Genomic DNA, 72,089 nt, shown 5'->3' with positions numbered 1-72,089 from the left:
ACATTACATTGTTGTATGAGATTTCCGATTTTTTGGGTTGAAAAAAACACACTTAATCTTAAAAATATCCAATTGGTACCAATCAAAATATGGATGTACCATGTGGAAACATCCCAAGATTTCGGTCTACTACACAACAAATTTTGTTGTGACTAATATAATAAATAAATATGAATTTTGTTCATGAACGTTAAGAAGGGTAAAAAGGGAAATAAGAGGAAGAAAAGGGTAAATTAGTAAAATAGAGTCAAATAATAATTATGGAAATCAAAAGAGAAATTGGAAAGACAGCTTAGATAACAGTTACAGTTACATAAGAGATATGAAAGAATCCAATATCCTAACTCACCTACGTTAACCATGGTCAAAATTCTTTTAATTTTCTTTTTGATAAATAATTTTTTATAAATAATAATATAATTTAATAGCAAAAATATTATTATTTATTATTATAATTATTGCTCACAATTATTGAATAAAAATAATTGAAATATACATCACTATTTAAATTACATATGTGTGAGAAATTTGTGTTATAAACTTAAAAAAAAATTGAAATTTAACAGACATATTTTGAATTTAATGAAGAGAATTTTTTTATAGATAAAACTAATCTTCATTAATTGGAACACAATGAAATATCCCGACTGATAACAATATATAGGATCCATTTGTTTTACCTACTGTTTGTTGTTGTTGTTTGCTGTTACGATTTGCTATTTGTTGTTGATGTTTGTTGTTGCTATTTGCTGTTTGAAAAAAAAACCGTTTTTCCAAAAAGCAGAGATTCTCTGCTTTTATAAAAGGCTGCTTTTCAGGTGTAAAAGGTAAACATTATGTCACTAACCAAACACCTAAAATTCTCTCTTTTGAAGTGAAAAGACAAACATGAGCATGCAAATGAGCAACCAAACACTCTCTTAGCTAAATTGGCATTACATCTAATACAAAATCGTTACGATTGAAATGAGTCTGCCTAGCAATTGAGCAGTCTCATTCGCTAAACGGGAAACATAAGATACCGAATAAACTTTATTAGACAAAAGAATCTCTTTACAATCTTGAACTAACGTACCAAACTCTGACAGGTCCTCCGTCCGAGCATTGATCACATCTGCTACTGTCTTCGCGTCTACTACAAATTCGACTTTGCACAACCGCTTCGAACTCAGCCACACCATGCTGGCCCGGACTGCCATGACTTCCACTACACGAGGAACGAAATCACCTGCGTATGTACTGCTATTGCAACATAAAAAATGTTCGACTTCATCCCTCACAATCGCTCCAGTCCCGCATGCCACTGGTTCTTTGAAGATGGCACCATCCGTGTTGCATTTCACATAAGCCGAGCGAGGACGCTGCCATACTGAAGATTAGAGAAATATTAATTGATAATGTCATATGTTAACTTTAATAAACAGTACCAATTAAGGTTAGTTTGAGTGGTAAAGGCCTCAAGTCGCTTAAATTAGATCTCATGTCATAAGTTAACTTTAATAAACAGTACCAATTAAGGTTAGTTTGAGTGGTAAAGGCCTCAAGTCGCTTAAATTAGATCTCGAGTCTAAGTTCTAGCGTATACAGAAAACTTTAATTAGGAGAGAATCCACCTAAAGGATGTCTGATGAGCCTCGAACTCAGACAAATTATAAAAAAAAGAAGTGATTATTAATTTTATAAATTAATAATTAGGACCTATTTAGTTTATCTGTTGTTTGATGTTGTAAAAACAGGAACTCCCTGCTATTGGAAAATGCTACTTTTATAGGTAAACATTTTTATTGTGGTTGCTAGCCGTTTGTTGTTGCATGTTGTTGTTAGTTGTTTATTATTAGCTGTTTAACTATTAGTGGTAAAATTAGTTGAACTGTTGTTATTAGTACGTAAAATGTCTAATATGTGCATGTTTTAAATTAATCAACAAATAAGTTATAAAATAAAAATATATTATACAAATAATCTAAATAAATAAATAAAATTTTCTTAAACGAAACAAAACTTTGTTCTTCAACAATGATATTATAGAGACGTAAATAATGTTAAAAAAAACATGTTTTGTAAAAATAAAAATGATAATTTTATCAATATTAAATAACTACAAACAATTGTTGAGAAAAATCTCTAAAAAAGGTTTTTTTTTTTTTTTAAAAAAGCTTCAAAGCGCATCTATTTCTATCAAGAAAACTAAAATTTGTTTATTAGCACTATATTTTTTACGGTATGAAATAAAAACACTAAACGATGCTCCGAAAAGCGGAAACAAAACGCCCAGTAATTTAAGCACATTCTAGATTTAACAAAATTTGAACTGCTTTAAACTAAAATATTATTTTTATTTCTATTATTATTTATAGCAATATGATTCCTTATCCAAAACTAATTCGTAATTTAATTAGATATATCTTCATCTGATATTTAGATAAGACAAAATCAAGAAGGTATCCAGAGTTTCAAAATGATTATTTAAAAAAAAAAATCAATCTCGATAAAACCTATAATTCATTAATTCAGCCAAATAAATATATAATTTTGTTAATTCTATTTTTGAAAGGAAAATGTATTAATATTATGGGAAAAAATTTCAATTACAATTTATATCCACAAGATAACTAGATAAATAATAATAATAAAAAATCACGGACTATTAATAAAACGAGACGTTTTAACAAGAGTATAAAACATGGTTGCTTATCACCGAGTAAAAATGATCGAGGGGGTGATTGGTAGCTCATTTTCATACCCTTGTTTGCTTTTTCACTTCAAAAATGAGAGTTTTAGGTATTTGATTAGTGACATCATGTTTGTCTTTTACCTCTAAAAAGTAGCATTTTACAAAAGCAGAGAATCTCTGCTTTTTAGAAAAGTAGTTTTTTCCAACAGCAAACAGTATGTAAAACAAATGGATCCCGAGTAAAAATAATGAGAACGAATGTATAACTATTACTTTTACATGCAGTGGTGAATACATGATTGTTCAGTTGGGGTCCGATTTTACACGTGGTGTATAAAAAAAATTTACTAAATCGAACTTGTTCATATATATATGTGTTATAATCAGAGTGGTCAAGAATCAATTTTTAAGTACCAATGTAAAACTTTTTAAAATTAAGCTATATTATGCTTAAGATTCTTAACATGTAAAAAAAGTTGTGTCTAATAGAAAAAATCGGTTTTAGGGAGCACTTAATAGGCAAAAAAAAAATTATATTTAAGAATAGCCTAACAGGCCAAAAAATTTAGAATTCTGGATTTAGAGGGCCTAACAGGCAAAAAAAAAAACATTTGGAATTTTGAATTTAAAAAGGGCCTAACAAGACTGTACCAATTTTGGGATGCTAATTCAACACCCCGTCTAAATTTTTTGGAAACAGAGGGGCCGAAACCACCATAGCCTCAAATTTTATGGAGATAGGAGGCCGAAACTACTCGTGGTCATGATGGTTCCTGCGACTGGAGGGGCCCGGGCCCCCTTATCTGTGCCCCTGCTTACACTTTTTTTTTTTTTTTTATATAGATGCTTACACATTTATATCCATATATCTAAACCAAAAAAATATAAATTTAATTAAAAATTTATACAATAATTTATTTTCATTTATGAAGTGTTTTGTGATCTTATCTCATCCACTAATAATACATTACTTTACTTGAATCTAAGAACAATTACATTATTTTGTCAATAATAATATGTATATATTTTTAATTCATTTTATTAACCTCACATTTTAGGTAAAATATATCTACTCGATAATTGAAGTTTCGGAAATTTGTTTTACAAAGTTTATTTTATTTTTTAATAAAATTGATAAATTCATATTTTATATCCATAAATATTTTACATAACACACGTTATACAAAAAGATAATTGACTATATATTAACTAAACATTTCACCAGATCCGTCATATTTGTGGCTAATGGCTAGTATTTTACAGGGATAAAGTACCAAAATATGTTTAAAGTTTTTGAGAAAGTATCAATATGGTCTTCACGTACAAAATACATCAATTTAACTTAACATCTAAAAAAGAGTACCAGTTTAGATATCCATAACGAAATACGATACGTTATTCATATTACTCTGTTAAATTTTGATTTCTCTTTCCACCATATAATTGGTAGAACTTAACGAAATATTATGAATGACATGTAACATTCTGTTATCAAAATCTGAATTAGTACTATTTTTTTAAATGTTAAACTTATATTTGTGCTATTTTGTACGTGAAGTCTAAATCGATACTTAATACCTTACAATAGATCATTAATTTAAAAAGAATTTGATTAAGGAATAATGTATTGAATTTGAAAACAATTTCGTACAAAAAGTTTGGAGGCCCGTTGTGCAGTCTATAAAGCGATATAGTATAATATAAACTAATAATATTGCGCCACCTTATTTTTATTGATTAAATTAGCCTTTTAATCCCTTAAATTATTAAATCCAACGATTTAACATCCGAGCAAAACAAGTTTATGATAAAAATTGAAAACAATAAGTAAAATTGACATTTGGTTGGCACTATGAAATTTTGAAATTGTTCCATTGAATTTCTCTATTTTATGTTTTTAAATCAAAATTCAAAACCCTTATTTTTTATTTTTTTAGTATTTGAATTATATTCTGATTATAATTAGTATTTGTCTGTAACTATTATATGTAACTATTATATATTGAGTAAAATTCTAATGGTGCCTTCTATGGTTACTTTGTTTTTGACAAAGTACCATTATTTGGTGTGTTTTCACCATTGGATGATGGAGCATAATTACTTGGTGAAAACACACAAAGTAAGGCTTACTTTGTAGAAAACAAAGTAAGCATAGCTTTTACCAATTCTAATATAATTAAGATAAAGTCCTATCAAAGTGACGACAAAGTTGGGTTTTCATGAATGATATGTTTGCATCCTCATGTTAATATGTGGGTGAACGTTCGGTCCATCTATTTATTGACCATGTTTATTTGATTAGGTTTTGGTATTTTTTTGGGATTGATCATAAAGTCTCATCATGGCCGGTTCTGAACATAGATCCGGGGTATGTCGGTCTAGGGCTCACAGTTGGGGGAGGTCCAAAAAATTCTTTTAATGTTATATGTATATATGAAATTTAATTTTTTTTTTTTAAATATAGATGGTGATAAAATCATATAAGAGGGTCTAATTCTTTTTGAAACTCCATTGATAAAAAAAAAAATTAAAGACTTGTCCAACCTTTACACTTTGATTAGTAAATTTTATATTAGAAGGGCATTTATTGCTTATTTTTCTCAGGACTCCTAAATTGTCAGAACCGGCCTTGACTCCCATCAACATATTTCTTTTTTGATTGATTTGAAGGCTTACACTCGAAATCTTCAAGAGTGCGATTTACTGTGTATGAGGTTGTAGGAGATTTGATGTCAATGAAACTCAAGCTATTGGGAGAAGATTTTTGTTCCGTCAATGCTTCAGTAATTTCAGAAAGTAACAATCTTGACTTCAGTAAATGGTGGTGTCCAGCTGGTGGAAAGATGGATAGCACCTACGGGTGGCGGTCTAAAACTAAACATTGATTTTACCTGTATAACAGGAGTTGACTCTATCGGGCGGTAGGTGTTTGTCGTGACACAGTTGGATCATTTTGTTGTGCTTACACGTTCCAAAAATGTGGTATTTTTCCTCAGGGGATGGTTGAGACATTTTGCTCTCACCAATCGGTGTTGTTTATTGTTGGCAATGGGTGATCGAATACCATTGTTGAAATGGACACGAAAGAAGTAGTTCTTGCAGTTCGATCCAATACGCACGATTTATCGGAATTTGGTATAATCACTAAGGGCACGTTTGTTTCACATGCTCCTATTTGCTATTTGCTATAGGTAGCAGATATTAGTTGATTTTCTGTAAAAAAAACAGTTGTTTCGAATTTTTACCAAACGCTTTTTGTCTCTCGTTTAGATTTAAAAGGGAAAAAGCAATTCGAAAAATTGAAAACAAACGGTACTTAGGGTCCGTTTGTTTTACCTATTGTTTACTGTTACTGTTTGTTGTTACGGTTTGCTGTTTGCTGTTGGAAAAAATTATTTTTCCAAAAAGCAGAGATTCTCTACTTTTATAAAAGGCTGCTTTTCAGATGTAAAAGATAAACAAGATGTTACTAACCAAACACCTAATGTTGCTTTTCAGGTGTAAAAGACAAACAGGAAGTCATTAAACAAACACCTAAAACTCTTATTTTTGAAGTGAAAAGGCAAACATGATCATAAAAAGGAGCAAACAAATACCCGTAGTGAGAAAAACGAATACATCATTAGATTAAACAATTTTTCACCTACTCCTAAATCTCTCTAATCCATGCCTCTTAGTTTGTAAAATTATCACATTCTTTTGTAAAATCAATTTGGCTTAGAATTACACTGGAGGCTCTTTCCCTTGAACCTCCTTATTTTATTTTTTATTAATAATTTATTATTAAAAAATCGTTCTCAACTCACTATTAATAAATATAATAATGCATAATAATTTTAATGATAAAAAATAAATAAAAAGTGAGTATGAAAAATATTTTTAAAGATAACATGTATTTTGATGTCTTAAATGACTAAGAGTTAATTGTTTATATTATTTTTTTATAAAGTAGACTAAGAGTTTTTTGAAGATACTCTTACTGATAATATAAGATTGTGATTTTTTTAACTTGCTGAAAATGACTCGCTCTATTCCTTAAAATTAATACAGTGATCTATTAGCCTACTAAACTAATTGTTTAAAATAATGTACATTTTAACTTATCTAAACTTATCATTGTCCTACTATGTCAATTTAGAATGCTATATTAAAACATTTTAAATAAATTCAGTGAGCTAACGAAACATTACAGGGTCCCAACATATTAACCCACAAATAATGATAAAAGACTTAATTAAATAAAAAAAGTTTTACAAACTTCAAAGATTCAATTAAATAATAAATAAATATAAGTTTTAGAATTTAAAGACTAAATAATGTATTCTGCAAAAAAAAAAAAAATCTTGAAATATTTAATTATCATCAATATTTTTCTTTTGTCATGAGGTTTGATTATTGATTAATCGGTTCAAAGTGTTCATGTATTTTTAGATGGTCTCTTTGTAATTAAAGTCTATTACCAACATTACTAACTGTAACGGTAAACAGCTAACAGCAACTGCAACAGTTATTAGCTAACAGCTGAACCAAACAAATCCTAAGATTGAAACTTAGAGGGTGTTAGTTTCAGCTTTTCGGAAGAGCGTTTAGCGTTTCACTCCAAACCGTAGGAAATATAACGTTTGGCTAGGTTTATATAACCGCAGCATTTAACATTTTTTCTGGAAACTGCAGCGTTTTGGAGCATTTCACGAAAAACTCATATTTGAAGTTTTTCATAAACAGTTGTTTGTAGTTATATGTTATTGACAAAATTATCCTTCTTATTCCCACAAAATATGTTTATTCTTTAACATTATTTATATTTCTACAACATAATTACCGGAAGAACAATGTTTTATTGCGTTCAATAAATTTTTTATTTTTTATATAGATTATTTTTATTAATTTGTGTAATACATTTTTTATTTTATAATATGATAAGATGCAAAAAATACCCCTAACATTTGTAGCTAGAAGCAATTTTACCCTTAACGTCTAAAATTGTGCAATTATACTCCTAATATTGGCAGCCAAAAGCAATTTTATGGGCATTTTTTCACATTTTTCCTTTTATAATTTCATCGTTGATTAATTTAAAACATGTCAATTTTAGACATTTTAAATCCGAACAGCAACAGTTCAATATAATTTTACCAAACACTAGTAATTAAACAGCTAAATAACAAACATCTAACAGCAACCGCAACTGCTATTAGCTAACAGCTGAACCAAACATGCCCTTAATATCTCCAATTCAAGCAACTGGAGATTCTTATGCCACTCGAATCAACTTTAATTAATATTAATTATGATTAATAATATCCGCTTCAAAGTTTTGGCACATATAATTTTCAAAAACAATTATATTATTATTTTATTAATATATTTATATAAAGATTTTAGAACACGAAATATTTTTTTTTATTTTACGTAGATTAATATATTATAACCTCTTGAATTTGACCTAAAAAGTCAATCGCCCGGGAACTTAAAGTACCTCATTAGTCCAATGAACTTGTTTAGAATGATTTATTAGCTACTTAAATTTATTTAAAGTGATCTATTAATCCAGAACTTGTTTAAAGTGATTCTTGTTCTATCTCTTACACTTAAAGGATTAATTATATCATTTTAAACAAGTATACATATAAAAAAAAAGTATATGAGGCTAACCAGACACTTTATAAATTCAGGAAGTGAATCGAATATTTACAAAGTTCAAAGACTCATGATGTATTAAGTCATTTTATGTGTAACTAACATCTACGGACAGCGAACTCTGTTGCTCATTGCCTTGCAAGAGCGGTTAGTTCTGTGTCTGTCTGTAGGGAGTGGTCGGTTCCACCTCCGTTTCTTGTTAACATTTTGTAATAGTGTTCGGTTTGTTTAAAAAAAACATCTACGGATAAATTGAAAAGAAAAACTATAATAGTAATCTATAAAATAATACTCCAGAAAAAAATCAAATAATATGATAAAATATAGACAGTAATAATAATTGATTAGTTGCAAAAAGTAATTAAGATATTAAATGGTGTACATAATCATAAGGAATGCACCAAATTTTCTTTGCTTTATGACTTTTGGGTCCTCTCCAATTAAATTTTAATTTTATATGAAAATTTCTGCTCCTCTTTTTGACCTGACCCTACTTACCCTTTCTGTTATATTTTTTCATATGTCTTAATATAAAATATAATATATGCTTCAAAAAATATATATAATATAATATGTAGGAAGAAGATGCAATTTTATCTCCAAATGCAAACTTGCAATTTTCTATGTAAATTAGAACAATTTGCTGGATTCTGCAATTTAGGACCTAATTTTTGGATTTGGTCAAAATATTTTCAGCACTATTATTGGATTCTTCATTCAAGAAAAAAAAAATTTATTAATTGTATTTTTGTTATTTAAATGTTGATATGGAAACATGAGTAATATGTCAAATTAAAGTAAGTATATAGTTTGGTAGAGTTAGAAAAAGGTCCTTAATTTTTTCAATTTTTTCAATGTTGGTCCTACATTAATCTCAAAAAATTATAAAATACTTAAGTCTAAAGGTTTACCCAATTTATTATTTAAAAAGTTGTTGTTTTCATAATTTTGACAACTTGGAAGTGTTAATGAAGAAATATACAATCAAGTAGCTAATGCAAGAAGAAGGAAAAATAATTTTGCGACCACATTTTTGTCACAAAATCAATTTTGTGGCGGAATTTATAGACTAGTAATGAAATTTCAAATAAGTTTTTTTTAGTATGCTATCGGAATGAATATGTTTTAGTAATTTATCGAGAAGAATCAGAAAATTTTGAAAAAACCATAGATGATAAATATAAGAAGTGGGTCAACGTCATACAAGATGAGATTAAATTCGCATGAGAATACAACTTTTGAGTTGATTAAGTTGCCTGAAAATAAGAAGGTTTTGAAGAATAAGTTGTTGATATATTGATTATCGGCAAAAATATTTCTAGAATTTATAGTCTGAAACTATGGAAGATTTAGGCCGAACAAAATAGATTCTTTGCAAGAAAATAATTAAAGACAGAAGCATCAAGAAAATATGATTGTCATATCAATTAAAGTTATATTGAGAAAGTATTTTAACGGTTTAACATGGATAAAACATAAATATTTAGTTGTTCTCTTGCTAATCATTTTAAACTAAATTCATAGCTGAGCCCTTCCATGGTTAAAGAGAAGGAGAAAATGAGAAGAGTTTCACAGGCTTCAATAATTGGGAATTTAATTTATATGATGGTGTACATGCAATTAGATATTTCTCATGTAATCGGTGTTGTGAGTAGATATATTTTGAAGCTTGGAAAATAACATTGAGCAACTGTCAAATGTATAATCATGGTACTTCCAAAATGTACCAATTTGAGTCAATATCATGCAGATATTATCCGTTTTAGTTTAAATCAAACTATTGGGCCTCACATCTTTCAAATGCGTTTGCATGTATTATAAACATACCTTATTAATATACCTCAGTCCCCCTATCCATTTTTTTATATGGGATTCAACTCATTCTTTCCATCATCATATCCCTTAGTGATGCTCCTTACTCATGGCTTCTACACCGACACCATCCACTTCAGACGGAGTCGTTATAGAACCACCAAGTCTCGTAATCAACATATTGTACATGCAGAGATGGATCTTATACCAATTATAACAATCTGGCCCAATTAAAGAAAATACTATCCAACCCAAATCAAACTAGTAGGTCTCACGGCTTTAAAACGTGTCTATATGTATTGGAAACACACCTTGTTAATATACACTAGTCACTCCCTTTCCATTTCCGATGAGAGATTCAGTTCATTCATGCTCTCATCGTTATCTCTTAGAGTCACTCATTGCTCAGACTTTTTACCTTGGTACCACCACTTTGGATTGGATCGTTACACAAAAGGTGCTTATATTTTAGACATATAAAACCTATGTTGGTAGGGTACACATATGCAAATTTAGCTGGTGATGCTGGCAGGAGAATGTGTATTTCATGTTATTTTACAGGGGGTTATGTCATGATAGTCAAAATTACAAAAAGTGTGTTGCACTTTCTATAATAGAAGCGAAGATTATTGTATCCGCGAAAAACGTTTGAAGAAATTATATGGTTCAAAAAGTTCTTCAATGAACTTGACTCCAATCAAGAAAAGTATCAACTATTTTGTAACATTCAATGTGTTATTCACCTTGAAAAGACTTCTTTTTTTCTATTTCAAGTCAAAGCATATTCATATAAAATATAACTACACTAGAGATGTGTTAGAGATGAAATTACTACAACTAGATAAGATCCATACAGATGAAAATAAATCTGACATGTTAACATAAAGTTCACCAAACAAAAATGTTCGAATATTATTAAAAAATTGCAGGAATAACAAAACCATCATATAATCGAAAAGGAGAGAATTGATAAATGGTTGGGTCACTATTGCATTACTTTAGCTTATATAAAGCATTCTTCGGCCACTTTTTCATATTTGTTAAAATGCACATTTAGTTGTTCTCAAATTATCGGTAAAACACTACTATCTGTCCAAGTATATATCGGTTTTTAGTTCATCATCTTGGATGATAATGGACTAGGAATATTTAGAATAGTGTTTTCATATGCTCAAGGTTTTACTACCCAGATCACGCATCTGAAAATCAAGAGCAAACACATATTCTTGGATACTCTATTTAGTTGATTTGCACATAAAAAATAAACAAAATAGATTATTTGCACTAGGGCATATACCAACACTTGAAGCGTGTACAACACATGCTCATCTTACCATGTGTTGAAATTCCATTAATAAATGAGATTGTCATGACATGAACCCTCGACAATTTGGTCTAACAGGCTCTGGTATCATGCCAACAAAGGCAACTCAGCACAAAAGGTACCTCCAAGGTAGAGGATGATCTCACACATAACAGGATCCATTTAGCTCACTCATTAAGCCATTTGAGATATTTAACATGTGCCCTTCACGTCCAATTCATTTGGAGTGTGAAGCTAATATTAACGGAGGATCCAATATTGAACCATGACTCTTTTTTTTTTTGGTAGGAAAGGAAAGAAAAAAAACAAACAAACAAAAAAACTCAACCCGGGATCAGCCTAGGAAAACTGACCCCCACCACATCCTCCAAGATCAAAGAAGAAATGAAGCCCGGTGGAGAAGAAAAGGTAGAAAGACCCAACAAACCAGAGTGCCCTTCCATTGCAAGACGGTCCGCGACGCGGTTCTGCTCCCTATAAATATGAACAAACTTAATAGACTCAAAGGAGGACCCAATCCTTTTAATTCCTTTAATAATATTCAAGCTATTCCGGCAAACAGACTTGCCCTCAGAAATCATTTTAACCGCTTCTTGGTTATCTGACTCAACCAGAAGCTTCTTCACCCCTAGATCCTTAGCCAGCTTCAAGCCAGAGAGAATCCCCCAAAGCTCTGTAGAAAAGGAAGAAGCAATACCCAAATTCTGAGAGAAGCCAGAAACCCACCTGCCTCCATCGTCTCTAAGGACCCCTCCTGCAGCAATTCTCCCGTCTCTCAGACAAGAACCATCAGTGTTGAGCTTAACCACACCTTCACTCGGCCTACACCAGCCTAAAAGATTGACCTCCTTCCTCTGAACCACCCTAGCTAAGGGGTCCTCACCAAAACTCTCAACCCATGTACTAATCTTCTTAGAAAAGAAATCAAGGACATTTGGCATAGAAACCACTCCTCCTCCAAAGATCTCCTCGTTCCGCCACCTCCAAATCTGATGGAACACCGCCACAAAAAGAAGAACACCTTGATTCCCAGGCAGAAGAATCCCATTAATACCATCAACAAACCAATTATTTTTAGAATGGGCTAAAAAGGAAGGAAGCACATCCCTAGGGAGAATTCTTCTCCAAACCTCTAAACTTTTCTCACAATCCCTGAGAGCATGGCACAACGTCTCCTCAAACCCTCTACATCTGCCACAGGCTCCAGAATCCACCAGGTGCCTCCTTTTTCTATCCGAGTTAGTAAGCAACCTATTCCTAGCCCCAAGCCACAGGAAGCTCCTAATGCGGTATGGAACTTTCAAGCCCCAAATCGTCTTCCACACCCCTGGGGAAGAAGAATCCAAACCTTGATAGAATGCCTGAAAAGCAGATTTACACGAATAGGCCCCATTGTTTGTCAGCGCCCAACAGTAACTATCCTGATCCTCAATTTGATTACTAATGTGAACCCCTCTAATAGAAAGGAGCGATTCCAGACTGAGGTATGAATCAAATTTATCCCAAATCCACTCACCCTCAGAATCCACAACATCAGTAATCCTCCAGTCCTGAACGTCCAACGGAGGCAAAGAAGTACAAACCTCCAATAAAGGCTTCTTACCTACCCAAATATCCTTCCAGAAACTGATGGACCTGCCATTACCCACATTCCACCCAATCCCAGAACAAAATTCAGCAAACACAGCACTAATGCCTTTCCAAATAAAGGAACAATTAACCACTCTCTCCTTAGGCCCCCCCAACACCTTATCCTTCCGGTACTTCCCGCATAAGAGCTGGACCCAAAGAGTTGTAGGACACTGCCACATTCGCCACAAGAGTTTCATTAATAAGACTTTATTATTATCTTTAGTTTTCCTAATGCCCAGACCTCTTGAATCTTTAGGCTGACAAACCTCACTCCAAGGCACAAGATGGATCTTTCTCCCCTCCTCAGCTTCCCCCCACAGGAACCTACGGTTAATTTTATCAAGATCTTTAAGCACAGGATCCGGAAGATGACAAGCCTGCATAATGTGATTGGGAGTCGCACAATTAACAGATTGAATTAATGTAAGGCGGCCAGCGAGAGAGAGAGTCTTGGCTTTCCACGTGGCACACTTCATATTAGCTTTATCCAAAGTATCTTTAAAAGACACCTTAGACACTCTCTCACTGTGGAGGGGAATACCCAGATACTTCCCTAGGGAGCCAGTCAGAGGAATACCCGACAGATCACTTAACCTTTTACAGACTCTCTGGTTCATATTTTTAGAGCACATCATCCTAGACTTCTGGACATTAAGCTTCTGCCCAGAGGCCGAACAGAAACAATCAAGAATATCCATAATAACACTCAACTGCTCCTCATTACCTTCCAGGAAGATTAGGACATCATCTGCAAAGAATAAAGTGAGTAACCTGGGGACAGAAACTATTGATAGCCACTGGGTGGAAATTCCCATTATCAATAGCATCTTGAATTAGATGAGACAACCTCTCCATAGCAATAACGAAAAGGAAGGGACTCATTGGGTCACCCTGACGGATACCCCGGCCCGGAGAGAATTCCTCCGACATATCACCATTAATCATAACTTGAAAAACAGGAGAAGAGATACAAACCTTAATTAACCTTCTCCAACTGTCAGGGATCCTTGCTCTCTCCAGACTCTCCATCAGGAAACTCCAGTTGATGCGATCATAGGCTTTCTCCAAATCCAACTTAAGAGCCACAATGCCTTTCTTCCCCTTCCTGATCTTCATCGTGTGGACCATCTCTTGGGCAATCACCACATTATCCATCATTTGTCTACCAGGCACAAAACTTCCCTGATTCTGGCAGATGATCTCAGGAAGAATGCAACGGATTCTATTAGCCACAATCTTTGTAACAGTCTTATAAAGAACATTACAAAGACTGATAGGTCTCATATGCAAAAAGGAAGAAGGCTTCTCAATTTTAGGAATTAGAACCAGAAGGGTTCTATTCACTAGCTCTATATCCTGAGAACCATTAAAAACACATATGATAAAATTATAGATACCTTCCTTCACAACCTCCCAGTGCTTATGGTAAAAACCAGCAGGCAGACCATCAATCCCAGGAGCTTTAGTAACCCCAATACTAAAAATGGCTTGGTTTATTTCCTTCAGGGAGATAGGGTGAAAGGCATCCTGAATGCTATCCTCTCCAATCATAGGAAAGGTAGCAACAGAGTGAGCCCTCTCCAGATAAACAGGCTCCTCTTTAAACAGATCCTTATAGAATTCCAGGGCCAATCTTCGAATCTCCGAATCTCCTCATCTTCATAAACCCAATCACCATTAGAGTCCTTAATGGCATCAATTCTATTCCTCCGCCTTCTAATAATGGTAGAAAGATGGAAATACCTGGTATTACGATCCCCATCTCTTATCCAGGAATTCCTAGACTTTTGAAACCAAAGAAGCTCCTCCTGCCTGAGCACAGCCTCCAGCTCCTTCTGAAGGGTTCTGAGGAGGCCATCCAAACCGTGATCAAACCTCACCTCCAACCTACGCTGAATACCCTCCATCCTATTCAATAACTTATTCTTCCTTCTAATAATGTGCCCAAAGACATTTCTATTCCACCCCAGCACATTATTCCTGAATCCTTCAGCAGCTTGAATGACATTCGAGTGAGGTTTCCAATTATCATGAACAAAATCCTTAAACTTAGGATGAGACTCCCAAGCCAATTGATAACGGAACGGTCTCTCACCCCTAGGACGATTGCCTCTCAACAGCCTAAATAAAATAGGACAGTGATCCGAATGGCGGAACGGGAGATTTAACACAGAACTCTCAGGGAAAGAAGTCTGAGCTAAAACATTAGCGTAAACTTTATCCAACCGAACAAAGGTACTGTTGCGCTTCCAAGTGAACTTATGACCGGAGGCCCCAAGATCAGAAAGCCCACATAAATCCATACTATTCTTATGGTGAAGGCAGCGATTAACATAATGATGCGAACCCCCTCTCTGGTCACTCATAAAAGCAATATCATTAAAGTCACCCGCCACAAACCAGGGCTTAGATATGCTAACACTCATAGAGTAAAGAACCTCCCAAAGCCGTTTCCGATTGGCTAAAATAGGGTCAGCATACACCAGGGTAATTAAAAAAGAATTATTACCGGAGACACTCACTTTACAGTGAATAAACTGCTTGTCCTGCTAATAATATCGAAATGAACCCGAACTGGCTTCCAGAAAAGCCAAATCCCCCCAGCTCGGCCAGTAGCCTCCGATCTAACACAGTTCCAGCTCCTAAACTTTTTAACCACCTCATTTGCTTTATCTCCACTAATCTTAGTTTCCACTAAAGCAAAACAAGAAGGGTTAAAATGTTTAATTAGATCATTAACATGGATACGGGTAGCCTTGCTAGCCGCACCCCTAACATTCCAACACAACAAATCCATAGAAAGGAGAAAAACTGACCGCACCAACACACCTAAGCCAGGTATTTATTAGGGGCTCCTGAGAGCCTCGCCGAGGTACCCGCAGGCCCCCTCTTCTCTGGTAAAGCCAAAGTATTCTGGATACTTTTTTGTTTACCCTTTAGCTTTTTCAAACTAGTTTTATTAACTCCCATCGACTTCCCAATCCCAGGATCACCATAAAGAATAGGAATACTAACCTCATTTATCTTCTTCATCCTTTGAGTAGCCAGGGTCCCCCCCTGGGCTTCGTCCTTGGAAATAAAGAGGGGATTAACAGATTCAACCACCTTCTCAGATGGTTCAACAGACTCCAAACCTGGCATGCTTTGAACAATATGCTCATCCCCCTGGTCAGGATCATGAACTTCCTCAATCGTCAGGGCCCCAAATCTATCCCTTGCTTTGGGGATAGGCTTCTCCTTGACACTAGGAAAGGCAATAGGCTTAGATAGGGAAGACTTCAAATTGATGCTAATATCAGGAGGATGATTCTGCACCACTGAAGGTTGTGTTCTACGTCTAGCAGTCCTTTTTGCCACCATCCAGGGTCCAAAATTCCCTCCATTCCCCTGGTTCACTTCAGTTCTCTCCACACCATCCTCAACAATCTCTTCTACAACCTTCTCCCTTTTAGGGCACCCCTCCTGAGAATGACCATACATGCCACAATCATAACAAATGTTATGTAAACCTTCATACTCAATAAAAAAACACCTTGTTTTGAACACAGAATTTTGACAACAAAGGTTTTGCAAGATCAACATCAACACAAACCCTTGCAAACTTGCCCCTAATAGCACCAATTGTAGTTTTGTCCACGTGGTGGACCTTCCTAACCAGACCTCCTATTTTGCTAAGAAACTTTTCACTATAATACTCAATGGGAAGGCCCGAGAACCTAACCCAAGTCAAAATCCTGTTAACAGAACAATCATGAGGATTAAAATTAGGAACCCAAGGCCTTAAGGCCAAAACATGGTTGGAAATAATATACGGGCCCCCCTTGATCACCGCATTATAATCCTCAACCCGGGTAAATTTAATGACATAGTAGTCATTTTTCAGGTCAGTAATACTGACTTTCCCTTTCCTTGCCCACTGAGCTTGGATCCTTTGGGCAAAATAGTTAAAGCTAATTCTCTTTCCAAGCACTGTAACTATTAGAGACACCTTCCATTTCTCTCTGAGCTCCCGCTTCTCAGCTGAGGAGAGTCTAATCACCGGACAAAGAGGATCGTCTTGGACACCCTCCTCTTCATCAGAATCAGAGTACATATCATCAGACTCCCCCACCATCAACACTTCCTCCATACAAGGCTCCTCCTCGACCACCCCCATAACCGTATCTTTCCAAGAACTTTTCCCTACTTCGTTTATACTAACCCTAGATCTGGGGGAAACCGCGTTTCCCTGGACCTGAGCACCACACTCAACACCAAAAGTACCCGCTCTATTAATATGGACCTGACCTGAGGCAGCCTGCCCCCCTGCCGCCGCCCCAGCCTGCCCGACACTGCCCGGGGACCTGCTTCCAGCGTCGGCACCCGGACACCACCGCCCAGCATTACTGTTGGCGCTTCCAGTGCACTGCCCGGTGCTGCTTGCGCCTTGCCCAGCTTCATCGGTGCTCCACCCGGCGCCAGGCACCATCGGCGCTCCACCCGGCGCCCAGCCTCACCCCCTGCGATAGGAGGCGCCTTACCCCTTGCATCCGAAATAGGCACCGATCCAGCCGCCCAGTCCTCCCGAGCACTCTCCCCCAGCCGCAGCGCCACATCCAGCTGCGCCTCCCTCGCCTCCCACACGTCCCCCCTCCCATCGCCCCAAATCCCCCCTACCGCGCCGCCCATCTCCCCACCCAGCTCCATCTCCTTCGAGCGCCCCCACCCTCCTTCCCCTCCTCGCCCATCACGCTCCTCCCTTCCAGGCCGACCTCGCCGATCTCCCCATCCCGATCCGCCCAAGCCCTAGCCGCCACCACTCCCTCACCGCCACCAGCCGCCCCCCTCTCCCTAGATATGTCCCTCACTCTTTTCACCATAAAACCCTAGCAGAGAGAGAGAGAGAAAAAAAATTGAGTTATAAAATTGATCCTGTGTTTTAGAGAGAGGAGATAGATCTAAAAGAGAGAAATAGATCTGAGAGAGAGAAGATAGATCTCAAAATTCTCCATCTTCATAAAAATTCTTCACCATGACAACAGATCTGAGATATTGAACCATGACTCTGATATCATGTTAAAGAACCAATTTAACCAAAAGTTTAAGGAGATAGTTAAGATCCAATAATAACTTTTACATTATCATCTCTAATAGAGATGCATTTTGGCAATAATTGAAATTCTCCATAAGAGGAGTTGAGATAAAATCTTATTACGATTAAAGTTCTTCACCTACTCCTTACGAGTGATTTAGTGAGAATTGAACCTAAAATCAATTCCTACAAACTCGGTATATATTATCAACACTACCATAACCCTTAAATTCTGATATATCTTAATCATATAAATATATCTAAGCTCAGTATGTTTGTGCTAATCAAACAACAATACATGTTGGAGCGTCGAGAGTATTAAAGTATTTGGTTAAGATTGGGAAATATTTGTTAATAGTTATTTTAGAAGAAAAATCAGCTAACCAACAGTGGCGAACTAGGAGGGCTAGCCAGGGCTTGAGTCTTTATTAGCCTTCAAAATTTAGTTCAAAATAATTTTCGAATCCTCCCTGTCATAAAGTAAAGGAAAGGAAGTAGGGTTCCTGCTGGTAAAAGGTAGAACATGATAAGTACAATTTAAGCTTAAAGATAAAAAAAAAAGTTGAATTTTTAATTCCTCTCCGATTTTGAGCTCTAGCTCATCGGGGATTCTGATTTTGCTATTGCTAGCTATCAGTAACAACAAATAACTAAGGGAGTGTTTGGTCGCTCATTTTCATTCTCATGTTTGCATTTTCATTTTAAAAAAGAGAGTTTTAGGTATTTGGTTAGTGATCTCATGTTTGCATTTTTCACTTGAAAAATAGCATTTTACAAAAGCAGAGAATCTCTGCTTTTTGAAAAAAACAGTTTTTTTTTCAATAATAAACAGTAGATAAAACAAACAAACCTAAAAGCAATGATATTAACAACAGTTGAACGAAACAAGCTTTTAGGTCATTATTGGAATCAAAAGTTTTTAGTTGAGTATTTTCTTTTTAGTGGAAGAAAATTTAATGCAACCTATAAAAGCAATTGGAAATGTATTATATGAAGTTTGTAGTATTGAAATTGAAATGTGTAACAAATTACTTGTGGGATTGTTCATAAATAATTATAGTAACTTTATAATTATTTAAATTAAGAAAAAGAATGATGTTGGTTGAGCACTCTCAAATAATTGCTCTCACAGTCTTCAAAGCTTACATATTCATCTATTATTATTTCTAATTATTTAGAAACTCCATTATAACACATAAAAATGTATATGGAACTTCACTCAATTTTTGAAGAAAAATAAAATAAATGATCAATTATCCACTTAGCACAATTATTCAATTAGAAGTAGGATTGAAGACATTGTCAAGAATTAAAAACACACTAATCCTCAATAATTAATCACCTACATTATTAACTTAAAAATGGAAAATCAAACTATATATATATATAATCAACATTAAAGTTTGTTCCTATTTTTATAAATCCCAAGGCCGGCAAAAAAAATAAACGGATTTAGACACGCCTTGTTTGGGTCTTGTGTCATTTTTTCTTGTCCAAGTCTGATCCATTAAATGCAGATTTGGGTGGACCAAGTATCCGGTCTATGAACAAATATATTACTAAGTAAAATTTAGATGTAATTTAGTTTCCGTTTATTTGCAGAAAAATATTATGCAAGAAAATATAATTTTGATATTTTAGTATTTGTTTGGTTAGGAAAACAAGTTAACAAAAAATAAAATATCAGTCAACAGAAAAATGTACAGTGAAATTTGGGAAAATATTTTGCCCTCACGAAAAGGGGAAAACGTTTTACTAACCATTTTCTTCAGTCATGGCTAGGGATGGAAATGGGGAAGGATGGGGATGGAACTACTCCCATGATTCCCGTCCACGTTGATGAAATGAGAAAAAATCATCATTATGGGGAATCCCCATTCACCGTTACTGAAATTATAAATAACATTTTTTATTGTAATTTAAAATTTTGCCATATTATACATTTATACAAATGCTCCTTATGTTCCTCAATATTTGGCGTTTACGGAATGTACACATAGGTTAAAAATCGCAATTAATAATGTAATTTTTATAAAGAAAATGACTTTTTTACCCTCCTTAATTAAGGAAAAGTGCTAGTTAATAAGGGAAAATTATAAAATTGGGTCAAATGGGAGGTCCATTTATATATTTAGACCAATTACCCAACCCATTATCTATCTGAACTATATATTTGTGACTTTTCCAAAATACTCCAAACCTTTCATCTTCTCCCATTCCTGTCTATCGGTTTTATCTCTCCTTCCTATCTATCGTTTCATCTTCCATTTCCTTTATATTATGTGAATCACCAAGAATTTCTTCATCACCTTGTCTCTTCTTCCTCTCTTTGTCTCTCTGTTTTTGTGGAGACATGATCATTCATCTTCCTATTTCATCTTCGTCTCTTGGTTTCTTTCTTCTTGTGAGAATTGAAGGCATCGTTATTCGACGTTCTTCTGCGTTTATCCTATATTTATTATCGATTTCAATGGCAAAAGGCGGAAATAATGTAAGTATCTACTGTTTCATCTTCATCTTTTTTCCAAAAAATGGCTTCGCAAAATGAGTTTGCGTCACATTTTGCAAAGTCTACGAAGAGAAATACACCGGAAAAATTATGATTTTCGTTCGCAGAAAGCGAATATGAGAAGCAAAATCATCATTTTTTAGCTTGTTTTTTCTCTTTGCAGGCTTCACAGATTCGCTTTCTACAAAGCAAATCAGGTGTCTTTTTCTTCGCAGACTTCACATATTCTCTATCTGCAAAGTGTTTCTTTCATTATTTTCCTAAAATGACTTAAGTTTTGTGAAGGTTGAATACAAAAGAATCAATCATAGTGATCCGTTTATCTTGAATACGAAGGTATCAATCAGAGTAAGGAGTGATTGAGATGTGATGAAGATGGTGAAGACCAAGGCACCAATCACAGTGAGGGGTGGTTGAGAAGCACTCCTAAAGGCCATTAATTCTATATGACGTTTTCGATTTTTCTTGCTTCTGTAAAGTCTGGAAGCACTCCAATGTTATGATTATTGTTTATGGTTTGAATTATTGTTGCAATCTTGTTATAAATTTTGATAATATTATGATTTTGATGTTATAAGTATTGTTGCAATCTTTTGTTGTTATGATTTTAATGTTACCACTTCGCTTTTTTTTTTTTTTTTTGCAAACTGCGAAGCCTGCGAGGGTAAATGCTACTTCAGCATGATTTTTGCTTCGCAGTTTGCAAAACTGCGAAGTAGAAGTCATTCTGTGAAGTAGTATATTACCTTCGCAGGCTCCGAAGTTTGCGAAAAATGCGAAGTAAAATCATGTACTCAAGAAGGATTATCCTGGAAAAAACATACAAAAAAAAAAACGGAATGTCAATATATGAGTCGATAAATAAAAACGGAGTGCCAAGTTCGCAAACTAAGAAAGAATCGAAGAGAGAAAGAATAAGAAATTTCTAAGTGGTTATATATATATGAATGATATTTTGATAAAGTTACAAATATATAGTCTAGATAGGTAATGACTTGGGTAATTGATCTAAATATATAAATAGGCCTCCAATTTAACTCAGTTTTATAATTTTCTCACTTAATAATCGAACAGTTTAGAAAGATAAACTAAGGACCCGTTTGTTTTACCTACTGTTTGCTGTTGTTGTTTGCTGTTACGGTTTGCTGTTGGAAAATGCTGCTTTTCCAAAAAGCTGACATTCTCTGCTTTTGTAAAAGGCTGCTTTTCATGTGTAAAAAGCAAACAGGAGGTCACTAACCAAACACCTAATGCTTTTACACTTTTCAAGTGTAAAAAACAAATAGGAATGTCACTAACCAAATACCTAAAACTCTCCATTTTGAACTGAAAAGGTAAACAGAAGCACGAAAAGGAGCAACTAAACACCCCCTAATTATAATCTAAAATCTAAGTACGCCGTGAAATTCTAAAGCAAAAAAATGATAGAAAATGGAAGAAGGTAACTTATTTAGTTTTAGATATTTTATGGGTTGAAGATTTGGGATTTGTCATTCCATTAGTTTGGGCTGGGCATTTGGGCTTTAGTTTATTGTATTTTTATTATAATTAAATTATTTTATGAAAATATAACAATAATAATATATACTTTTAATAATTTTCACTGAGGATATAGTGGACTGTGGGATGAGAATCCTCGTAGAGTAGGAAAGAGGTCTCTCTATCCCCGTCTATAGAGAGTTAGTGGGGATTCCCCATCCTCGTTGGGGCGATCCTAATCTCGACTTCTTCATTCGCTTTTTTTTTCTTGTTCAACCCAACTAACCCATATAATAAATAGGTCAAATAATGGATTAATAGGGTTGGCATGACGAAAAACGAAAAAAACGAGCAAACAGTAAAAACAAAAAAAAAAAAAACCAGAAAAAGGCAAAATTTAAAGAACGGAAAAAACGTAAAAAAATCGAAACGTGAAAAACAGGTAAAAACATGAAAAAAATGCGAAAACAAAAAGAAAACATAAAAGAAAATATTTTTTTGTTCATTTTTTCATGTGTTTTTTTCATATTTTTACCGTTTTTTTGTTTTCTCAGTTTTTCACGATTTTTTTACATTTTTATTGTTTTCAAATTTTTTCCCTTTTTTCGTTTTCATTTTTACATTTTCCAAGAAATACATCGAGTTTTGGAAAATATTAGTTAAGTGAAAATTATTTGTGGGAAAATAAAAAAATTTCCGATATTTAGCTACGATACTAGAAAATATTTGTCGATGTTTGTTTATGTCATAGGAAAGTAGTACTAACTTAAAGTATATAACGTTATATGTATTTATGATTTTTATTTTCACTTAAATTTTATAATATAATGAGCAGGGAACACGTAAAAATAATAGAAAAACAAAAAAAAATATAGAAACAGAAAAATGTGAAAAAAACAAAAAAAAAAGTTAAAAGAATATATAATAATAGAAAAACAAGAAAAACAAAATGCGAGAAAAATAGAAAAATCGAAAAAAAAAAGGCAAAACATTAGAAAATAGAAAAATGTGGAAAAAAAATTTATGTTTGATTTCACATTTTTTGTGGTTTTTTCTCTATTTTTATCCTTTTTCAAATTGTTCCGTTTTCATGTTTTTTCGTTTTTAAGGTTTTTTTTTATTTTTCATATTTTGACATTTGTTCTAATTTTGATATTTTTTCACTTCACGTTTTACCATATTAGAAATTTTTCGTATTTTTTCAATTTGCACGATTTTTTTCATTTTTCATGTATGTTTTTCACATTTTTTTTTGTTTCTCATTGTTTTTTATTTTTTTTATTTTTTTTTGTTTTCAAGATTTTTTTTTGTGTTTTTCCTTTTTCTTTCATTTTCATATTTTGTGTTATCGTGTTTTTCACCTTTTCCATTTTTCCTGTTTTCACGTATTTTTATTTTTACCAATTTTGTGTTTTTCACATTTTGTACGTCTTTACAGTTTTTTTTTCTGTTTTTCACAGATTTTTTGTTTTTAAGTTTTTCCGTTTTTAATTTTTTTAATTATTTTCTGTGTTTTCTTTTTCGTTTTACACTTTTTTTCTATTTTGCACATTTTTCGCTTTCCTCATTTTTTCGTTTTCAATTATTTTATATAGTTTTTCACGTACTTTCTGCTTTTACTTTTTCGCAGTTTTTTCACCTTTTCTTATGTTTTCACATTTTTTTTTTATTTTTTAATGTTTTTACTGATTTTACATTTTTTAGTTTTCAAATTTAATATGTTTTGACGTTTTTTTCTATTTATTCATTTTTTATTATTATTTTACAAATTATTAAATATGTTAAATGGATTAACCCGACTAATCCAGTACTCAACATGTCTACTATATATTAGTTGAGTTGGAAAAAAAAAACAAATAAGAGAGTTAGAATTGAAGAAAATGGTTAAAAATGTTAAGGTGTTGATTCGGAACCGATATAAAAAATTCTAAAGCTTAACTTAAATGAATTAACTTCAAGATATAAACGATCTCTCAAACACAACAAAAAAAAAAAATTAAAATTTTGATTGAAAAGGTCATAAAAATGATTTTCAAATTACAAAAGATATATTTATATCATCTTAGATTAAAATTAATTCAATCCTAATTATTCAAAGAATAAAAAAAAAAAATGTATAAAATCATTATTTGTAATGTATAAGGGTCGCAACTGACTCGCCGAGTCAATGGAAGGGAAGCATTATGCCCCTTTGCTTTGTTGTGACTCGAAAGAGTCCCATTTAACTCTGCGATTCAAGTTGATAAGTCTTTGGGTATTGTTATATACCGTAACTTTTTTTTTCATCCACCGCACTCTTTTGACATTTATGTCCTTCTCATTTTATTTTTTTCAAAAACTCCAAATTTTTTTCTCTCTTTCTCTCCCAAGCCTAAAAACCCGAATTTAACGAAAATGGACCCGAGTATTCCCGAAGACCATGATTTCGAACACGAAGTAATCTTACGATATAAATTTAAATTAAAAATTCGTTTTTTAAATTTTGAATTTTTTTTTAAGGAATAAGCCTAAACGGATGCGCCGCCCGTGGTGGCAACGGCGTCGGAGTTCCGTTTAGGCAAAAAAAAAAAACGGGTTCCGCCTCCGATTTCGGAGGCGGAACCCGTGATTTCGGACATATTTTTTTAAAAAAAAACTTATCGGAAGATTCATTAAGCCTTTTCTCCTTCCTTCCTTTGGCGGCATGTCATTTTAGATCGGGTTTTATAAAAAGCTTCAAAAGCTAGAGAGGATTTGAGAGTTTTTGGTTATTGGTTTGAAATGGTGAGGAGGGCATAAATGTTAAAAAAGTGCGGTGGAAAGTATAACCTTTGCGGTATATAGCAGTTGACTAAGTCTTTTCCCTTTTTCTTGACTTTATTGCCGCTTCTCGCAAATAGATGCCCTCGTCATTAATATTATGTAAATATTATTTTAACTCAATTCTCATTCGATTGCAAATATTGAAAATAAATCTAATTATTGTAATCCAATTACAACCTTTCCGCTTCGATATGAAATTCAGTTTATTGTTCAACCCTTCACCCAGCGTTGCGCAGAACTCATTCGTTGAGTCGTTACATGCTTTATCACCAAGCGACGGATCAGAGGAAAATAAAGGAACTTGAACACCCACTGTTCGCTAGAAAACACAAAACAGAAATCACCGCAAACACCTTCTGTCAGTGAATCTGAATCCGTCACTGATAACCCCAAAAACTTTGGCCATAACTATTTTGATCAGCCATAGTTTGTGCATAAGGATTCGGATTACCAAACAGATAATCAGCGCATGGATCCCTACAATTCTCACAATCTGCAGCTTGTTGACAATCATTCAATCTTCTTCTACACCGAGAAAGACATGGCCAATATCCCAATAAACCTTCACAAATATCCATAGCTTCTAACCCATACCCATACGGCATTTCACTCACTTGCTTTTCATATCCATAACTAACCTCTCCTCCTCCAGATCCACCCCCAAAATTAGACCACGAATCTCCTCCTCCTCCAGCTCCTTCTCCATCGTTTCCGCCACCAGAAACCGTTGGTTTGCTTGCTTCTTCTTCTTCTTCTTCTTCTTCTTCTTCTACGACGTCGTGTTTCCGCTCAGTAGCTTCGATTTTTGCATTAGGTGTTACAATTGGGGCAGAAGGTACAGCGATCGAAGGTAAAGCAGGCGGAGAAGAATCAGCGGCGGCGGAGGAAGCGGATCGAGGATAACAAATGTCATCGGAGGGGGGAAGGGGGTTACCGTAGGTGAAAGTGAGATTATAGCCGCCGCCATACGGTGTCGGATCGTACTCTTCGAAAACATCAGTCTCGGTGAATTCTGAGACGGAGTAAGAGACTGTGAATTCAGGTGGATCGTACTGAATACACTTGGGATCGGTTGGAGATGAGATAGAATATGAAATTGTTGAAGGAATTACGGGATCGTAGGTGAAGATTTGGGAATTATTGGAGTTGTTGGTGACTGAATGTTCGATTGGAACAGGATAATTATAGTGACTGTAATTGGAATTTGAAGAGTAATAATTATAATCGCGATTGAACTCACCTTGATTATAATCTATGGAGGGATTGATGTAGCTGTAGTAGGCCATTGATGAATTGATCTGAGTTTTCTAGATGGTTTTCAGATCTGAAACTCTTCCTGTTCTCAGCTCACCATAAATATCTTTGAGGATTGGACTGTACACCATACACTCACAACCTTATCCATCAAGGTGTCTATTTCATGTTTTGCGTAGAAATCGTATATATGTTAAATACACCATCTTATTATCTACCCGAACCGGATATCAAACCGGATTTGTGACTGAATCAAAGTTGCTTAATCGGACCAAATGACGTAATATATATATACTTATTAATATTTATATATAAATTATTTTCTATAAATTATATATATATCCAAAACGAATTATAAACAATTTTTGGTTTGTTATTTTTTTAGGCTTAAACATATAACAGATAAATGGAGTTTAGAAATTATTTGAAATATGTCATTAGATCTTTTTAACGGTATATTATAAATTTAAAACGGAGAAGTGATGAATGAGAAACTAATTTTCAAAGTGAACCATTTGAAATGGTTTGAAAGAAGATAAAATGAAATTAAACAGTCTCATCTCATATAGGAAAGAAATGAGAATTCTAACTAGTTTATAAGTAAATGGTTTTTATAAGCATTTAACCAGTTACTAGGAGAAATGCTCCCTCACCCGTAGGGGTGCAGTCGATGCACCATCGGGTTAGGAGTACATCCCACAATATGGGCGACCCCACACCAAAATGAGTCTCATAGATCGGCCTCATTTTGCTTAATTTATTAAAAGTCTTATTTTTAATCCTGAAAAAATCCTTTTAATCTAAGTTAAAAACAAAACTTCTTTACGAAATTGTTGTGATCCTAGATTGCATGGGTTCTCGATTCGACCTCCGGTCGTCGGTTCAACCCCGATTCACACTGGTTTTTTAACCCCATTGGAATAGTGAAACGCGGATCAAACTCCTTACCGGTTCCCATTAAAAAATCTATACACATACTTAACTTATAGTCAAGGGCGAATACAAACTTCAAAAGCTAGAGGTACAAATTTCTATCACAAATGGGATGAACCATCCCTTTCAAAGATAGTTCTCGAAAGTTAAAAGTGTGGCAACACTCTCATACCACTCTGTGTTTCCGTCATTGCTTATAGTATCAATTATTCAATAGTTATATAATAATTTAGCGAAAAATATTAAAGACGAATTTGATTCTATTTATCCTCTTTTTATTGTAATTTTTTTATTGTTTTACTCTAATTTTTTAAAAGGAGATAAATCAATGATTCAAAAAAAAAGGAGATAAATTAATATCTACTAGTGAACAATAATTGAAAAAAAAAACCTTAAATATGGAAAGATGAATTTAATACGTAACTTCAAATTTTAAGTTCAAAGATGGATTTGATACTTTTGTTTGGTTTGATGCGAAGTTCCAATCTAAAACGCCCACTGATTTTGCCACAGGAAATATGCAAAATGACGAGATACTAGAAAAGGACAAATTGGAGGCTGTAGTTCACATGACGAAGTCATTTAGAGCATCTCCAATGGAGTGTAATAAACCACTCAATATATTCCATTGTATCATACTCTTCCATTGGAGAGAGTATGATAAAAAGTAATGATTATCAACCACTCAATGTTTATTGAGCTTTTGCTTATTTTTATATATATTTTTTATTATTTTTAAAATAATATGATTGGTTTAATTAATTGGTGGATCAATTATGATTGGTTTAATTAATTGGTGGATCCTTTGTGATTGGTGGGTCCATTATGATTGAGTAGTTATAGAGTTTAACCATTGGAGTTACATAGTTTAATAAAATAAAGTTTATTAAATTGATGATGTGGCATGTACATTGAATGATTGGGAGTATAAACCATTGGTGATGCTCTTAGCTTAATGAGTATATGACTGAAAATTAGTATGAAACAATGAAAGTGATGGAAAAAGAATCCACATTATCAACGGGTAAATTACATCTATAATCCTTCAACTTTCAATCCTTTTTAAACTTTAAAATTGAACATAAACTTTGATGTTTATTAATATATAAGCCTTTTCCATTGACTACTCTAATAGCAATAACTCTTTAAATTTTAAATTTGAAGGTCATTTGAATACTATCAAAAGAGAAAACTCTACCTTAAAACAAACTCAGAAAAATGGTGATTTTAAAAACATCCAATTCTCACATTTTTTAAGGTACCTTAGAAAATATTTATTGAACACATCTTTTATACGTAGATCAATATCACTTTTCAGATCAATAAGATGCATATAAACAGTCCGGTCTGAGATAAAGAATATTCATTGAAGATGCTAATAGAGTCTTCCCGTCATGTAAGTCAATATCCAATGTTCATCCCGAAATCAGTACTATGGAAGTAGACTCTTGGATTCCAAGAGGCGGTTGTACAAAGAACAACTGTTACATGACAGAATGCGCTACCTGTATCATAAAGGTCCAAAAGCTTTAGGACCAATCGGACGATGATACCATCATGATATCTGCTATATGGCAGGGTGCATCACTTAATGTCATAGCATTATGAAAGTTTCAGAACCAACCGAACGCCGACACATATTCAATGAGTCATTAGGACAAGATTACAGCTGTAAACATCACAATCACTAGTATTCATATTGTCTTCAACCCTCCTTCAACCTTTGCTAACTTAGGCATCAAAACGGATTCACCTGACACCAGCCTGTCTCGGACCAACTGTTACCTCATTTTTATTGTTATTTTTCAAACTGCTTGTATCAATTTTTGTAAACAACTGCAGGTAGGAGGCACGGCATAGTTGATTAACATCATTACTGCTCTGCAAATGTTTCATCTAATCTAGCAGATAATCATTCAGCAAACGAGGAAACTTCCATTCAACTTCGTTTCAAAAACAAATTAATGAGCCAAGTACCTCGAATTCACTTCGCTTATTTGCTGCTGATAACGAGATATTAGTTAATTTTCCTTCCGGAATAGCAGCAATCAGCAACTGTTTATAAATCATAACCAAACACTTTGTATTTACTGTTTATAGTAAACAAAACCGAGAATCAAACAGACACCAATACTCAATTAATAGTATCGCTACATTTCAAAAATAACTGAGAAGCAAATTCTCAACAAACAGTCCAGCATAGCTGATTTCAGACAAAAGGTGAACTGGTGGTGCGTGTACCCTTTACAGAACATTCAACAATGGTAAATTGTGTTTCTCACTATGACACTAATCATCTCAACTTGATATTTGATTATGCACTAACCAGACTCGATCGAACGAGATTTATAATACGCTAGATGCCCGTGCACTATTGTCATCCCAGGACTAGACTAAAATGATCCGTAAAATCTTGAAAAGATCGCCATGGATCATCTTTGGGTCAAAATCGGGCCTGCAAAAGAAAAAACAGCAACACTATCAGTACTGATGCTTTAAACTAGTGAACTAGAAAGATATGCCACAACAATCTATTTTGATACTTACACGAGGAGTCAATACGTACATACTGAGTCTAAGTCGGTTACAAAAACCGATTACCCACCCGAACTTTAAAGTGACCTATTATATCACGTAGAACTCAGGGGATTAATCATATCACCTTGAGTAAGTTCAAGGGGCTACTCTGTTTTTCCTAAATTGGAGATATTATTAGATTTTTCTGGACAAGTTAAGGCGGCACAATATCAAGAGAACAAAAACACACCAAATATTGAGATGGAGAAAGTAAATTGAGATCATGAAGCAGAATCATACATTCTACAAACTCAACCAGATGCTGACTCTGAACTACTAGCTCCTTGACCTTGTTTTGGTCTTCTCCTTTCAGGTGGTGGACCATCTCTTCGTCTTTCGTACCTTCTACTCTCATACTTTGCATTATTCCGCTGCTTCGGTTGATAAGTAGGATATGTACATGGGATTATTTCTCCATTGATGTACTTGTCTCCTGAAAAGGAGAATAAGCATTGGAGGAATCCATTTTAAACTAACATACATTAAGATATCAAAAGCAGAGAATAAAAACGCAAAACAAGAGAGAATAGAGGACCTCCATAATCCTTGTTCTTCACATCTATGTATGAGTCCGGCAGTACCCAGAGAACCCCAGGCAAACCTAAATAAGATGAAATAGTATTGACAAATAAATTTCCACAAGGATAGAAAGAAACTAAAACTAGAACGAAGAGTCAGACTTTATGTTGCACAGAAACTTTGATTTTAAAGTGTTTCACAATTCCATACCCGTTTCGGGAAGCACAATTCTTTGAAACTTGTATGAAACGTTTCCATCATTTAAAAAAAATCGGGAACCTGTTTCTTAAAATTTAGAAACTCTTTTCCTAGGATGTAATGTGTTTTCAGAAGTAGATCAATGTTAATCACATGTTCAGTAAATCCCTCACATTTCCTAGATCATCCTCTACATGCTTTCAAAATGAAAAAATCCCTAATATTACATGTTTCCGCTTCTGTGTAACACAAGAGTAAAACCCATCGTTAACACTCTTACTTACCCTTAAATTTCTCAGAGGTTGCTTCATCAACAGTGCACTGAAATCCAGTGTAAGTGGTGGTACTAAATGCATACATATTCTTCTTTGCTTCCTCCATGCTGACACAATACAAAGTAGAAGACAATATCATACAATTGGTAATGCATTTGAAAGCGCAGGGATAAAAGCGCAAAAGGTGAAGTAAGCAATTGAACAGTACAAACTCTCTCAGTTGTTCGAGAAAACAGAAACAGATAGTTATTTGAATAGCAGTAATTTAGCAACACAAGACTAACTAGGGATAGGGTACAAAAATACCCTTATCGTTGTCAGCTAAGAGAAAATTTAACCCTAATACTATAAATGGTACAATTGAGGGTCCAAGGTTAGTAAACTGAACAAAATATTTTGTTACACTAGCATTTCAGTTGGTTCAGAAAGTAAGAGTTAAAGTTAAGGTTGCTCTAGAGCTAGAGATAGAAGCCTTGCATTTTCTGCAATAGGTTTCATAAAAGGTGTGACCGTCTGATGATCAAATATCTTTAAGCTCGACATAATATTTGGGCATTTAAAATTATTTGTGTCCAACACGTGTAGAACACATAAGAATCCGGACAAGATGGAACCCATAAGATGCAAAACATGAGTGATAACATGACCCACAAGTGGAGCGAAACAAGGATTCATCATTGAGGAGAGAGCTCCATTAATATTGTCTCAAATTAGCCCATCTTTCCAACGTTAGGTCTCCAGTTGTACCATTTATAGTGTTAGGCAATTGTACCATTTATACTGTTAGGGATAAATTTGCTATTGACTGGCAACAATAAGACTATTTTTTCACCTTATCCGGAATAACTACTATTACATTTGAATAAAATGCCAAAGAATTTCAATCACAACATATTCTCAATCCAATGGATGAACATACTACTACTACTAGAAAAGAAAATAACAGCATACAGATAAAAAAATCAAATTCCCAACTCAGCTCATATCCATGGAAACAACAAAATTTCAACTCAACTCATAAACAATAACCTAGAGAAATGCCCAATTCTTCATCATAATATCATAGAAAAAGGAAACTTAGCTAATTAAAAGCAAAACGAATAAAAAACATTAACATCTAACACAAAAACCAGAGCTCCGAGAAGCTTTTGTGACATGTAAGTAAACCACTAACCTTCCCAAAACGGTGGCGAGGGTGTTGAGATAAGTATCAATCATCTGCTCCCTAGTTGGAGCAGGGTCCTTGGGGAATTCCATCACAATCAACCAATGATTATAATCGCAACCAGGCAACATTATCGTCTCTCTATTTTCTCCACCACTGTTGCTCCTCCTCGCTGAGTAATCTGAACCTCCCGCCGCCGGCCGTATAGTTGAGAGCCGCTGTTTGGCCTGGCCGTTGAGAGCATTCCACTGCGGTCGGGACCATGATTGCAGTGTGGAATTGAGAAGAGGAGCGGAAGAAGGTTTAAGGAGGCAGAGAGGAGGGGTTAGGGTTTTGGAAGTGAAACTAGAGAGAGTAAATGTCGCCATTGGATTAACGCGAGTGGAGACACTGGGGATGGTGATAAATAACCGAAGAGTTCATTTTGGAAGATGATTAGATAAGACCAGGAGAAATTTTTTTTTTTTGTTTTTTTGTCATGGAAACGGTATCGTATCGTCTTGTAATTTATTTATGGATATGGACTGTTTATGGGCCGGATGGCCGGTCGGCCCATCTAAACTCGCTTTTAATGGACGGTGTTGGCATAGAAGAAAAATGAAACTAGATCCAGCTTAGCCTAAACTCTATAAGCACGTCAGGATTCTAATAAGCCTAAATCTAACAGTGAATGAGCAAATTCTACATGCTCATTAAGGTGCATATGATCAAAACTGTTATACATATCCCTGATTTTTTCAAACAAGATAAATTTTAATTATGTTAATGGAAAATTTGGACGGACTTATTGAATAATTATTTAACTACCACATCAAATATATAAAATAAGTTTATCGACAAAATGAAGTAGTTTCATGCATTTAGCGGTTGTTTATAATTATGTTTTTTTCGATGAAATAATTATGTGAATACCATATTAAATATTTTTTTTACCAAAAAAAAAATACCATATTAAATATTTTAAGTAGTCTTTTTTTTTGTGACTAACTTGTATCTAACATATTTAATACTGACATTTTGACATATTATTTTTAATTGTGTTAGTAATAAAATAATTTTTTTAGGTATAACTTTTTTTTTCTTTTGATAGTTTGTCGATTTCTCGTTTGAGGCTCATCAGACATTTTTTAAATGGATACTCTCCCAATTAAATCTTTCTGCTTACACTAGAACTCCGATTTTTTTTTAGCTATAACTGATGTTTGAAATGTTTAATATGATAGTTATATAACAAGTCAAGTAACAGTAAACTAATCTGTTTAAATTTTAAGTTAGATTTGAGTAAAATTGGCCTTATTTAGAAACGCTAAGGAAAAATTTGTATAATTCCGTACTACGTTAGGATTAAATCTATGTTTTCCTAAAAATGATAGTGATAAATTTGAACTTTATCCCTAAAAATTATATAAAAAAACAAACCACACTCATTTTTCTACTAAAAAATATTTAAATTTAGAATTAAAATGTTAATATATATAATATTTATTTTTAAATATAAATTTTAAAAAGAAATATAAAAACATAATTTTGATTCGCAGGATTTGATAACATATATCCGTAGTTTAAAAGTTTTCGAATTCGCAGTTTGTAGTTAAACGACCTGTGAATCATTTTATGGATCAAAAGATGGTTATGATTTAGTCAATTACTAATTTACAAATTCAGACCTTATATATAAGATATTTTAAAAATTCAATTCTTATACTTATTCTAAATTATTCCTTTTTAGGATAAATAAAGCGGTTCTTACACAAAATTCATTGAATTTCATTTTATTTCAACAAAATCATTAAACTTTTTTTAAATAAAATTATTTCATCAATTCAAACAAAAAAATCACCAAAATAGTTACGTCACAACTAGTATATTATAAATAATTTAATTTTCATGTCTATGACAATCATATGACAAAAAATAATGATAATTATATTTTTTTTATGTGCTTAACTTAACTATTTGAAACTGTAGCATGTAGACCTGGCAATTGTCGTGTTTCGTGTCAAAATCGTGTTATCTCATATTTATGTTCCATATGGTTTTATATGTTATAAATGTTAGAAAAATGACTTTCGTGTCAATCGTGTCGTGTCAGTCGGGTTGGCTCTGTTTTCGTGTTTTCGTGTCAGAAATTGCCACCTCTAGTAGCATGACAATAAAAAACATTAGTTAAAGTAAACTCGTTTTTATATGTGCTTAACCTAGCCATCATAATACATATGGTTGTGGTGAAGCTCTTAGCCTAGTGGTTGAGAGCTTATCTATGATTTGGGAGGTCATGAGTTCGAATCACATCCGAGTCTAGTAGAGATTTTTCCTTTCTTCTTTAATGTAAGGAGCGCATTGTGCAAATTTAAAAAAAAAATAAAAAAAATAAATCATAATACATATGGTTTTCATGTCATAAGTAAAAGTCAGTGTTTTTCAATGCGGTTGTCTCATTACTATTTGAGTGACTTTTTCTTTTTAGACTGAGCGAAATAACTTTGTTATTAAATAAAAGGAAAGTTAATTAACTTTATTTTAAAAAAAATCAGTGACATTTATAAAATAAAGGGAAAATTACAAATCTAGGTTAAATGGGAGGCCCATTTACATATTTAACCCATTTACTCAACCCACTACATATCTAGATTGTTTTTGTGTGACTTTCCCGTAATACCCCTACCCTTCCCACTTCCCCTCACTCTATCGGTTTCTCTCCCCTGTTCTCCTTGGTGCACGAAAACGGTTTGGCTCCTCCATTAATGATTTGAAGACTTTTGATCTTCCTATTTGCCTTTAAATTGCATGAAATCTGCACCATGTTTCCAAATCACAATGAAGTTCTCTTTTCATCTCTTGATTCTGCAACTTCCTAACCCTAGAAAACGAAGCCATGATTCTTCATCTTCCTGTTCGTTAATTGGTTTCTTTCTTCTTGTTACCATTCCAGAAATGGTTATTCTACGTTATTTCCGTCGTTCTTCCCAGTTTATCATATTGTTAGGAGCGAAAAATGTAAGTATCTGCTGTTTTTCCTTCGTTTTCCATGAATTCACTTCGCGTAGTCGATGAATTCGCGGAGATCTGCGAAGAGAACGAGCCTGAAACTTGATGATATTCTTCGCGAATCGATGAATTCGCGACGTTCTGCGAAGAGAAAGAGTCTGAAACGTATGGATCTACCTCGCGAATCTATTAGTTCGCGAAGTCTGCGAATAGATCCTTACGTTTCAGACCTCGCAAACTTCGCGAAAAAATGGTTATGCGAAGTAAAATCACCTCTTCCCCTGCACATTTACATTCGCATGCTTCACTAATTTTCATTTCGCGAATCCAAAATCGTCCTTTTTCATAACTAACACGGTTAATTTTTTCTGTAGATGGTTGAATACGTAACATCCCTTTCTGGAAGGCGGCGTACTGGGCTGCAGGGAAGATGATTTTCCTTCCTGTATAGGGATGAACTTCCCCAATATTGACACATTGACTCCTGAAATGATTCGTTAGGAGAGGTTGTGTCAATCTCGGGGTGCACCATGGGACACGTCCATCCCATGGTGCCAATTTTGAAGCGGATGGTTAATCTTGGTACCGGATTAGTTAGTTTCACTTTGAAATGATTAGTTAGTAGAGTTCATTGTGGCAATCTTGTTGTAAATTTTGATAATGTTATGATTTTAATGTTAGAATCCGTTGTTGTTTGCCCTTTTTTGTTATATACCACTTCGCGAATTAGCTTCAAAACACATCCAGGCTTCGCATATGCGAACTAAATTCATCAAGCAAACCCAAACATTTACTTCGCAGACTTCGCATAGTATGGAATATGCGAAGTCAGACGGGATGGGGCGAGCCGCGCGTAAATATTGGGGGTATTTTTGGAAAGTCATACAAAATGAGTCTAGATATGTAATAGGTTGAGTAAATGGGTTAAATATGTAAATGGACCTCCCATTTGACCTAGTTTTATAATTTTCCCTTTTAATATTGTAATAATTAAACTTCATCCAATATATAATCACCGGATTTTATACTTTTTTTAATAATTATTTACAGCTTCAAAATAAAAAATTCAAAAAGTCAGTGATACAGTAAAATCTCTATATAAGAATACTTTATATAGAAATAACCTCTATTTTGTTATAAAAATAACTCGGTCCCAACTTGGACCAGTTATAAATAGGAATAACCTCCCAAACGTTATTTGTTATACACTTTTCAAGTCCCATTTTTAGAAACTATACCTCTATATAATAATAATTATATATATTTATATATATATATATATATATATATTAAGAATTCAAACTAAATTATAAAATATTAAAAAACTATTGAAATTATCTATGAGTTGGAAACACAAACTACAACTTAAAATTATAAATATTTAGTATTCTCATTGACGTTTACATTTTTCTCATAAAGCTCTTCCAATTATCTATATATTTATATATTGAAAACCTAGACTCTAAATTAAAATTCTAAATATTTAATTTGTTCCATTAATGTCTATTGTTATACATTATATATAAACTATGATGATAATCTTAACCAATTTCAAATGGTATTATTTTATAATATTTTATGTGTTGAGAAATTTTATTATACCAAACTCTATTTAGTAATAACCTCCCAATTGTTATACAAATAGTCTGATCCCAAGTGTATTCCTATATAGAGATTTTACTGTATTCTAAAAAATTTTAATTCTTAAAAAAATTTGTTTTGAGGTAAGTTCAAAGGCCATGCGTGTAATTTACCCAATATTTAAGGGTAAACTACAAAATGACCCAATTGGTTGGCATGTTTACATATTTAGACTCGGTACACTACCTCTTACCAAATTAGATACTTTCAAATTGGATTTTTCCAAAACACCTTTAGTATATAAGATTAGGCTATGCTTACTTTATTTTGACAAAATAAGTGTTACTTTGTCTTTTCCATCATTGGATGGTGACGAACTTTGATAAAGTAGACTCATCCAATGGTGAAAAAAATAAAGTATAGTAAAAAAAAAATAAAGTAAATCTTACTTTTTTTAAAACAAAATAAACATAGAAGGCACTATAAATATAATCACGGAAATATAATCTTAATTTTTAAAAAATTTCATTTTAAATTTATTACCGGTCAAATTTAATAAAATCAACACAAAATGAAAGGATTTGGTTCCAAAAAAAAAAAAAAAATTATGTAATCACGGGATTCAATTTGAAATCAACCCAATTTTAAAATGAATCAACTACAATGTGCTAAGTTTAAATAGTTTGAAATCATGTAGAAATTAGATCTCCGTGCTTCGATTAAAATCTGCTATGGCGCAAAAGTCTGTCCCCTTTTTACTGGTTCTGCTGCTCTTCAGGTGTCGGTAAAAGGTTCGGGATGAATCAAACCCAGTGAAAGAATCGGTCATGAACATGTCAGAAGCCCCAGTTGAAGGTTAAAATGGCTCGTTTATAGATGAGACCCAACTGTTCGTGAAAATGTCCAAGAGAAAATGAGGTATTCTTATCTTTCATTAATCTAACAAATTTTTTTATTTGAAGAAGGGAATTAATGTTTGCCGTAATTTGGCCTTAAGAAAATGCAGAGGAATGGAATTGTCGTCTGTAATGAACGTAAAGGCCAATCTACTCACTCAGCACTTCAGCCGCCTGACTAGACTCGTCTGCCTCAGCAGGTAGGCCAATCTACGGGTAAATTACACCAATCGTACCTGAAATATACCCCAACTCACACTTTGGTACCTGGATTACATTTTGTCACAAAAAAATACCCCAAGTACGGGTGACTGGACAATTATGTGCGTTTAGCCGGTTTCTGCCTGGTCAACTTCAGTTTGACAATTAATAACCTAGAAAGAGTGGGACCCACATAATATGGTGAATGCACAAAGACTAAAATACCCCTATTAATTTCCCTCCATAATTAGTCACATCTTTCGAGTACCTTCTCTCTCATGTCCATTCCAACAGTCTTTTCCATCTCTCTTACTGCTTCACTCAGTTCCATTTGAGAGAACTCAAAAACCATTCAAACCATTCGACATTTCTGCGCATACAAACACCATGGATCCTAGTTTAAAGTTGTACTGAAAAGCACAAATTTACCATTGAAGAGGCTGTCTGAAGCGCACGAGGAATGAAACCACTCCTGGATGGTTGTATTGCAACAGGTATGAAAGGTTGAGCGATCGTTTTCATTTTCTGCCCTAACCTGCTTTTGCGATATCAAGTTGCGATGTATGCGATATTTGTTCTTTATTTGCTTCTTCTGTTTGATTCTTCTGTTTGTTCTCTTTATTTGCGATTCTCATTCGTATCGCGATTTTAAATGCAGAATCCTACAGCACCTAACATCTCTGCTAAAAAACATGGAGTTCCCCTGTAAGTTCATATTTCGTTATCGTACTGTATGTGTTTTGTGGATTTTGATATTGATGCTCTGTTTCTATTACTTTATGAATGGAAGCTTGATTTTTGGGGAAAGTCTATGATTTATGGTGAAAGTCTATGTTTTTTAGGGTATTTTGGGTGTCTTGGGTACATGTTCTATTGTTTGAAAGTTGTTTGATGATTGGGTTTCCGACTTTGTTGGTGAAATTCTCTGTTTTATTGAAGATTTGTTTTTTTTAATTGTAGACCCGGAAAATGGGTATTTTGATATAATTCTCCATTACAACGGAAGGTTGAAGGGGTATGAGTACGTGGATGAGGACGTGTTTATATGGCCAGATTGCCATTGGGATAGGCTGTCATTGGTGGCAATAGATGCAAAATTGCTAAGCTTGGAATGTGAAGGAACTCTCCAGTATTTCTGGAAGTGTTATGAGGATCCATTTACTGATGATTATCTGAAGCCCCTTGGTAGTGACGTGGATGTCTATCATATGGCATTGGCTGGTGTTGAGTGCGGAGAAATTAACATATATGTTAAGACACTGACAATGGAAAACATTGAAGATGTATTGGATATTGGAGGAAGTGGTGTAGTGATAGAAGAGATTGGGGAAGGGAATGAAATTGTAAATTTCAAGAAGTCCAAGGCAAAAGGTAAGTCAAATGTTGGGGCTAGAGGTGAGGCTAATGTTGGGGCTAGAGGTGAGACAAATGTTGGGGCTGGAGGTGAGGCAAGTGTTGGGGCTGGAGTTGATTGTAGTGTTGGGGCTGGAGGTGAGGCTAATGTTGGGGCTGGAGGTGAGGCTAATGTTGGGGCTGGAGGTGAGGGTGTGCATAGGTTTCACGCGTTTTGTGAAACTGCAAACGAAACCACTCATGTTCAATTCAATGATAACCCCTATGAAGGACGTGAGTATGAAGAGGATGCTAATGTTGGGGCAGGGAATGGTAACGAAGATGATGTTAATGGTGGGGCAGGGAATGGTAATGAAGATGATGTTAATGGTGGGGCAAGGAATGTTAATGCATCATCTGTGAATCAGGATAACGATGATGACTTTGTAGACCCAGATTACGTGATGGAGGATGATGATGAGGACTTAATTGAAGGGGTTAATAACGCAAGGATTGGGAGGCCTAGGACTAGAGGTAGACCATATGGTACTGGGGTTTATGTGGGTAGTAGTGGAGTTGATCACACCATGGATTTCGAAATTGAGGATAATGATTCAGAATATGAAAATTCAGATGAATTGCATACAGACAGTGATTCAGAGACAGATTTAGGAGGTAGGCCGCGATATCCCGAATTTAATGCTGAAAGGGATATGAATGATCCACAATTTCAGATTGGGATGTTATTCGATGATCATAAGCAGTTCAAGGATGCTTGCAGGAATCATGGAATTAGAAACAGGTTTCAGTTGATTTTTAAGAAGAACACGCGTGAGAAGGTTGAAGCTGTATGCAAGGGTGTAGTTGGTCCAGATGCAAGCTGTCCTTGGCGTGCATATGCATCGAAAGTTGATTTCAAGGATCCAAATAACCCAACCATGTTACTTAAAAGTGGCCATTTCGTGCATGAATGTTGCAAAGTGTATTCTAACTTCCACCTAACATCCAAGTGGCTAGCCAAAAGATATTTGGAAGATTTTAGGAGTGACCAGGACTGGAAAGTTTAGGCACTGATTGATCATGTTCAAAGAAGTATGCAGTTGACAGTTGGGAGAATGAAGGGATACAGAGCAAAATGTTATGCTCTTGAAATGATTAACGGGGATGAACGAAGCCAATATGACAAGGCTTACAGGTTAGACTCAATTTATTTCATAGTGTCAGTTTATCATGTTTGAATCAGTTTATGTGCTTGACTCAATTTATTTGATAGTGTAAGTTTGTCATTGTGTAACTTTATCACACTGTATAGGTACATGGCTGAGATCCTCCGCTCTAATCCTGGCAGTACAGTGAAAGGTAGATGGAAGGATGAAACATTCAGGGGTATTTATATCTGTCTAAATGCACTGAAGGACGCATTCAAAGCTGGATGTAGGAAGTTCATATCTCTTGATGGGTGCTGGCTGAAGGGCTTATTTGGTGGTCAACTGTTGTCTGCAGTTGGTATAGACCCCAATGATTGCATATTCCCAATTGCATTCGCAATGGTGGAAACTGAAAGTAAAGAGACGTGGACATGGTTTTTAGAGCTCCTAGCAGATGATTTAGGAATTGAACATAGCCAGGAATGGACCTTTATGTCAGATAGACAAAAGGTTTGTAATTTAACAAATTGTTACATGTAGTTCAACTCTTTGTAATCAAGGATTTAACCTGTTCTACTGTTACAGGGGTTAATTGGAGCTGTCGAACTACTCTTCCCTGATGCTGAACATCGACTATGTGTAAGGCACATGTACACCAACTTCAGAACTAAATTTAAAGGAAAAGAATTGAAGGACCTGTTGTGGAATGCAGCAAGAGCTCCTTACATGGCAAGATTGCAGGAATGGCTGAATAGAATTGAAGAAAGGTCCCCTGAAGCTAGAGAGTGGTTGAGACAAAGACCCAGTGAGCATTGGGCAAGGGCTTGTTTCACTGAGAGGAGTCAATATGACATGTTGTTGAACAATCTATGTGAGTGTTTTAATAAGTACATATTGGATGCAAGGGACAAATGGATCATTACAATGTATGAAATGATCAAGTTAAGGCTGATGAGAAGAATGAAGGCAAAGTCAGATAAAATGAAGCTGTATAAGAAGAAATGGTGCCCTAAAATACTAAAGAAGCTTGAGGTAAACAAAGAATTTGCCAAACATTTTGATGCTGTTTTTTCTGGGGGACCAAGGGTACAAGTTAAAGGTTTAGGAGATCAATATGTTGTCAACTTGGAAGCACATGAATGTACATGTAGAAGGTGACAATTGACTGGTATCCCATGCTGTCATGCCATTTCAGCCATTATAGGGCAAAATCAGAGTGCAGAAGATTATCTTGCTGAATGCTATTCTGTGGCTACATATCTCAAAGTGTATAGTCACTTCATTGAGCCTACAAATGGGATGGATCAATGGCCTGAAGTTGAGTCACCTGTCCCTATTGTGCCTCCATCCCCAGTTAAAACGAAAAGAGGGAGAAGAAAGAAGGCAAGAAGAAAGGACCCTGAAGAATTGGAAGTTGCAAAAGCCAGGGGAAAGTTAAGTAGAAGGGGTCTGATTACAATGAGTTGCAGCAAATGTGGGAGTACTTCTCACAATAGGAGGAGGTGCATAGCTACATCTGCTCCACAGGTGTGATTTCAATTGTATTACTTCAGTTATTTTTGTTTTTGTGTCTTAAATGTTGCTTATGACATTTCATTATTCGTGTAGTCCAAGAGGCCAAGAAATGCACAAACAGACACTACTCAATCTACAACCACAAATGTATCTATACCACGGGCTCCGCCCCAAACCGTGCGTTGGATGATGGATGTAAGTTATACTTACACTGTAAATCTGATAATTGCACTTTCATTACATGTACCAAAAGGTAACATATTGTATGCATACAGGGTTCAAGCCAATCTGGTGCACCAACCCAGAATGCAACCATGAACGTTGATGCAAGATCAGACCATCCTAGTCAAGCCAGCAGTTCTACACCTTTTGTTGCACCAAGACAGAATGCACCCAGCAGACCTCAGACTAGGAGTGCTGCAGCAAATGTAACTAGACGACCTCAAACTAGGAGTGTTGCATCCACAAGCCGGAGCCAACCATGGAGATGAATTGAACATGTGTGGTTTTGTGTTTTTTTGGAGAATGAATGTGAATAGTGTCGTTTGTGGCCTTTTTTTTTGGATATTCTGTGAATCTGTGCCATGTTTTCTGGATTTGAAAATTGCACAGTTGGGGTATATTTTGGTTCCTATTTTGGATACTTTGTTCATCTGTAAATTGCACTTGATATATGCAGATTATAGGCCATTCACAGTTGGGGTCTATTTTGGTTCATTTTCTTTCAACTCTGTTCATCTGTAAATTGCAACCAGGTTATGTGCAGATTATAGGCTCTTTTTTTTGTCATTGTTCAACCAGTTTTTATGGCATAATTTTGCATCATTGTTCAACCAGGTTATATGCAGATTATAGGCTCTTTTTTGGTCATTGTTCAACCAGATTATAGGCTCTTATATTGAAGGGCATTGTTTCCCAATTATGTGCCCTGTTTTGTGGTGTACATATGTTTCAATTAACCAAATCCAAGTATCCAGCAACACAATTATAACAATTTGCATAAAACACTACTTCATTTCTTTCAATTAACCAAATACATAACTTTATACCATTAAAACTAACTACCAATTTTCACTACCAAATACATAACCAAATATATAATCTGTCCTTTTTCAATACCAAATACATGAAATTTAAGCCAACTGATACACAACCCATAAAACAAACCCAAAGCAAACAATAAACTTGAATACACAGTTGCATCTTCCTTCATTAACCCTTGTTCTTTCATTCCCCAGCAAATTCTGCAATTCACCTTCTTTTTCTCTTTCCATTTCGCTATAACGCACCAAATGAGCTTTCAATGTCTCACATTCTCTCTCAATTCGATTCAGCTTTCTCAGAAGCCCAAGGATAATTGATTTTTCTCTTTCGTTCATTGGCGGGTCACGCCACTCAAAGAAGTTACACGCGTTCGGTTTCTTCAAAATAGTTCAAAATCAAAATCAGAGTTACGTAAACAGATAGAAAGAGAGATGGAGAGATATATAGCTATACACTTACCCCGAAATTTCTACAATTGTAATACCTCCTACCCGGATTCGCATTACTCCATGAAGTTGTACAAGGGGATTGCAGTCCACAGTGGCATATCAAACTTCCAGCGCTATATGAGGCCGCCATCTTCACTGTTCTGAGAAAAATTAGGGTTCCTGGTTTTTTCGTTATGGGGCAGAAATGGCGATCGAGATAGAGAGAGAGAGAGAGAGAAACGTATACTTAGAGAGAGAAGGCCATCGTTTTAAGTTTACAGAGAGAGAGAGAGAGAGAAATTAGGTATATTTATAAGCTTTTTTTTGGATGGATTGTTTTGAGGGTATTTTCGTCTTTTCGTGTGGTTTGGGTCCCATTAATATTTGTCACATGGGTCAAATACGCGTTGACCGGTCACTTCCCGGTCACACGCACATAATTGTCCAGTCACCCGTACTTGGGGTATTTTTTTGTGACAAAATGTAATCCAGGTACCAAAGTGTGAGTTGGGGTATATTTCAGGTACGATTGGTGTAATTTACCCGCCAATCTACTCAAATACTTGTCCATTCTAAAATATCCTGTGAAATAACCTTTGCTGGACTTTGACTATTCTTTGGTATAATTTCAATTTTGAAGCCAGGAAATATGCGGACACATCTAATTTCAAAGAACGTAAAGTCATTTTTATTTTTTCCATTGATTAATTGTTTCTAGAAATCCTCTTCCAATTTGAAAAAAATTGGATTGTGGAAAAGAAATTGTTAGCCAGAAGTTAAAGTTATCTATAGATTCATTGGACTTTGCACTAATACATTTCATTCCTTGATAAAGATCGATTTACAAAATCTTTTTCAATGAAGTTAGTTGTTAAGCTATTTGTAAAAGGAAATGTTCAGCAAGAGTCCAGGATGGGGTAAAATGTATATGTAGTCTCTAAATTATATTGCTACTTACATTATGACTGGTAACTTCATTTCGTGACATAGAAGTCGTTGAACTTTACATTATACTAACATTAAAGTACAAATGAAAGAAAATTCGTTTAAGAAGCTAACAAAATTCCTTATTTATTTCAGTGACTCTTTCCTTATTTATTTCACTATAGATTATGATCAAATACCTAATTCCATGGCATTATTTGGTTAAATTTTTTAACGGATTTTCTTTGGTTGGACTTTAATGCCAGTACAATGTAAAGTTCAAGGACTTCTATATCACGACATGAAGTTTAGAGGTCATAATTTTAGTAGTGGTATGATATAGGGGCCATGGATGTGATTTACCTGTCCAGATGCCATTGGACTGATATACATACTGCAACTACTGCTATATATGCGGCTTCAATGCTAAAACATCTTATTACAATGTTAATATCTCATACTGTCCTCCCAAAAATTACAACTCAATACATATATATTGTTTGAATTCGGCTGGATTAGCGTGGTGATACATTTGAAAGACTTACTTCATTAACAGAACAATCTTTAACAACTACTGATGTAGCTGATTTTGCGGCAAATTGTCCAACAGAAAAAGAACAAGGTTTGGGCACAGGAAGTGGAATTGTATCACTTCCCAACATGATAACAACAGATGACATAGTAGGTCTCTCTATTGGGTCATCTTGCACGCACAGCAGTCCAATATGAATGCACTTCAGCACCTCTGTTGCGACGCTCGACTGCACAAGTGATGTCTCCACTAATTCCAGTCCTTGACCTTCAGACCATAGCTTCCATGCCTGAAATATTACTAGGTACCCAAAATTAGCACAATAGTAGCTAATAAGCTAATACATTTTTTTTTCTTGACAAAGATAAATGTAGGGTTAGGAGCATACGAAGGTGAGGAGACTTCCACCCTTTTTTGAGACATGAAACCGGTTGTTTCGTTTCCCCCTAATTATTTCTAGGACGAGAACTCCAAAACTGAAAACATCTGATTTCACAGAAAACATTCCTTCCATAGCATACTCTGGAGACATGTAACCACTAATCGAATTCATGTGAAAATAAATAAGATCAGCAACTTTTGTGATTAGAGATCTGAGGTTGGGAAAGGGTGGTAAGAGTTGAATTTTATACTTACTATGTTCCAACTACTCTATTTGTGTTGTTGCTGTCATTACCTCCAAAAATCCTTGCCATTCCAAAATCTGATATCTTGGGGTTCATCTCATAATCAAGCAAAACATTACTGGCTTTTAGATCACGATGGATAACTCTAAGTCGAGAATCTTCATGTAGATATAGGAGACCCCTAGCAACCCCATTGATGATGTTGAAGCGTTTTTGCCAATCAAGAAGAATACCCATGTTTGAATCTACGAATCAATAGTAGACACAAAATCAAATATGTTATTGCTACGCACTTTGTTTTGAACTATATTGGAGTATTCTAGAGGCAAAGAATCAAACCGAAAAGAAAGACATCGAGGCTTTTGTTAGGCATGTACTCATATATAAGCAACTTTTCAACTTTTTCTAGGCAACAGCCCAGGAGCCTCACAAGATTCTTATGTTGTAGTCTGGCTATTAAAGTTACTTCAGTCATAAATTCTTCTAAGCCTTGACCAGAAGTTCTTGAGAGCCTTTTAACTGCAATTTCTTTGCCATCTTTCAGTGTACCCTGTAGAAAGTAGGATAGTTCATTATTGTTATGATGGCTAGTGATATGAAGCATGACAATTAGCTAGATAGTTTAATGATGGAACGATAATCATTATTACCTTGTATACAGAGCCAAACCCGCCTTCTCCAAGTTTAGAATCATCAGAAAAATGCTCTGTGGCTTCATATATAGTAACAAATGAGAATGCAGGACAATCCTTGGAGTTCAATGCCATCTCAACGTGAATATCTTGACCTGAATGGTTATCTCCAAGTTGTCTTCTCAAGTTGAGTAATCGAACCTCTTGACTAGTGTTAAGAACTTGTTCCATACCATTGCTCCTGAATTTCCTTTCCCACAAGGTATAAATGGTGAAAGTGAGCAACAATACCCCTATGATTGATGCAGAAACGCTTGCAATGACTTTAATCCGAGTAGTTTTGTTCCCTTTCCCTTCTGAAAAAAATGAGGGTTTATTTGATTAGCCCATTAAAATCATTATTTTATATGTAGAAAACCACAATTAAGACGACAATCTGTCTATGGAAGTGGATTTAATCATTTCAAAGGGAAACTTTTGTAGCTTGGCTTGCTTTGCATTAATGAGGCTATGCTCTGTAATTTTTGAATTGAAAATATTCAAAATTTGTTCTTTGAATGTGCAGTGTCAAAAGTAAAGTGGAAAGAAACGATATGCAGAATATTAGGTAAAAATAGCTGCTAGCATATGGTTCAAGTTGTACAAGTCTGAACAGGGAAGGGCTGAAGATAGGAGTAACTGTTTATGTACCACTACAAGAATTTACGAATTTTGGTCGATAATCTGTATATAATAACCGAAATTTAAGAGCTAGCAACGGAAATTGGTCGCTAAATTCAGTTACTAATCTGTATTTTCTTCTAGTGTGTAGTCCTAACTCCTAAGTGGAGGACCCGCTTTTGTGCTTGGTTTTGATCGTTATGTTCTCTTATTGGCAATTATAGTACTATTTATTGAAAAGAACACCTAAATGAAAATGAAGATGATATATAGTGCTAATTATGCTTCATTGGTTTTGAATTTCACCTTCTGGTATTGTTGTTGAAGGTGGAGGTGGAGGCAGAGGCGGAGGCGGAGTAGTGGAAGGAGGAGGCAGAGGAGCGGAAGTTGGGACTTCCCCAATCACAGTTTTATTATAATAAGGATAGACCTCACGCTGATACGTTGTTACATTGTAAAAAGGATAAATTTCGTAACGAACACTACAGCTTGGCAGCGAAGCCCTTCCTCCTTGTTTTCCACTACACCATGTCGGTAATTGTGAGATAGCCGACTGAAGACACCGATTACAATCAAACGCAGATAAGTCCGGCGTACATTGGGCAAAGGTGTATATGGTTTGAAGTGCAGTAAAATTTACTTCCTTTACTGCAAACTTTTGAGCTCCTTTTTGATTAGTTGAGGCCGCAGTTCTCGTTTCATTCAATGTTTTCTCCACTAGCTCGTCAAAACGTTCTTGGTCTGTGATAGTCTGTCTATTTGCCATAAATACAGCAGGAGAATCCATCATTCTGGAAAAGATATTTTCGCTGGAATATTGCAGTAAGCACTCGTCATACCACATTACTGCAGTTTTTTGGATGGAGCAATTTCGAGCAATATTTTTGGTCGCCTCGCTGACACAATTTTTGCAGATGTCGGAACTAAGTCCAGCAGTACACAGAGAGTGACCGTAGACTTCATCCGGGGGATTCCCGGCAGAGTCACTAGAGAACCCGTCCTGAAGGTATGTATTCTTGGAAAGGGTAGTTAGAACTGAGTCAATATTGTTTCGGTAGGTGCTATTTATAGGGAAAGTAGTTGTGTTGGGGCAACTATAATAGAGAGGAGACATGGCTGCTGTGAAAACGCCGAGGCTAAAGAAGAGTGACAGTTTAGCAGAAAGATCGAAAGGGTTCATCGGGCGGATTGAAAACTTCTGCTTCAGAAGGAACTTTTGTACTTCTACAATGTGAAGAAGATAGACAGTTGAGTTGAGCTTGAGCATAAGAACATTTCCTTGTTTGATTGAAAAGTATTACATACAGTAGCTGGACACAACTCTACTTGAGTCCTTATCTTGGCAGATGGCCAAATTGCATAAGGTAATTATAGCGAAAGTCTTATCACATTGGATTCCATTTTATGGTTTCCGTTACCTAGAATCAAAATTGTTTCATGTACAGTTATTTTATTTGAGTCCAAAAGTATCCCATTTTAGAAACTTTTAGGTTATGCAAGGGTATATCTCCTAAAAATATTAGGACAAATTTATCCCTACATAATTACTCACTTGTCGTATGGATTTCAGGCATCCTTCAAGTCAATGAATCTGCAACTAGTTGAGTCCTTAGCTTGGAAGCTGGCCAAATTGAATAAGGTAATTGTAGTTAGATAGCGAAAGATTATTTCAAAATTATTGGATTTCATTTTATGGTTTCAGTTACCTAGATCTAAAATTGATTCATATACCGTCATTTGGATACAAAATTATTCCATGTAACCATCTTGACGATGGTCTGAGTAACACGCCTTTCGGATGTTTGGGAATTTTTTTATAGTGATAAAATTATTTTGCGTGTTCTGAATCGTGAGTCTTTAATGTTTTCCAATCCTTCTATTTTTTACCAGGAATTAGCGTCAATATTTATAGTCGTAGGATCATGTGTCATTTCACTAATTACTCTTTAGGAAATTACAATAGAAATTGGTTGTGAAATTGAGAATAAGTTTTGTATCTGGACACACAGATATACACTGATACCGTATAAAACGAATCAGATACGTGACATTTTAAGAACCTTCGGATCAACCACCATGTGTCCCAATTTTAATATTCGGATCAGTTTAGAAGCTTCCGTGGAACGTTTCTCGTCTAAGGAAACCCCATGCGGCTAGGTCGAAGACTCCACATCATAGAGGACTTCTCCTAAAGCCCAACTTCTAATAGGAGTAGGAGTCCTAATAATACTAAAAGGATTCCTTGGAGACAAAGGGTCCAGTCTGACCTTATAAATAGACATGTATATCAACATCCTACGGTACGTTAATACTACAATTCACAACCAGTCATTACGCTTCAACCCTTCCTAAACACCTACTGACTTAGATATCGAAACGGGTTTGCTGGATTCCAACCCCTTTCTGACATTTGGTTATGACTTTGCAAGACATTCAAGCTCTCTGTTACAAGTTCACATACACAGATATCATACAGTGAAATTGTTGGAGAAGTAAGATTTGTGTTAATACATTTATGAGCGAGAAACTACTATGTGCAGAGAAATTGATCTGTTGCAGGAAATAACAACCTCAATCTCAATTCATGTACCTAAAAGATTTAGTGCAATATATAAGAGCACCGTGTAATTACTAAAGTTTGAATAATTTTTATAATATAAGATACTATGATTGAATCTTAACTATCAATTTGCGCTTTTAGTTTAATTGATTCCATGATATGGTATCCTAATCTCTAAGACCAAACGGTCGGATGTTCAAGTCTTAGCAACTTCATTAATAATAGGATTGGCGCTCGCTATATAATCTCGTCTTCGGACCAAATGGGCGAAACAACTTCTCGAAAAAAATGATTTGACTTTTATGCAATGAAAATGATTTTATAGATATATTACGATCTATTACTTCTAATATATATATATATATATGAGAGGTTGTGATTGAAAAGTAAATATAAAAATGATTTTGAATGTAACAATTTTCAAGACAATTTATGACCAATGTGTTGGTCCATTGTAATTAGTTCCAGGGGGGTTAGGAACTAATGTAATTTTTTCGTTAATTTATTAAGCTGACTTGTTAATTCTTTGAGTAGTTTAACTTTACTCAGGTCAGCTTGGCTAAGAACCGTAAGATAGCTTCAGTCAAATGCTGACTGGAACTGTTTTACGTATGAGTTAGAAATTTACACTTGGGTCAGTTTCTAACTCAGCACAAGTATTACTCAGCGTCAGCGTATACAATGTATATATACTGAGTAATTTAATCAAGCAACACAATTATATTTATAGAGAGAGAGTTTGAAGTTTACTCAGCGTGACTTATCCTGGTTCGGCCTCTCTGCCTACGTACAGTCCCCAGAGTTCCTCCGGGCTTTTTCAATCCACTACTGAACTCTTTAAAGGTAGAGCACAAACCGTTTACAAAGCAATTGAGTATGCAAGAGTACCGTCCTTTATTCGTCTACTCAATCCTACTGAATGCTATAACCGAACACTCAGATTTTTCTCTACCGCTGAGTACTAAAAACGAGTACTCAACTTGACACTCTCAATCTTTACAATTGATAGAAAACTGTTCTTCATAGGCAGAGAACACTTTAGATGAATACAAATTCGATCTAACTTTTACACAGAGTATGGAAGTGGGTGTAAGATCTCTCTTTTGTTTTATGTGCTTTGGCTTTGGCTCTTTTGGCTTTTTTTTATTAGATGGATATCTTGTACTCGTGCGATTGAGCCAAGAATGGTTGTGTCCTTTTATAGATGAGATTTGATGTCCAAATGATTTGAATTTGGATTTTCCCGTTGAATCCAAACGGCTCTATCTCTAGACAACGTTCTGGTCAGCTTCAGAAGACCAGGTCAATCTTGTCGTCTGATTTAGGCAGATGTCAGGCTTGTCTTCTTCTGCTGATTTGTCTTGTAGCTACAGTTTGTCTTTTAGGAACCTGCCAGTCAACCCATGTCTCTCGAAATTGATCCTTGCATAATTCTGAGGTTTCTATTATGGGTGCAGACAGATGTCAGACTTTGTCTTTTAGTGAATGGACAAATCATGCTGTCCAGGAGAACACTCAGCTTGACTCTGTCGTAGCTTCTTGTTCTTTCTTCTTGAGTTGCGTTTACTCAGCTTCCATGGTCAGCTTCTTCTGCAGGGTTTTGTTGGTGTAGAAGACTTTGCTCCTTTAATGCTGAGTTGTGTTGCACTCAGTTTCTCTTTATCTTCAGTCTTCTGTTCTAAAGATAACTCTGCCTTTTACCATGCTGAGTTACTCTTACTCAGCTTATGCTGTGTTGTTACGCTGACTGTGTCATGTCTTACTTTTTACATTGATATTTTTACTCAACATTGAACAAACTCATTAGTACAATTAAATCAAAGCACTTAAATTTAATTATCTCTTAATCATGGATTAACTTAAATAATTTTGTCATAATCAAAATCACGTGGAAAAGTGTTTCAACAAACTCCCATATTTTGATATTGGCAAAATATTTCATTAACTTAATGGAACTCAGTTTTGGAGTAAATTACACCAATGATACCTGAATTATACATCAGTTCACACTTTGGTATTTAAATTACATTTTGTCTCAAAAATATACCTCAAGTAATAATGACCGGACAATTTAGTGCGTTTAGCCAGTCACTCACTGGTCAACGTGAGTTTGACCATTTTTAATTAAATTTTATCTTTAATTTTCTCTCTTTCTCTTCCATCCTCACTCTCTCTTTCTATGCTCATTTCCATTAAAGGAACAGGAACACCATTCTTCTTCTTCCTTTTTCTTTTTTTTTTTTCCTTTCTTTCTCTCTCCTATTTCCTTTCTCTCTCCAAAACTTTAACATTCACAACACAATTTGGTATTTAGAAAAAAAAAAGGGTTCATATTCCATAATTGGGCTGGGTTCGATCATGACCAGGCTTCACAATGGGAAGCCTAAATCCAAAGTAAACAAGTTGGGGTTGTTGCGCCTTCCTCTTTTACCTGAATGGAGCTATTGACGGACGGGGACAAAACTAGGTCCGACTGTAAATTTGTAATTGTCAAATCTGAGCCTCTCGGCGTTCTTCGTCACAGCAAAATCAATGCCGGAATTTTCAATCCATTTTTGTTATTAGCTTTAGCTTTCATCTTTAAAATTGCTTCCCTGTTGAAACTGAAGATTCTCGTTTACATTAAAAGTGACCTTAGGACCACCGGTAGAGAGTGGAAGAACCGCCGCATATTACGAGCTGCGATCAGACCGACATAGCAAACCGAGCTAAATTCTCTCCCCTTCTTTTGCATGATCGTGTCATTTGCTAACTTCTGAATATGTTTTTTTTTTTATGTTTGATATATATCCCGTACACGAGTTCGAAGAACACAAAATTATATCATTAAGATTGGGTTTTGCTAGAATTACAGATAAAACATCATCTTGCTAGAATTACAGATTTGAGGATAGACAGATTTGAGGAGTAAAAAAACGAGAAACATATAGAGAGAAACGGATTTGAGAAGAGAGACAAAAAGAAAGAGAGAGAAAGAAACAGGAGAGGGAGAGATAGATTTAAAGAAGATGAGAAGGTGAGTTTTCACCGTACAATTTATCCATCTATATTCACCATTCTCCAAAAATGATAAGTTCCTTAATGGACCAAGATCCATAACAAAAGGCTCTCAAAACCCATTTGTGCATGGGTTTGATCCATTTATCAGTTGTGGTTATGGGTATTATATACGGGTCGGATTGGGCTTCACGGTCCATTTTCTACTCAATACATCATCCTAATTTGATGCTAAATAATTGCAGTTAAAACATACATCAATTTTAACTGATCAAATATTCTTCAAAGCTTAAAAAAATTATTTCAAAAATTATTTTTAGCACTTGACGAAATTTGATTTCTCAATTGCATTCGTTTGAATTTTTTTCAGAATAAATGTAAAAAAAAAAAAATGTGTTTATGAAAACAAATTTTTTCTAAAGGGATATTGTTTTCATAAAAAAAAAAAGTTTAACCTATGTATTTTTATAAATCTAACCAAATATTATATTTTCTGTTGTTGTTCGAAATAAAAAAGAATCAGCTCCAAAGAGCGGAAGAAATATCCCTAAATATGAAGTAGAAAACTAAAATCAGATTCTTGAATTGAAAATTATCAATTTGATTAGAGATGTCAAAAGTACACAAGACACGAAATCGACACTCAATTTAGTGTTTGGGTTTAGCTTAATAGGTAATGTGTCATTTTTAGATTGACACGAAGCTGACACACAAGTTTTTGGGTTGGGTTAGTGTTGATAAGCTAACCCGAAAATGACACGAAATGACATGAATATTTAAAATTATTGTTGTTCTCTCGTGTTTTTATATGCCAATTTATTAATAAAGATAATAAAACTATAATTATTACTTGCAAATATGATTCGAACTTCCTAAATTGTTACAAACACATTACATGACCCTCTAACATGATATTATCAGACTTTTAAATAGTTAGTGTTAACGTATTAATTTAAAAATTACATAAAGTATTTAAAATAGTACCATGTCCTCTTATATTTTTAAAAGTTATTATTAATATATATACATAATAAAATTATATGTAACTCGAAAACACGACACGAAATCGACAATAACCCGAACAGGTTAACACTACTGTGACACGAAAGTTTTTAGGTTGGGTTTGAGTTTACTCTTTTTAACACGAATCCGAAATGACACGACACAAACACGATAGTTGTCAGGGCTAAATTTGATATTCTCTCAATATTGTGATTTGAGTACTTACAAGATTAGGTGAAAATATAACATCACCAATTCCATAAACATCCAACATAACAAAATCATGAAAATTGCCTACCTATATTATATAATAATTTAAGAAGATGAAATTTATTAATTAATGATAATTAAATGCACTTAAACATAATAGTTTATCCTATATTTTATTATAATTATTTGACCAAATCTTGTATTGCATCACTTTTTTTAACAAATATGCAGAGAATAAGGAAGAAAAAACACTAGCAAACATTAACAAAAGCTAACTAAACCTTTGTACTTACATGTGTATTTTCAATATACATACATGAAGATTGAGGGAATTTTGATTTTAAAATTTAATGAGTTATTTCATGCTTATAAAATTAATAACAATCCTAATCAAGCAAACATTCTATATTAGTTTTTAAAAAAGTGCATGTATTAGACACTATTTAATTAGCTTAGATTATCAATTAAGGCGAGTTTGAATGGTTAAAAGTTTTAATACGAATGAATCCCTGATATAGTACTCCAACGACAATGCAAACTCCATCTATGTCTGAAGAAAGACAGAAAAAAGATCAAGGCAGTACCATTGACTGACGACTCCACTCTGATGCCTAAATTAGCAAACTTAGGATTAGAACAGTAAATAATTGAGTTTCAATTGCAATATATGTGTATGTACCTTGAGTATGAAGTCACATTTTATTTATAACGTGCTGGAAGAAAATTCGATAGTCGGTGATGATGTTCGCCCTAACTTCCTTGGAGGACAAGTGTTGGTTCCTGAATGGTGAATGCTATTTAGGTTGTTAGTAACATACTCGAATTGAGATTCTTTTAATAATAAGTGTGAATTATAGGTTCTGATCCGAAGATGATTCAGACGCATCTTATTGGTTCACGTGTCTTGAAGATTATTTATTCCAATACAGTCTGATCTGAAGGTCCTCATTGTTTCGTACGTTCTTGTGAGTTTAAGACGAGGGCATGTATATCCTGAAGTATTTGTATGATATCAGATGTCGATGATATCAGTTCTCAAGTCTTTTTCCTAAAAAAGGTCTCAGAGTCGCTTATACTAGAAATTTCAAATTTGAGGTTTAATTCTCGTTTGCTTTTTCTTTTTGCAACTTATTTATTGTTATACTTTTTTTTTATGAGAATGTTACAATTTCATTATGTAATAAGATTGATAGTACAATATGAAAATAGTAAGGAACATAGTAAGGAGTGAAACCTCACATACATATAGGCAAAGCCTATTACATGATCCACGAAGGCAAGAAAAAGACTAGAAAAAGCAAAAAAAAACCCATGAAAGGTACAACTAAAATAGAAACCATATATTTATCGTAACCCCAGATTCGCAGCGGAGTAACTGTAGTCAAATCTTTATCCTTTGAACCATTCTGAAACATCGGATCTAAGTCCATTCTTTTGCAACCACGTAGATCCAGTGATCTACGGATAAGATCTACCTTTTCCGCGCTTGCTATAACAGAAAAGGTTATAAAAACAAAGATTTTAATGACCAAATGCACGACAAACGGATCCAGAGATCGGATAAAATATGTCAGATCTAACCAAAGAAAACTGGTACAAACAGAATACGGAAAGGAAAAACAAACTAACACGAAAATAAAGAACATGGAGAGGAGGAAGAAGGAAGCCAAGCTTCTTTCTTCCTCCTCAACTAGATAGAAGTAGTTTTGTACTTTGTTGTGAGATCGGAGCAGAAACAGATATTTTACAAAGAAAAGGAAAAGGGAGAGGGGGCAGTTTCAAGAAAGGAGGAGATGAGGGGGATGGTGGGCGGCGGAAGTAGGGAAGGTAGGGAAGAAGGTAGAAGAACCTAGAGAGAAGGAGGAGCTTCTCTCACTAGGCTCACTCTGAAATCTGTTAAATTCATTTATTGTTATACTTTTAACTGTACACATAAAATATTTGATTAAGATTGAGAAACAATTGTTGATAGCTATTTTGGAAGAAAAATTAGCTAATATCTACCGGTTACCAGCAACAATAGAACCAAACATACTCATAGTGTACGCCGTAAAATTAAATAAAAGGGGACCCGCTTACGAGAGATTTACTATACTTCATTGCACTACGTCATCAATGCGCCAGACTATTAATTTGATGACACGTTATACTTCAACCAATAAAATATCAACACTACACAATTAATTAATTAATTACATATTTTTTAGTTGATTAGGTATGATATCATACCATAACAATCACATTACAAATGGTCCAGTGAGATAATTTCTTCAAAAGAAGTAACAACTAGTGTCACGTGAACCATTCAAAAAAGCCGCAGAGTCATACACATTCAACCCCAGTCTTGCGCCTTCAATATCAGACAATGGTTATAGTGCATCTTCCAGATTGACATCGACCATCTTCCATTAAGCAGTTGTTAACATTCAATCCAGCTCATTTAGAATACACAATCCTGTCATTTTATAAATAGAAAGGTATATAATGTACCGATAGGTAACATTCATTATATACCCAAATTACATATCCATTCCCTTTTAACTTTCTTAATTTAATTTAATTTAATTATTGGAGTGGATTTGACTTATGCAAGAGAATTAATTTTAAAATTGCAAGTTAATTATTTTGACTTTTTTCTTTTCTTAATACATATTTGACTTCTGTCTATGAAAATACTACTCCTTGATGTGTTCATTAACCAGAAATCGTGTGAAACTTGTTGACTTAAAATTGTATTTTTCTTCTTAGATTCAATCATTTAGAGAAAAACCAATTTAATTTTTGAAAGAATTAAGGACTTTTTGTATTGCAAATTGAAAATCCTCAAGCCGGTAATTTTAGCTTTTGTAGTTTCCCAAATTTTAAATTTTAAATTGTTCCCTTCTAAAACTTTAATACGATGAAATTAAGTCTTTCTGTAATGATCCGGTCTAGAGTAAGTGACACTGGAATAGAAGGTCTGAGTAAGAGGTGGTCCTAAGGACTAACGATAGGGGCAACAAGAATTAAGAGAGTGTGACTCGGTCTTACTAATTCCTAACTGCCTATGAAAGTTTGATACATAGCAATATAGGCATACATACACGCTTTAAGCTAAAAAACTATTCATGTATAAAGATATGTCATTTATAACATGTCTAATACACCATCACCAGTTCACTGAATTTGTCCATAACAGTAGATTGGCTCTCTGAACTTTACAAGTATCTCATCAGTTCCTTAAACTTGCTTATTTCGTATCACCAGCTCCCTAAGTTAGTCCATAAAAATTCATTAGCTCCCTGAACTTTGCAAGCGTCTCACCAGCTCCCTAAACTTGCTTATTCCGTAACAACTAAATACAAAAACCATAATACTAACTCTCGATCCTCATCATTTCGATATCTCAATCCTGCAACACTAACTCTTATAATATGTTGTAAGGTAGGGGAAGAGAAAAAAAATTACTTCACAAATAGATGAAGATGTATTTTTAAAGTTTATAGGTTTAATAAGTTTTTGTATTTAGTTGTTACAGAATAAGCAGGTTTAGGAGCTGGTGAGACACTTGCAAATTTCATGGAGCAAATAAATTTTTATGAACAAGTTTAGAGAGCTGGTGATACGAAATAAGCAAGTTTAAGAAGTTGGTGAGACACTTGCAAAGTTCAAAGAGTTAATCTACTATTACGGACAAGTTCAGGGAGCTGGTAATGCATTAGGCCATAAAACTATTTTTAAACTGATATGGATCGGTTTTCGGGATGAGTTAGTTTTGATCTTAAACTAACAAATAGGCTCTTTTCAAGATAAACTTGAAGGAGTGAATCCCGGATTTTACGGACTAAATCGTAGGAATAATGAAATCCCCCATTGTTGAAGGTTAAAACCTTAACAAAAGCTTCATGAAAAAAGATGATAAAATTGTATTGATAAAAAGTTAATCGATTACAAAAGAAAGAATTTATGTCATCCCAAAATCCTAAAGAACAAATTATATAAAAGCCTAATTTACATAATTAATTAAAGGGTAATGTTAAGGTTAAAATGGGTAAAGGTAAAGGGGTGACATGGTTGTAAATATGGAGTGACATGGGTTGTAATTAAGGAGTCACAAAGTTGCAATAAGGAGGAAGGAGTAAAGAGTAATGCTGATTGACAAGGTTTTTTAAAACAGCTCACGCTTCGCGTCACTTAAGTCACACGAAGTGTGGGATTCCCACTCGGAGCGTGGGTTAGCTTCTGACTCAATGAGCGTCACTTCCTCCGGATCAAATCATACTCCACGCGGAGCGTCATTTAAGTCACACGGAGCGTGGGATTGTTTTTGGCCCTTTTACTCGTTTGATTGTCCGGATGCTCCGCATCATAAACTTTTGGATTAAATTTTTTTTTTCTTAAGATAATGTGCTTTTCACTTTCATGGAACTACTATTTCTTATAACTAATGTGTGATTGAATTGAGGAGCAGCTTAAATCATAAATTAGTGTTAATCTTGTTTAGGAATTTAGTTCTTGGAAGAAAGCTATGTTGACTCTTGGCTATAGATAAGAGATTAATTAATTAATTATGTTTGACCTAAACTTCATGGGTTCGTTTAATTATAATGTGACAACACTATCTAATCTTGTTTTTATGTTTAATTATCTATTACTATAAAATTAGTATTTGTTGATGTGATTAATTACTTCTTTTAATATTTAATTATCTTCTATACATATGCTTAATTGTCTATTATGATCATCACATAATATAGGGTAAGTTACTTAACCATCCTAACTTCCTCACCAAATTCTAAAAATAATAATAAAAAAATTGAGTGATTTTGAACTTATTTAATAGAAAAAAAAAAAACTTCTTTAAGTCCATGATTTTTGTTCACTAAACCTCTTTTTTTTTTAATTTGATTTTTGTTCACTAAACCCCTATTTTTTTTTTTTTACTTTGATTGCCAAATTGTTTTTCTTCTATTTAGTATTTAAAGGGCAAAATAAGTTTGTGAAAACTTTACTTTTAACTACAAAAGTATGGATAAAAAGATTAATTATTTGATTTAATAAAATTAGGGGCCTCTGTGTTAAACGTATTTCGAAAAATTGGAATGACAGCATAAGTCTAATGATTAATAAATTATTTACTCTAAAAACAAAAGGATATGATTTACGTTTGATGTGGAAATCTTGAGAAGGATTTTCTGGGGTAGTATTTATGATCGCAATCTTCTACAATAAAACATAAAGAAGTCAAAGAAATGGTTGAGAACTAGCGATCTAATTCTGATACCTAAGTTGATAAAGTTTGAGAGGTTGAAGATGAAAACTAGGAGAATTCTAGAATTATCTGATGAGTTACCTAAGTTGCGAACTCAACTTGTTCTAATTATAAAATGATGGGGGTATTTTCGGGAGATATCAGTTTTGTGCCCTAACTGATGTTACAGAGTATATCCTTTGGTGGGACCGCTAGAATTTGACATATACCAATTGTAAGCCATGCATCAATGATTATAACTCTTTCGAATTAACGTGCCTTTCCTACTAGTCCACGTATCTGAGACCGTTACCTTCCATCATTACTTTTGACCCAGACATGTTTAGTGGTCCACGAGGCATGCTATTTTTTGGCCTCTTATCAAATGTCCCCCATCCGGTTAGTATAAATTGTTGGTCCCTTATAACGTGACAAGGTTAGTTCCAAGGGGGGGTAGGAACTATTTAAAATTTTATCCGTTAAGGCTGACTTCTTTTCTTAAGAAAAGGTTTACACAGCGGCGCTAAGTAGTTTTAAGACACAAGCTTAGTCAACTTGTGACTAAGTCTGTTTCTTTCCTTGAGTCAGGAGATAGCACTTAGAGTCTATTCCTGAACTCAGCTTCTTAGTGCACTCAACTTAGCGTGAGTTCGTTACTTAGTCAGTTTTATAGCAAGCAATATATAAAGGAGTTTAAGGGTTAGAAATATGTTACTCGGCAGACATATCCTGGTTCGGCCTCTCCGCCTACGTCCAGTCCCCGGAACGCGTTCCGAGCTTTTTGAAATCTCTACTGAGCTCTTTAAAGGTAGAGCACGAAACCTTTTACAATAGAAGCTGAGTATACAAGAGTACCTTCCTCTATACCTCTACTCACTCCTATAACTACCGCTGAGTACTATAACCGAGTACTCAGCCTCTCCTTTCTATTCTTCTAGAAATGATAAAGTGTTTGTCCTAAACAACAATTGCTAAGACACTTTAGATGATTGAAATCACTCTAGACTTTTACACAATGTTTGGAAATTGGTGTAAGATTTTGCTTTGCTTTTCTCACAGAACTTCAAGTATGAATTTGGTCAGCGTTTCGACTAATTGAAGATCTGCATCGAATGAAGCAATTGAGAGGCCTTTATATAGTGACACTTCAAGCACCGGTAATTTCGAATTACGAAATAACCGTTGGAGGCTAACGGCTTCCTGTCGTTGTCACTCAGGACGTGCTCAGTGTCATTGGCCAATGAGATTATTGCATCTTCTGTCTACGGCAGTGCTCAGCAGCTTTTCGTCAGATAAACAGAATGTTTCGACATTTACGGCAAAGTCTTCCAGACAGCTTCCTGCGCCTTCTGAACTTTACCCAAAGTAGAAATACTTTGTCTAGAAGTTGGTTCTGTTCTGCCGCTGACCTGACTGCATTGTCGCTCAACTCAGCAGCTTCCTCTTGAATCTTTTGTTAGAAGGCTTCTCGATCCTTCTTCATGCCGAGTCGTCGTTTCACTTGATACGACTGCGTTTTATCTTCTTGGGCCGTGAGGTCTTGATCTGTTGACTTGGGCTTGACTTCCACTTATGGGCCTTAAGACTTTTTATCTTAATGTCTTATAAATCAATAAACTCAACATTGAACAAACACATTAGTGTGAATAAATCAAAGCATTTAAATTTAATGTGTTAGAATATTTTTTATCATTTACTTAAATAATTTTGTCAAATCAAAATCATGTGGAAAGGTGTTTTAACAAACTCCCCCATTTTGATGTTGGCAAAACTATTCAGTGAAGAACTCAGTGTTGAGCTCCCCCATGATAGTTGACCTTATATTACTCAAGATACTCCCCCGTAAGGGTTGAGCTACTGACTTAGTTTTACTTTAAACATTTCAAGGTTTAATCAAGTAAGTCTAAGGTCAGTTTTCAGAAATAGGTCAGCTCATGGAACATATTCTTTTAACTCAGTTTATGCGGAAGATTTAGATATCAGAGAGCGATGAGTATATCTTTGTTCAATGTGATTTAGTTAAGAAGACATATAAAAGAGGTCAACTTATAGATCAACACAACATACAATCATAAAGCAATGTAGACAATTAACACAGTTGATTTAATGAAGATGCGTTAACTATTCAGCACAAAATATAAGTAAGCATCACATAAAGTTGGTCAAATTTAAACAAAAAGGTAGATGCATGCATAGTTTTGTATTCAGGGTCAGCACAACAAAATACATAAGGGAAAGACTACAAGTTTAACAAAACAAAATCTAGCAATCCTAGTCAAGCTATTTTTTCTTGTAGTTAATTTGGACATCAAGTTCTTTAGCTTTTCCTTTTCCCTTGAATTTCTGTTGACTTCCTGATGCTTCTCCTGATTGTTGAGTTCTTTGTGCTTGTTCTTTCTCCCTCGTTTTGTCAGCATCGGGAGGAGAAGGAATGAAGGTGTCGTCGATGGCAGCACGAGTTAATCGGCCAGAGAATGCCTTAAGCCTGCGCGTGCTTTCATTGATGCCATCAAAAACAGAAACACCCTCATCCAAGACAGAACGTGGAATCCTGATAGCCGAGGCACTGAGCATACTCAGGATGTATGCTTGAGACTTTCCAACCCAGGTTATACTGTCAGTCAGCATGGCAAAGGCTTGATGAAATATCTTTAGCAAAGCCGAGTCAAAATACTGACGTTGAACATTTGAGTGGCGCACATGGTTGAAAGTGACTCGAGAGTACCTCAGAATGGCATTCGTCTTGAGTTGGTTAGTTTCCATCTCTTTCTTACTCAAGTTGAGTAGATGGACAGCCTCACTAATTTGCTCAATGGAGCATTGGGAGGAGGAAGAGAGTTGCTCATTTGTTCTGGCTTGCTCAGTGTGAAGCTGGTTGAAGAGTTGATGAACTTCAGCAGAAGTTGCATACATTGAGTTCGCAGCTGGCAGGTTATGAAGTTGACCCTGAAGAGAGTTCATGTGATTGACCATTGTCAGTTGGAGTTTGGCCAGCTTTGTTATTGATTCCTGTCTGGGCTGTTGAGACTGAAGTGAAGTCATGACACTCAGAAGATCCTTAAGACCTTTGATTTCTGTGAGAAGCTGAGTGACAGATGAAAGCTGAGTTGGCTCAACAGGAACTTACCCAGCGACATCAGTATTTGTTTGATGGAGGTCCTAGAGTAGAGCTTGAGCTGAGTCAATGATTCTTCGACCAGACTCAGAGGCATTCAGATAAGAGTAGGATCCATCATTATTTGGCTCAGTTGCCGGAGTACGAGTAGAACCGGATTGTGGAGGTGTTTGGTTCTGCTCAATATTAGAAGTGCCAGCATGATCAGCGGCTGGTCTTGAGTTTAGATTTCCAGTAGGAGCTGACTGGTTGATATTCTGCACTTGTGTTTGTGGAAGAGGATGATCGGTAGAATTTGTTACTTGCTCAGAGTCAGGCTGAAGCTGACTGGATTTAGGAAGTGGAGGAATTTCAGCACTGACTTGAGCAGGTGTTTCCTTAGCTGGCTCAACATGTTGAGGAGCAGGAACTTCGAGCACTTGCTCGGGATCATCTTGGCTTAGAGGAGCAGTTGAGTCGGTATGTTCCTTAGGATTAAAAACAGAGGCTTGCTTTTTCTGTTGCTCTGGTGGAGACTCAGTGGGATTTGAGAAGAACTTAAATTGCATATCTGATAGGTCAGTGATCGGATCCCGCAGAGGTGAGTCATCCATAAGGTCAATGACAGGGGATCTGTGTGCCTTCTTCTTAAGTCTCCTTAATTTCTTAGTCTTTTGAGGAGAGGGGTCAGCAGGAATGGACTCAATAGAGTCAGTGGGTGAAGTTTCCCCTTGATCAGTGTGATCCTTTGTTGTTGGCTCAACTTCTTCTTCTTCAACCTACTCAGTGTAGGTTGTTTCATGTTGTTCAACATCTGATGGCTCATGTTGCTCATCATCCACTGTTTCCTCATTATCAAACTGACCACCCAGTTCTTCTTCATCTTGTTTAACCTGTGGTTGCTCAATGTCAATGCCAAGACTTCGTGCAAAGTGTGAGTCAGCAGGAATGACGAAGTCAGTGGGAGGTGCATTGATGGGACTTAACCCAGAAGACTTTCTTCTTCTTTCTCAGTGGTTGCTCATCAGTGTCCTCTTTCTCTTCTACCTCAGGCTCAGCTTGCCTTTTGAGGTTTTCCGTTGACTTAGGTCCAACCTGACCTTGTTGAATTTGAGGCTTAGTTCCTTTGGACACAAACTTAATCTTTTTCGGTGGAGAAACAACGTCTCTAGAGGGGCTTTGCACAGCTTTCCTCTTTCTGTCCTTCTTGTCAGCTGTTGGGGTTTAGTGTCCTATAGACAATTGTTGCAGGATACAAACTTAATGTAAATGAATTGTTCTTTATATCATTTGTTTTAATAAGATATATGTTTTATAACTATATAAAGGCAATCCCTTTTAAGCACTAAATAAAGTCTAAATAAAAGGAAATCCGTAAGTTTGTTTAAAGTGATTATAAAGTGTTCATACAAGCATGACGTGAGATAAAACTTTATAATAAACTAATAAACTTAAAACCACCCCAAGTCAAGTGATATGTTTAGGATTGATATATCACTGTTGAGACTTGTATGTAACAATGTGTTCTGTCCGACAGAAAGCTGATCTCACAAGCTTCATATATATAGATATCTGGACAGTTACATAGATCCGATGAAACGTCGTTCATTAGGATTGGGGATCCAATTTGAGATAACAGGATGGGTAGATTCATCCTTGTCACCTGTTCATCTCATTGGTATTAATAGGTATAACTAATCCTCAGACTCAAAGGAATGTTAATTGGTCATCCTGAATTACTGAATGTGAGACTTTGATCCTGCGGTCCCACAATCCTTAACAGAGATGACTCTGGGGTGTGAACTGCAAAGGTTGGGTGTCACAGGAGGTAATGTCAGGGTAGTTATACATTGGATTGAGCATTTATCACTCCCGATTAATGGGAGATACATCCAAGGATCGCTTGTGGAAGACTCGACTCTAAATCCTTGCAAGGTGATAGCTTAAGAGTAAGAAATACATATTTCACTTAACCTATCTATTTGAGTTGACTCGGCCTATACAAGTAAAATGAATGTCTCGCTATATGTGACTTGACATCACCCATAGTCATAAGATTCAGTTCAAGGATGTAGTTGATAAAGGATCGAATTATACTGTAACTAATACGGAAGGGTTAACGACAGAATCAACCTGTCTTCTTAACGGACTCTGGGGGAATGATTACAGACTTGCCAATAACATACTCAGTACATCATTCCGTTATGCAATGATTAAATATAATTCTTGAAGAAATTAATTTAATAGTTGCATACGGCCAGAAGTAGTAAGAACCTAATGGATCACACATAAGACTTGGAACCAAAAGAGAGATGGATGTCATTAATAGATGGAAGCCCAATTGAGCCCAGTAAGGCCCATTTAAATAGAGGGGGCCGAAATTTATATATAATAAATAAGGAATTATTTTAATTCCATTAATCCTAATTTGATTAGGTTTATGAATTAAATTAATTAAGAGATAATTAAGTTAGGAGTTTTAATTAGATTAATATACTCCTATTATTATCCAATTAGGTTATTTATTATTATCCTAGATATATTAGATGTATTATAAGATAATAATTAGGAATCCTATTCCGAATTGAATTCCTATTAAGTAACCTATTCCTATCTAACTAGGGTTTAGATACAAGTTATTATATATACCCCCCTACTACATGAATTTCGACCAAGCCTAACCCCTCCCCTTATTGTGATTTTCGAAACATACAATAGAGAGAGAAAGTGAATTCGCATCCCCTAGTTCGTGGACAAGAATTCATACGGCTTCCGTCGATTGATTAATTTTCATTCATCTCCTTTTCTCTTTGATCTTGTGTTGGTTAATTAGAGGCAATCTATTTTGGTTGCATCTCATAAGGGTTGATTCTAACTTAACCTCACCGTGTTATACTTCGTGCTTGGGAACTCGGAGAAGAATTGTGGGTGCTTCTTTAACAACGGTAGATTGTTCTTCAAAAGGTATTCCTTCTTATCCCTCTTTATATGAAATAACGATTAACGGATCCTATGGTTAAGAGGAAGTAGGCTAAATTTTTTATATTTCCGCTGCTATACCTTAGCCTTAATTTCCTTCATCAGCTTGAGCTCTTGTTTCCTTCTTTCCTTTTCTGGTCACCATTCCTTCAGTGTCCTGAATAGCGGCCCCTTTCCCTTTCTTGGGCATAATCGGTTGGTCGTAGACCAAGCCGAACAACGCGGCTGCAGTGATTTCTGTACCCCAGGTGTGGATTTCCTTAACCAAACTCACCTTGTGATCTTTGAGGATTCTGGTAATAATGGAGCCTAACCTAAGGGTTTCAGTGCTCCGTTGAAAACCACCGATAATAAAGACTGGCATATTGATCGGCCGGTAGTTCAGCATGTGATAAATGAAACACTGCTCGAAGTTCGACGCTGAGCTGGTGGCGTTGATCTTCGGGAAGAGGAAGTTGGTCAGTATGTAATGGGCCATCTTCTAATGCTGACCCATGGAAGTGCTGGATATTTCTCCTACGTGATCAGCGGGTTTGCAGAACTCAATGGGATAATCAATTTTATCCTGATCACCCGATTTCTTGAGTCTAGCTCCTTCGTTTTTCAGTTTGAGCAGTGAGGCAAGGTAGGAAGGGTTGATGAAGATATCCTTCCCTTGGACTTTGGTGACCATGTAGTCCCGGTTATCATCGGCGACTCTCAAGTTAGCATAGAACTCTTTCACTAACTCAGGGTAGGTGGCCTCTCGAGTTGAGAACAGCTCGGTCCAGCCATTCTTTGAGATCCACTCACAAAAGGGTTGCTCAGCTTCCATAAAACCCTTCGAGAACCAGCGGGAGTGGTCAACCTTATATCCCCTAACACTCTCGTATACTAGTGAGTAGGTTCTCTCTATGGGTTTCTTACCCTTGTCCTGCTTTTGCTTCCCTTTCGAGGAGGTGGCTTGGTCAGCCTTGGTTTTCTTCCTCGGTGTAGTGACCTTTGAGTGGTCACGCTGACTAGTTTCTTGAGACTTAGTGGGAGTCTCACTATGTTCCTGCTGAGCAGGAGATTGAGGGTTTTCATCGGAGCGATTATCATCGTTGTAACAGCCTCCAGAGAGATTCTGAGAATCCGATATGATTTTCAGAGAAATTTGAGAAGTTTTGGGAATTTTGGAGAGAAGAGGATTTGAATACCAGAGATTTCTAAGCGTAAAGAGGTAAAAGTGGGAAATCGTCCACTATTTATAGAGGTGTCGAGTTGATCTGAAGCGTTGAGGTGGCCGTTTGACCTCGAGATACTCAATCGACAAAGATTCTGGCATTTATGACACATTCGGCGCATGTATTTTCTAATTATTGCGCTTATGTCATCCTAAGTGGCTATTTAATTCGCGTGTTTTGCATTAAATTTTGCAACGGATCTTTACTCAGTGTTAAGGATTCCAAACGTTTAATGTTCTGAGTAGGTAGTTCTACGCAAGGAATAATTCGTGTGTTTAATCACTCAGCATGTAATAGATATTGATTTAGCATAAATCACTCAACATGGTAATCACTCAGCATGCATATATCACATATTATACTTGGAATTTACTGAAGAGGATTAAACATACCAATGACTTCTCTAAGTATGTTGAATTGCTCACGAGCCAGTGGCTTTGTGAAGATATCAGCAAACTGCTCATCCGTTGGGACATAAATCAGCTTGATATCTCCCTTGAGTACATGATCTCTGATGAAGTGATGTCTTATGCTGACATGCTTCATCCTATTGTGCTGGATTGGGTTCTTTGATAGGTCAATGGCACTCTTGTTGTCACATTTGACTTCAATTGTTTTAGTCTGAACGCCATAATCTTCAAGTTGTTGCTTAATCCATAGGACTTGAGCAACACAGCTTCCAATAGCAATGTACTCAGCTTCAGTGGTTGACAGGGCTACTGACGCCTGTTTCTTGCTAAACCAGGACACAAGACAGCTTCCAAGGAAATGGCATCCTCCTGAGGTGCTTTTTCGTTCAAGCTTGTCTCGTCTGTAGTCAGCGTCAGTGTATCCAATGAGTGTGAAATCATGAGTATTGGGATACCATAAACCTGCATTCACTGGGCCTTGCAAATATCTAAGGATTCTTTTTACAGCTATGTAATGAGATTCCTTAGGGTTAGATTGATATCTAGCACAATAACATACTGAGAACTGAATGTCTGGCCTACTAGCAGTTAAGTAGAGTAGAGAACTAATCATACCTCGGTACAATTTGCTGTCTACTGACTTACCATTTTCATCAGTGCAGAGGACAATGTCAGTGCCCATAGGGGTAGATATTGACTTGCAATTCTCAAGTTCATACTTCTTCAATATCTCCTTAGCATACTTAGTTTGACTGATGAAGATGCCATTTTTCCCTTGTTTGATTTGAAGTCCAATGAAGAAGTTGAGTTCTCCCATAATTGACATTTCAAACTCAGTCTGCATCTGCTTACTAAATTCCTTGCACATGGACTCGTTAGTGGCACCAAAAATAATGTCATCAACATATATCTATGCCAGCAGGGTATCTTTACCCTTCCTCTTAATGAATAAGGTTGTATCAGCTTTACCTCTGACATAATTTCTAGTCAGTAGGAAACTGGTCAGCCTCTCATATCAAGCACGTGGTGCTTGCTTGAGACCATACAGAGCCTTTTTGAGCTTATAAACGTGGTTTGGAAACTTAGGATCCTCAAACCCTGGAGGCTGATTAACATAGAATTCCTCGTTTATAACTCCATTAAGGAATGCACTCTTAACATCCATTTGAAACAATTTAAAGTTCATATAACTTGCATATGCACATAAAATTCTTATAGCCTCTAGCCTTGCCACTGGGGCGAAGGTCTCACCATAGTCAATACCTTCTTGCTGACTGTAGCCTTGAGCTACAAGTCTTGCTTTGTTCCTGACCACGTTCCCTTGTTCATCCAGCTTGTTGCGGAAGACCCATCTTGTTCCTATGGTCTTCTGGCTTCTTGGATTTGGCACTAAGTCCCATACTTCATTTCTTCTGAATTGATCAAGTTCTTCTTACATTGCACTCATCCAGAACTCATCGTGCTCAGCTTCAGCGAAGTTCTTTGGTTCCTGAACTGAGATGAATGCTACGTTGCTGAGGTATCTCCTGAGTTGATTTCTTGTCATTAGGGTGTTTTCAGCAGCATCAAGAATGGCACTTTTTGAGTGTCCTCTTTGGTATTCTGATCTCTTTTGGAAGAGTGATGTCTTGAGCTGGTTGTGTTTCAACAATCTCTGCAGGTATAGATTGGTCAGTGAAAACAATTTGAGTTTCGCTTTTACCTTTGGTCAGCCCTTGAGGTAGTGACTCAGCGGCTGTTTCTTGGTCAGCGGGTGCTGAGTATGGATCATCCTCAGTTAGCTGCTTGTCTTTTCCTGCAGGGTTAGTTTCATCGAACTCAACGTGTACTGACTCTTCTAGGACCTGAGTTCGTTTATTGAAAACTCTATATGCTTTGCTGTTTGTTGAGTAGCCTAAAAAGATAGCTTCATCAGCTTTTGAGTCAAACTTAGCAAGGCTGTCTTTGGTATTTAGAATAAAACATTTACAGCCGAAGGCACGAAAGTATCCAATGTTGGGCTTTCGTCCTTTCCAAAGTTCGTAGGGAGTCTTCTTTAATATGGGTCTGACTAGAGCCCTATTAAGTATGTAGCACGCTGTGTTAACAGCTTCTCCCCAAAAGTACTTTGGAAGCCTATTCTCACTCAGCATTTTCCTGGCTATTTCAACCAAGGTTCTGTTTTTCCTTTCAATAACCCCATTCTGTTGAGGCGTTCTAGGAGCAGAAAAATTATGGTCAATACCGTTGGCTTCACAGAATTCAACAAACTGTTGGTTTTTGAATTCTCCACCATTATCACTTCGGATGTGAGCTAACTTAAGGTCTTTATCATTTTCAAGTTTTCTTACTAAAGTTGAAAACGTCTCAAAGGTTTCATCCTTGCTACTCAACAAGATGATCCAAGTGTACCGAGAAAAGTCATCTACAATGACCAAGGAAAATCTTCTACCACCCAAGCTCAGCGGCTGGACTGGACCGAAGAGATCCAAGTGTAGCAACTCTAATGGACGCTTAGTTGAGACAATGTTTTTACTATGAAAAGATTGTTTGGTTTGTTTTCCAGCTTGACAAGCGTTGCATAATTGATCTTTTTCAAACTTAAGTTCTGGCAGTCCCTCAACTAATTGCTTTCTTGCTAATTTGGCCAGGAGGTCCATGCTTACATGACCAAGTCTCCTGTGCCATAGCCAGGAATTTTCTTCCTTTGACACTAAGCATACAGTTTTTGAAAATTTCTTTTCTAAATTCAGCATAAAGACATTATCAATACGAGGGGTAGTTAAAATCAACTCATTTGTTTTCCCCTCGAATATTTTACATCCAGTGTCATCAAATATAACTTTTCTCCCATTATCACATAGCTGAGCTACGCTGAGTAAGTTATATTTGAGTCCGCTGACTAGGGAGACTGACTCAATAGTAGGATTACCACCAACGGTTCCTGACCCTACTATCTTACCCTTTTTGTTGTCTCCGAAACTTACGCTTCCACCTCGTTTACGCACAAATGTGATGAACTGAGTTTCATCACCAGTCATATGTCTCGAGCATATGTTGTCAATGTACCACATCTTTGACTTCGCAGCACACCTCAGGCTTACCTGCAATATAGCTAGTTATCTTTAGGTACCCAAGTCTTTTTGGGTCCTTGTTTGTTAGGCTCAGCAGGTAAAGCATCATATTTAATCTTATGACGACACACTTGGATAGTGTGTCCATTTTTCCCACAGAAGTCACAGCTGACCTTCCGTTTAGGATATCTCACTAACTGGTCAGCACCACAGTGCTGAGCATGCCAGCACACATATGTGGTGTGTCCTTTCTTCCCACAGAAGTCACACTAGACATTCCGCTGAGGATTCCATCTCTGCTGACTAGTACTTCGGTACTGAGTGTTCAGAGGAATATTTCTTTTATTCGGAACCTTGAGTTGGTTCTGAATAGATGTGACGTCCTTTTTCAGTTTCTTAGAATCTTATTGGACCTCAGAGACAAACTTTTGCATAATTTCTACGTTGCTATGCAAAGTTGAGTTGTCTTGGAGAAGAAATCGAAGGTCACTCAGTTTGACCTCTTCAATCTCGTCACATCGCCTGCTGAGTGCTCTAACCTTCTTGTTACACTTTTTGACAAGTGTGTAGAGGTCACTCAGGGCATTAATCATTTCATTTCTGAGCAAGGGTAGTGATATTACCTCAGTTGAGTGTACCTCATCGTCAGATGCAATGGAGGGGTCAGCATGCTCAGAAACACAAGGCTCAGCAAGCTCATCTGCCATGAAGCAGATCTTTCATGACTCAGTGGCATCAGCTTCTGATGATGATGACTCATCACTATCACTCCAGGTTGCCACCATTGCCTTCTTGCCGTTCTTCCTTTCCTTCCTCAAGGTAGGACAGCTTGATTTGATATGGCCAGTTTGATGACATTCAAAGCATGTAATGGGCTTTGAGCCGTCCTTCTTGTACTTGCTGTCGCTGGACTCAGCTTTGTACTTGTCAAACTTCTTGTAAGGCTTCTTGGAATATTTATCATTCTTTCTGAACAGCCTTTTCATCTTTTTAGTGAACATTGCCATTTCTTCATCGTCTGTTGAGCTCCCATCAGTGGAGTCAGCTTTCATGACAAGAGACTTTTGCTTCTTGTCTTCAGACTTCTCCTTCACCTCAAAGTTCTTCATTGAGATCTCATGGGTCAACAGCGAGCCAATGAGTTCATCATACTTGTAGGTGGTTAAGTCTTAAGCTTCCTCAACAGCAGTTTTCTTGGCTTGCCAGCTTTTGGGAAGACTCCTCAGTATCTTCTTGACTTGCTCTTCCTCAGTAAAGATCTTGCCAAGTCTCTTGAGCTCGTTGATTATGTTTGTGAATCTTGAGTTCATGTCAGAGATTCCTTCATCATCATTCATTTCAAAAAGCTCGTACAACCTCATGTGCTGGTTCACCTTGGACTCCTTAACTTTGTTGGTTCCTTCGTAGGTGACCTCCAGTTTCTTCCAGATCTCTTGCGCTGACTCACAACCTGAAATCTTGTGGTACTCTACAGCATCTAACGCACAGTGAAGCATGTTTATAGCCAAAGCATGATTTTGTAGCTTCTTGAGATCATCTTCTGTCCACTTAGTCTCAGCTTTAACAACCGTTTGTCCGTCAATAGTTTCAACAGGAACAAATGGGCCTTGGACTATAGAAAGCCATGCACTCATATTTGTTGCCTGAATAAAAAATTTCATTCTGTTCTTCCAAAAGGTATAGTTAAACCCGAAGAACAGAGGAGGCCGAGTAATGGACAGTCCCTCAGGTAAAATCTGAGTTGTCTGATTTCCTGGGAGGAAACGAGTGCTGTTCTCAGCCATTGTGGGGATCAGCTCAAGATAGTTATATCTTGCTCAGTGAGCTTTTAAGCTCTGATACCACTTGTTGGTCCCTTATAACGTGACAAGGTTAGTTCCAAGGGGGGGATAGGAACTATTTAAAATTTTGTCCATTAAGGCTGACTTGTTTTCTTAAGAAAAGGTTTACACAGCAGCGCTAAGTAGTTTTAAGACACAAGCTTAGTCAACTTGTGACTAAGTCTGTTTCTTTCCTTGAGTCAGGAGATAGCACTTAGAGTCTATTCCTGAACTCAGCTTCTTAGTGCACTCAACTTAGCGTGAGTTCGTTACTTAGTCAGTTTTATAGCAAGCAATATATAAAGGAGTTTAAGGGTTAGAAATATGTTACTCGGCAGACATATCCTGGTTCGGCCTCTCCGCCTACGTCCAGTCCCCGGAACGCGTTCCGAGCTTTTTGAAATCTCTACTGAGCTCTTTAAAGGTAGAGCACGAAACCTTTTACAATAGAAGCTGAGTATACAAGAGTACCTTCCTCTATACCTCTACTCACTCCTATAACTACCGCTGAGTACTATAACCGAGTACTCAGCCTCTCCTTTCTATTCTTCTAGAAATGATAAAGTGTTTGTCCTAAACAACAATTGCTAAGACACTTTAGATGATTGAAATCACTCTAGACTTTTACACAATGTTTGGAAATTGGTGTAAGATTTTGCTTTGCTTTTCTCACAGAACTTCAAGTATGAATTTGGTCAGCGTTTCGACTAATTGAAGATCTGCATCGAATGAAGCAATTGAGAGGCCTTTATATAGTGACACTTCAAGCACCGGTAATTTCGAATTTCGAAATAACCGTTGGAGGCTAACGGCTTCCTGTCGTTGTCACTCAGAACGTGCTCAGTGTCGTTGGCCAATGAGATTCTTGCATCTTCTGTCTATGGCAGTGCTCAGCAACTTTTTCGTCAGATAAACAGAATGTTTCGACATTTATGGCAAAGTCTTCCAGACAGCTTCCTGCGCCTTCTGAACTTTACCCAAAGTAGAAATACTTTGTCTAGAAGTTGGTTCTGTTCTGCCGCTGACCTGACTGTATTGTCGCTCAACTCAGCAGCTTCCTCTTGAAGCTTTTGTTAGAAGGCTTCTCGATCCTTCTTCATGCTGAGTCATCGTTTCACTTGATACAACTGCGTTTTATCTTCTTGGGCCGTTGTAGAC

General features: G+C 35.6%; 4 protein-coding genes across 4 annotated transcripts; 1 reads left to right on the top strand and 3 right to left on the bottom strand.

The window, feature by feature from the left end:
- Positions 1 to 25,029: 25,029 nt before the first annotated feature.
- LOC136233448 (uncharacterized) lies at positions 25,030 to 26,369 on the bottom strand. Its single transcript, XM_066023104.1, has one exon. It carries the CDS (start codon positions 26,227 to 26,229, stop codon positions 25,321 to 25,323), a length of 909 nt encoding a protein of 302 aa, XP_065879176.1. The 5' UTR covers positions 26,230 to 26,369; the 3' UTR covers positions 25,030 to 25,320.
- Positions 26,370 to 29,242: 2,873 nt separating this feature from the next.
- LOC136233409 (multiple organellar RNA editing factor 9, chloroplastic) lies at positions 29,243 to 32,275 on the bottom strand. The gene is made up of 5 exons (XM_066023054.1): positions 31,874 to 32,275; positions 30,709 to 30,806; positions 30,243 to 30,308; positions 29,948 to 30,140; positions 29,243 to 29,585 (listed from the first exon to the last, which is right to left on the bottom strand). The coding sequence occupies exons 1-4, from the start codon at positions 32,230 to 32,232 to the stop codon at positions 29,959 to 29,961; spliced, it is 705 nt and encodes a 234-aa protein (XP_065879126.1). The 5' UTR covers positions 32,233 to 32,275; the 3' UTR covers positions 29,243 to 29,585; positions 29,948 to 29,958.
- An 8,795-nt stretch (positions 32,276 to 41,070) lies between these two features.
- On the top strand, positions 41,071 to 42,016 carry LOC136233772 (uncharacterized). The gene is made up of 3 exons (XM_066023460.1): positions 41,071 to 41,537; positions 41,619 to 41,720; positions 41,801 to 42,016. The coding sequence occupies exons 1-3, from the start codon at positions 41,310 to 41,312 to the stop codon at positions 42,014 to 42,016; spliced, it is 546 nt and encodes a 181-aa protein (XP_065879532.1). The 5' UTR covers positions 41,071 to 41,309.
- A 2,260-nt stretch (positions 42,017 to 44,276) lies between these two features.
- On the bottom strand, positions 44,277 to 47,638 carry LOC136233848 (cysteine-rich receptor-like protein kinase 10). Its single transcript, XM_066023542.1, has 6 exons — positions 46,678 to 47,638; positions 45,730 to 46,067; positions 45,419 to 45,629; positions 45,090 to 45,324; positions 44,842 to 44,992; positions 44,277 to 44,742 (listed from the first exon to the last, which is right to left on the bottom strand). The coding sequence occupies exons 1-6, from the start codon at positions 47,636 to 47,638 to the stop codon at positions 44,437 to 44,439; spliced, it is 2,202 nt and encodes a 733-aa protein (XP_065879614.1). The 3' UTR covers positions 44,277 to 44,436.
- Between the last annotated feature and the right edge of the window lie 24,451 nt (positions 47,639 to 72,089).

The sequence above is a fragment of the Euphorbia lathyris genome, chromosome 6 (genome assembly GCF_963576675.1).
Source record: "Euphorbia lathyris chromosome 6, ddEupLath1.1, whole genome shotgun sequence".
Taxonomy (NCBI): domain Eukaryota; kingdom Viridiplantae; phylum Streptophyta; class Magnoliopsida; order Malpighiales; family Euphorbiaceae; genus Euphorbia; species Euphorbia lathyris.
The sequence above is the reverse complement of the archived record's forward strand: the minus strand, read 5'-3'. Positions and strand labels throughout refer to the sequence as shown.

Excerpts from the sequence above, each read along its gene's own strand:
- LOC136233448 (XM_066023104.1), bottom strand. The coding sequence starts at position 26,229 with ATGGCCTACTACAGCTACATCAATCCCTCCATAGATTATAATCAAGGT.
- LOC136233772 (XM_066023460.1), top strand. The coding sequence starts at position 41,310 with ATGGATCAATGGCCTGAAGTTGAGTCACCTGTCCCTATTGTGCCTCCA. Across the intron at positions 41,538-41,618 it reads TAGCTACATCTGCTCCACAG|TCCAAGAGGCCAAGAAATGC; the intron begins GTGTGATTTCAA and ends TTATTCGTGTAG. Across the intron at positions 41,721-41,800 it reads CCGTGCGTTGGATGATGGAT|GGTTCAAGCCAATCTGGTGC; the intron begins GTAAGTTATACT and ends GTATGCATACAG.
- LOC136233848 (XM_066023542.1), bottom strand. The coding sequence starts at position 47,638 with ATGCTCAAGCTCAACTCAACTGTCTATCTTCTTCACATTGTAGAAGTA. Across the intron at positions 44,993-45,089 it reads AATAGAGTAGTTGGAACATA|TGGTTACATGTCTCCAGAGT; the intron begins GTAAGTATAAAA and ends GAATTCGATTAG. Across the intron at positions 44,743-44,841 it reads GTGGAAGTCTCCTCACCTTC|GCATGGAAGCTATGGTCTGA; the intron begins GTATGCTCCTAA and ends GTAATATTTCAG.
- LOC136233409 (XM_066023054.1), bottom strand. The coding sequence starts at position 32,232 with ATGGCGACATTTACTCTCTCTAGTTTCACTTCCAAAACCCTAACCCCT. Across the intron at positions 30,807-31,873 it reads CTCGCCACCGTTTTGGGAAG|CATGGAGGAAGCAAAGAAGA; the intron begins GTTAGTGGTTTA and ends GTATTGTGTCAG. Across the intron at positions 30,309-30,708 it reads AACCTCTGAGAAATTTAAGG|GTTTGCCTGGGGTTCTCTGG; the intron begins GTAAGTAAGAGT and ends CATCTTATTTAG.